Here is a 66,255-nt window from a genome sequence, read left to right as displayed (position 1 = left end):
AAACGATTTTTTTTTTTTTTTTTTTTGATTATATTGCGAAAGGAAACCACGATGCTGGTGCCGCTCGACCACACACGGCGGAACCTTAGATTCGCGTGAGTTGATTCCACGTGAACGATAACCCGGTAATGATGAAATAGAAAAAAAGAGAAAAAAAAAAGAGCGAGGGTACAGAAAATATAAAAAATTATGGAAGAGAAAAATCGCAATACAATTTAACGAGGCTTATCTATCGAGAGTAGGAAACTTTACCATTCTCTTTATCTTTTCCATCTCACCCTTAACTCCGTCTTACTTTCGTCCTTCTCCCTTAACTCGTCACCGTGGAAATAAAAGCGAACGCGTAACCACCGAGCTCCGCCCTGGCAGACTAAACAAAAGCCATCTGGTTACATTTTTTTTCCGCGCCGTAACCAGAAACCCTTTCAGGCTAATTCCGACTGCCGCTCTTGCGTACCTTTTCACGGGTTTCGACCGTTTCACCCTGTATTATGACTGGACGTGTAGAGTCATGCTGCTTCCAGGAGCTAAGAAAACTTTCTTATTCCTGAGAAAAGCATGGATACCGTGTACGGTTGCACGAGAGGGTGAACGGGTATGACGAACCCTGCAATTAACGAAGAATTCCAACAGGCAGTCTGTGCGTAGTATACACTGGAAAATCCAATGAGAAAGAATTGACAACTACAGAGTTTCCATGTTATCGAACTACGTTTGTCCATGCGTATCGTAATTTTGTATTTGAGCATCGGTATTCGCTTTGCTCGCGATTCTCCCGATTCAAGAGTCATTCACATTGGCTGCAAAGAGTGCATTCCAGTTTTATTTACCTCCCACTGTCTCTTGCCCAATTTGGATGGCATTCGCGATTCTCTGTGACAGTATGGTTCTCGAGGTTATTGTGACGCGTAGGAACGAGCGAGAGACGAGGAGTGAGTACAGAGGAGGATTGAAGAAGGATAGAAGAGTGTCGGTAGGGTATGGAGGGAGTAGGGATGCACATGGTATATACATGAAGAGCTAAGAATGAGGACAATTTTAGTAGCATGGCTGTCAGTCGCCGACTAAAATTAATCAAAAAAGGAAAAGCATCGTGGAAGACCGCCTTTACCTCCTCTTTCCATCGGCATAGCCAACTGGCGTCCTCCCTCTTCTTCTCTCTCTCTCTCTCTCACCGCTCATCGTCTTCTTCTCTCATCCCGCTTCATCTCGTCACATTTCGTCTGAGCTCCTCCAGCTTCATCCTCGTCTTGTGTCCCCTGTCCCCTCTATTTCTTCACCCTATTCCCACTAGCCACTGCCACACTTCTTACCTCGTAGCGGCCGACACTCACCCCACTGGGATTCCTTCGCAACGTGTTTACATGAAATCATCAAAACAACCCCCTCCATTGCTCCTGATGCACTTCCAAGTCAGATCCAGGAAACGTACGGTCGGACTCCGTGAAGATTTTTCTTATTGTTCTCAATACTTTTTACCGACTCTGTGCAGTTCTCCTTACCTTGAGAAATACACTAGCGTCTATTTGGCATCGTAGGCTTCTCCGAGACCGATGCTGCAATTACTGGGAATATCGAAATTCTCTCTTCTCGGTTGTATCCTGAGGGCTTAGGTACTGTCGCCTGATCGAGGACGTTTTATTCGAGAAGAGCCTCGAACGTCTACGAGGACGTCTACGTCTCTCCTTAACCTCTTACACTGACTAGCAGACACGCAGAGCCGATGCTCATTACAAAAGGAAGAGGCTTAGAAACTATTCGATTTACGTTACAGCGATTTAAATGATATAAAATAGAAGTAACTCTCCGATCACCGTATCAATTCGCGTAGGGATATCGATCTGCAATTTCCTTTAAGAGATCCAGAAGGCATCTGATACTGATCCAAGGTCCTATGCTCGATTCGAATGATACGGACCAATGACAGTCGAAAGCCCGATGCAAGTGGTGCCATCTATCGTAACCGTGAAGAAGGACGAGAGCTTTGGTGCGCTTGCAACGCACCTTCACGGGATCGGATTGGGACGTCGTTTGTGGCGGCGGCGTCGTCAGCAGTGGAAGGGGCGTCTAGACGCAACGTCACGAGTACCTAGCTTCTTCCCCTTCCACGCTGCGCTCTGCTGGCATTGCGAGCTAGACGTTCGGGGAGGAGGAATAGGTGGAGGCGATGCCGCCGGTGGCGCTGCTGGTGCTCCCGGCGACGCTAGCGACCGTGGCGGCGATAAAGCAGGATGGACAACGGTACAACCGGCAAGGGGACACCAGGGTGACTTCGACTTTTTGGTCAGGAATTGTTGTCGGCACGATCCTGTGTGGGTGCGCACGTGTAAGACCTGACGAGAAAGAGAAAGACGGAGCGAGGGAGAGCCGAGGAAATAAGAAGAAGAAAGAAAACAGACGGCAAAGCAGTGATAAAGTCAGAGTATAACCTCTTGGATTTGTATCAGGATGCATGGGAACTCCTCCCGCTGGAATAGAGAATAAAGAATGGTGGGATGCATCAAAGTAGCCGCGAATTGAGTTTTCCTTCGGGCACGTACTCTCTACGTGTGTACATCGTAGACACGTGCTGTTGCCGGCCAGTTGCATGCTTTACGTCCATGCAGCGCCGCAGCGACATATGCATCTGCACATGTGCATGTGCGCTGCATGCATTCTCGGGTCTTGCACGAGCCAGACGGCACGGGATGGATGAGACCTCCGTAAGGGAAATAGAAAGGAATCAGAGTAGAAAGTAGGAAATGCCATCGTAGTAGAAAATCTTCGCAGCTTCAACACGGTACTACCAACTGTCAAGAACTGAGCGGTACGCCGTTCGGGAACTTACTCGAGATCAAAGGTCACGTATAATAATTTTCAAAAATTTATATCATCCAATATTCTGTATATCTTGATAATCCAGCTATTCATCTACCTTCATTTATTTATATACTCGTTGTGGGTCTCTTTGTGGCTCCGTATGGCTGACAATGCCCACGGGGCCTGTGTTATTGAACGATTCGCCAGTCGAATCTGTTATTGCGTTACAGTGTTACGCAAATCGAGAAAATGACATTGGCGTTCGGTTGGCTGTGCTTTTCGGAAGCGAAGCGTGGCAACGATATAGTCTAAAATTTTGGGGAAATAGGGAAATCACGTTTTTATCTGTTACCAATTAATTTTCAGTTACTTATCCGATAAATGTAAGTTTAAATAAAAAAATTCTCAATGAATTTTCCATTACGTTTACTCTGTTTTAAATTTATCAATTAATCCTACCTCTTTGACTGGCACCGATCGCATCTCTACGTATTCGTCTCTATATACGACACTCGCACACACAATCCCAATATAAGCTCTAAAAGTGGCGGACCTCCTATTTAGACACTCCGGTTGACTCACCGTCGATATTTTTGGACTCGCCGTGTTTTCTTCACGCACATACCTCAAGTGCATCAGTCTGTTCGTGCCATCCCATACGCATCAAGATGCGCACACGATTACGTCACACAGCATGATTCGCCTTATAGCCATACAGTTACGGCATTCTTGTAATTTTAACAATTGTACAAAAAATATTTCCAAGCGACTTAAAAAAAAAGGAAAAAAAATGTTTGTCGTCCAACCTACAAACAAAAAAGAAATTACAAAAGTTTGTCTTTCCCCGTATTCAACAGTTATTTACGTAGATTCCATCGAATTCCTTATACCCGGAGAACCACTTTCGTTTGCCTTTATTAATTTTTTTCCCTTCCTTTCATTTCCATTCCCCTCCACTTGACGTAGCCGTAACTCCTTTCCTCTTCGTTCGCACGAGAAACACTTTCCCATCATTCCGTGCGCGAGATTTCCATTATTTTTGCGAATGAACAATATCTTCAGGAGGGAAAAAGGGCCACTCACGTGTCAGGGCAGCCGTAAAATGTACAGCTGCGGGCTACAATAAATATAGCGAGAAGGCAAGGCAACCCCTCCGACGTACCCGTGGCACTACCCTAACGTACCGGAAAAATGAGTCCTCCCCCTCCTCCTTCCCCCTCTTTATTGATTACTGACCTACGACAACCATCTGGCCCTGCAGTCCGCATAGCATTCTCTCTGTGCTCTCACGATGGCAATACTCGCGTATCAAGTGCCAGCAGGGATAATTCCGTCATATTCAAAGGAAACTACATCGAGAATTGGAGATACGTTAAATAATTGAAAAAACATAACTGACCTTGTCGAGTGGATCAAAGTGTATTTTACACGTGGGAGCCTCTCTAGATATAAGATATCTGAGACCTACCCCAATCAAACTCAAGGGAGCCATACACGATCCCAGAGCCAAGTTAATAATCCGGAGTCACGCTATACGTGGTTTGACGCTGTGTACATTGGTATCAGATTAAATGAATGCATTTACTTTGACACGCATTCTGCCGAGTACTAGACAGGATACGAAGTTATCAACGGTCTAATTTGAAATACCAATTGATTTTGCTTACCGACGGGATAAAGTAAAAAGGTGAGGTTAGAGCGTCGGACGATCTGAGAATTTAAAAGCAGAAGCGACAATCTTGTAAAGTCGAGATATCGATCGATAGTCGAGGCCAGGGCCGAGCCTAGAAAAGTTTTTCAGCCGTTGGGTATGTCGTCTGTTCGATAATTGCGGCACGTGTAACGTCAACGGGACGCGAGCTGCGTTCCCTGTCGGCCACGTTATATCGGTGTACGACTTGGATAGGCGGCGAGAGAGTCAAGCCGGATGGCAATGCGAGTGTTAGAAAGAGAGGACCGAGTGGATGCTAGAGGTTCAGAGGCTAGGTAGCTAGGTGGATGGATAGATAGCTGGGTAGCAGCTAGACTAGGTAGGTGGGTACGTAGCCCAGCTAGCTGGCTGGCTATGCACGTGATATATAATGTTCTGGGTGGTGCGGACTATACTCGCTGGCTAGACTGCACCCCCGAGCCGACCTTCTCTCGGTCGGCACACGCGGACTGGGGTGGCGAGGGACGCGGTGGCGTCGGCGGCGGCGGCGACGAGAGGACGGGAGGTGGTTGCCAGTACGAGGTAGGGGGCGCTGGCTAGACACCGCTCAGACGGTCCAGGAGGAGGACTGCGGGGGGGACAATTCCTCCAGTGGCGTAGCACCCACGATAATTTACAATATTACAACTCGGACTCCAAAGTTCTCGTGTAATAACATTACCAATTTTTTTTAAATAGATAGATCACTTTGTATAGATAAAAATTTGATAAATACTTCTTAGAAGTGCATTAAAACAGATTTTGTATAAATTTTTGAGCGCCTCGAAAAAATGAATTTTTCGAAAACGGTCCACGTAGACTTTTTTTTTGTTTAACAGAAATATATACAAAAATTTGCTATGATTTTTTACGCGGCCGGACGACGATTGTTTTTCTCGATAAATAATTAGATCATCTTTTTTTGGGAGTTTTTGATTTTTCTCTCAACGCCACGAGCAAGGGACTCTCGAACGAATCCCAGGTTGACTACGCCAGTGAATCGGACGGCCAGGAAAGCGGCGCGGTGTTTTTTATCGAGTGACTGCAGAGTTGAGAGTGAGTCGAGTCGGAGCGGGTCTAGACGTCCAGGCGTCTGTGTCCTCTTTGCCTCCTTATAGCCAGCTACCGCCTTACGAGAGCTGCTCTTACCCCACTCTACCTAATCAGCGCACTTCCCCTGTCCGCTTTTAATCTTTCTCAGATATGAAAACACGCGAAGATGGCTCTAGGCCGAGTGAGCTTACCCCGCGTGGACAAAGAAGAAATGCGAAAAAGAATGTCAGGTCAATAAATATACAAGCCAGCCAGAGATCATCAGAGAAGATTCAAGTTATTCATGACGGCAGACTGGCAACGGGCAGACGGCCGCACGGCCCGGTAATAAGAGTTTCGATGGCAGCGACAGACAGTGGTGGAAGAGGGAAGAGGGCCCAAAAAGGGACATAGGGGGCTGGACGTAAACAGGTGGCCAGAAAGGAGGACATGTCGGTACTGCGATAGGGTGCAGGGAAGAGAGAGACAGAGAGCTTCGTGCCCGTCCGATGCGTGCAATGCAATTTCCCGGGGGCCCATCCGTCCTCGGTCAGTGCGGTGCGGTCGTGCATGCCACTTATGCCATTGTTTCCCTTCGATTCAGCCCTTTGCTCTGGCATACGAAAGTGCACGTTCTCTGCTATAGGAACGGTATAGGGAGACACTGCGCCGCGTGCTGCAGTCGGGAGCCTATAAAGGGTGTCGGCTACCGACTCGCTCAGACGTCCGGTCTAAAAGCAACTTATCAAAAATTGCACCCGGTGCCTGGGTCCCAGCCAGGTTTCTCGCGAGTTCCCACCTTGTTGAAATGTGAACTCGCCTTTATGACTTCTAACGTCTTTCAGACGGCTGGGAAGCACGACGCCTCCTTCCTTCGTCTCTACCGTCGCTTCTAGCAGGTATGCAGTTACGGAGTGCATCGGACAGCGATTCAAGTTTGAAAAATAAATAATGATTGATTACAGGTAATAAGAGATTTCTGACGTATAAATTACAAGGATATATAAATCGCATAGACACAGGATACAGCGGCCATTTTCAGTCCTGAAAAGGGACTCGTGAAAGTTTCGTTTTACGGGGGCGACGCCGGTGCATCCAGGCGTCGCGCGTGGCGTTGGAACGAGGGGTGGCTGGCTGGTAGGCTGGCTGGCTGGCTGGCTGGCTGGCTGGCTGGCTGGCTGGCTGTTGAAGCGGGGAGAGCGAGGGGTTTGAGGGAGATACCTCGTGACGTCATCTCCCCCTGTCTCTACGTCCGTTCGACAGTCTGTCCGGTTTCTGCACCACCCCCGGCACCCCCGCGCCCGTCGAGAACCCCGACGCCAAAGGGGGATGCTACGTAACATTTCAATGTCACGGCCGACTCAGACGCCTGTCTACATCGCGGTACCTACGCGTTCTCTGCTTCCCTCCTTCCCTCTTCGACCCACCCCATTTCCCTTGCTCCCTTTATACCGTCCTACCGTCTCGTTGAATCGCACTTTCTCGCAAGGGATGCCCCTTCCGCTCACCCCTCGGTCGAGATGCTTTTCCTAAGGCTCGGTTTACGCACAGACTGCAAAAAATGTGCTTGGGAATTATCAGACGGTTAGAAATAGCAGTGCCACGTGAAATCGATATGGGCTACCTTAAGAATCGTTTTCACGTAAGCTACAACGATATCGATTAATACCTGAACGTATTTCACTCAAGATCCGTATGATTCGTGAGTACATGAAAAAGAAAGTATCTCTTATCGCATAACGCAGCCAACTAATCTACCGCGACCCACGGATGAATAAACGTCGCGACTGTCGGCAGAGCGTTTTCACGTAAGCTACAACGATATCGATTAATACCTGAACGTATTTCACTCAAGATCCGTATGATTCGTGAGTACATGGAAAAGAAAGTATCTCTTATCGCATAACGCAGCCAACTAATCTACCGCGACCCACGGATGAATAAACGTCGCGACTGTCGGCAGAGCGTTTTCACGTAAGCTACAACGATATCGATTAATACCTGAACGTATTTCACTCAAGATCCGTATGATTCGTGAGTACATGAAAAAGAAAGTATCTCTTATCGCATAACGCAGCCAACTAATCTACCGCGACCCACGGATGAATAAACGTCGCGACTGTCGGCAGAGCATTTTAATTCGCACGCGCTTAATTTCCCGCGACACCTGAATATGCATGAAACCTCCACACGAGGACGACCGGGCGGAAAGAACCTATACGGAAGGAAGGTCAACGGCTCTGAGGTTGCTGTAGTGAAAAAATGTTATTTTGCAAAAATTTTTTATTTTTCTCACTTCGAATTTGAAATCTATCAAAATGAAGTTTTTCGCAGTTTTCCGTTTTTTGTCACTGTTTACCATTTTTATTTATCGGATTATAGTTGTTTTTTTCATGTCCAATCCTTTAGCACGTGTGTCACTAGGATCTTTTTTTAGAATCTTATTTTCACGTATGTCATATAGGGCAGCCTTACGGTGCCCGGTGTATTCCTAGTATTTTGAAATCATATTCAACCGTGTATTTGCGGATTCCCCGTGAGCTAATCTTATTATAGAGCACCGCAAGGTTACTCAGTCATTGAAATCTAATAGTCATTCATTTTCGTAGACTGACGCGTAACAAGGTAGTCAGCCCGTCATCCCAGTCAACCAGGAGCCGTCGATGGGACCAGCAGACGGTGTGACCTGGATGCCGTGTTTGACTTTGCCTCTCGTTTGCTCTTGTATTCGTGTTTGCATGTTCCGTGCCACATACGTTGCACGGCTCGAAACACCGCGGGGCCGGAGCGCTTGTGCCGCCGCGACGCCTCGCGTCTCCTGGCATCGGTCTACCCCAGTGTAAAGTCTAGGCTTCGTCGTTCGGCAAATAAAACACCGTGACGTTCGAGCTCCTTCTGCTGATTCCACCGTCTCAACAGTCCACCGTCAAGCCAGCCAGCCAGCCAGCCAGTCACCGAAACAGCCACCCCGGCTTTCTTTTATTCCAGTGGGAGTCATGCCTATAAATCCCTTACTGTTAGCATTGACTCCGCTATCCAGCTGGTACGTATAAAAATGACGAATGAAGTAGTTGGTTTAAATTTATAGACATCCGTAAGGAATTTAATCGCAATATACATAGAGACATAAGCAATGTACTTCATTCGAATGATTATCGTATCAGCTGTTTGGTAACTGAACTTGGTACATAAGAAGTTTATATCAGAGTGAAAAAATCCAGTGTGAAAAAATTCTTGAAAAGATCGAATCGTCAAGATGGATATGAGATATTTGTAGAATTTAAAGCTTTTTTCGAATATTTTCAGTACCAGTGCTTTACTTATATAGGACTTTGTCATTCGATTCTTATTGACGTTTAATCTTTAATGAATTTTATCAGGGGTTACAGATATCTCTGTAAATCTACCTTACCATCAGTGGTACTAAATTTAGGAATTTTTTTCAACAGAAATTTAAACACCGAATTATTTGAATGATCGACCAAGTCCCATCTGGGCTACGCGATGAGGATCTGGCTAATCCAGTTAAAATTCTAATTAAACAATTATATGTAGTCCCACCATCTATTTCTCTCCCCTTAAAATGACTCGAACCCCTCCCGGTTCTCACTGGCAATTCCCTTCGTCTGCATGCCCAACGTATCTACGTATCTCTAATACTCTGTCGCTAATCTCTAATCACGGCTATACCAGTTCAATTCTATCTTGCTTCAGGTAACAGTAGATTTACGTGTCAGGTGTACCATGGCTGCTGGTAAATGTTCCCTCTTCTATATTCACATGTTCCTGATTGGCAGGGTTATCGATAAAATCATCTTGCAAATTGAGGATCCTGTTTTTATTAGGACCACGTGACCGGGTTGATGATTTCAGCAGAGACGACGTCTGAATAGAAGCCATCGACGTCAGGCGGATCCAATTCTTCTCTTTGTCCTGATACTTTTTCTACGTTCAATATCTACCTATAAGTATCCAGCGGGTCAATGAAAAATTAATAAAGGAAGACATCGCCTGGAAGTAAAGTCCATAGAAAAAGTTATTCGAGACTCTCGAGTCTAGACACACAGTTTAGTGTAAGGTGTATATTATACACTAGAGCGAATTGTATAGGGAAGATGTGTACGTACGGTATAAGATAATATAACATATAAAATGTATACAGACATATTTCCTAAACATATAGATATACCGAGTAAGCAATAGCGCGATAGGTCCTGCCTCCACTCGGGGTGCATCAAACATGGCGGCCGGCTAGACAAAACAAAAATGCAGCGGCTAGACCAAACGAGGACTAGACGACCTCTGCAGGACACTGTGGCCCAGGGGTCGCTACGGGCTGGGTGCAAGGGCTGATTTGAGGGGTAGGATGCGGAGGCAGTTGCAAGGGGGTGGTGCGGGTGGGCAACCCTTGCAAAACCCGCTGGGTTCTGCACGAGTTAGAGCAGATGGAGACGAGTGTGGCTAACTGAGTGGGTGGCTGGCTGGCTTACTCGGCTCTAGGATTCAGCCAGTGTACCCGATGCGATATTTGCTTCCAGAGTCTGCACTTCTCCCGGTGCCGCCTAAGCCCCTACCGAAACGCTTTGTAACGGAAGTGGTTACCGGCTCCAATTTTATACCAATTGATTTGCGTGACTCGACCAGCCGCGCCATCGAGACAAGAGGAACAAGACATCCGACATCCAGGCTCAATAGACCTAGCCCCTTCGATTTTCCTATTCAGGAGGGAATCGTTGCTCATCTACAGTAGCCGCTGTTCCAGCCACCCTGATCAGCCATCAATGGACGAAATCTGAAACCAGTCATCGAGACGCCGCATCCCGGTTCGCACCGATGAATACAGACCTTGGACGTCGGGACGCTCCACCCTTCCGGTATCTCGGACAGCTTAATAGCACCGTTAACAGCCGCGTTACTTAATGGGGATTTATGCATTGCAGTTTGCCGATTAAAACACAACAGTCGGACGAATAGGTATACCATAAAGGCAAGGCGGGGTTAGAGAGATTGCGTGGTCCACGGGGTGGAGGCTGAGGGATGAGAATGAAAGTGAGAACGGAGGCACAGAGGTCGGAGGGTGAGATACACGATCCCCTTAATCCCTCATAATAGCTCGCTCTGATAAACAGCCCCTATCCTCCCACCACGTGTCTTCACGCTCACTACGAATCTACCATTTTATTCCACCGAACGGACTATTGGTCGAGGTGCAAGTTCAAGAATACTCAAAATAAAAACTGAGCTTGCCGATGCTACTTCGAAGCTAACATAGGACGGTGTACGTTAGCTTTTTTTTGCAAGCTTTTTTTTGACGTTAGCCTTTTTCCAAGCTACGTGACAATATAGCTCGGACGATAATGCAGTGACGATCGAGGACTCTGAAAAGTTTGACGAATCTGAAAAATGTGTCCTGGTACGTGGGCCGAAGGTAAAATCGACGAGGTCGCTGCTGGGTGGCCCAGGTAGAATCCTGAAACGTTTCTCGTCGTAGCCACGGCTATTGGGGATTTGCATCTCTGCGCAGAGAATACGAACCATTGCGTTGCTGGTACAGAGCTGCTGGATGGGTTGGGACAGTGGAAGAGAGAGAGAGCGGAAATCCGGTTTGGGGGCGGAGAGTCCACAAGTAGGAGGAAGACAGCATATCGTGGTCGATCTGTCTAGCCTAGCCCTGACTATGGTTCTGGCTCTGGCTGGTTGGCTGGCTGGCTGGCAGAACCAGAGAGCGTCTAGGTTGCGTCTGCATCACACAAACTCGGTATTATCTATACGTCTAGACGGCCTTGCGCTATAGAGGAGACCATCGCGGTTTGGAGCTCTGCTAGTAATTTACAGCGCAATCCCCCTCTAGAGTTAGCGTCGTCGTCGTCGTCGTCGGGTACAGCCGCAGCGACGTTCTTCTCTCCACAGTCAACCGACTCTTTTTTCTTCTTCCTTTACCTTCATCCATATACCAGCACCTTTAACCTTTTCAACGACTTCTCTAGGGAATCGAAAATTCAGAGTCCAAACGCACTCGATGTTTAGTTCTCGAGGTATGCCTATACCTCGATATATACCCGTATAACGAACGTTCGACGATATGGAAATATCGCATGATGCGATATAATCGATTATCGAACAATCGATCCAACATGGCGTCGTTCGAACTTTTGAAGAGTGACTATCAATTGTGGATATAGGCGCGTCGAGTTGACAAGGTAAACTTTTGTAAATGCATCTTCGGAAAACTCCCGTTTATTTGAAGTCAGTAGGGGGAGTTGGTGGGTGGGTGGTTAGGTTAGGAAAGTGCTACTATGGATCGGAGCTACGAAGCCGGCTGACGCTTTAAGCGGCGTAACTTACAGCAATTGCGCTTCTGACTGGTCTTGAGCGCAGATTAGTCGTAATCTCGGTGCACTGCACCCACCCCAGACTGACTCACCCCTTTATACACAGACTGATATAGAGAATGCCTTTCTCTTCCTCTCTCTCTCCCTCTCCCTCTCTCACGGTTCTACCCCATTACTCCAGTCGCTCCACGTACGGATATCACAAGCCCTATACCAACACGCTTTAAACAGACTCCATCCGCCGCCTCTCTCTCTCTATATCGTTGGCTTTGATTATTTCCTGGAGGCTTAAGACAAGATGTCTGCGCCACTATGCTGCCAGCTGCAGCATCGGCACCGGCACCAACACCAGCAATCCTCAACGCACCCGCCGTGCCACAACAACGAGTTACTACTGCGCGAGAGATTAAACGACCTTGCTTTACGAGACTCTGAAATCCATAGGTGAGCTTTACGGCCGCAGGATTCTTCTTCGTTACTCAATACGTAACGGAGACCTTAGGTTTGGCTGAGTGTTACTTGGGTTTCTATGGACTTCTATTGAACAAACTTTCGGCCAGCTTGACTGCGATACTCAAAAGTATTTCTTGAATTGACGCGTAGAGATGAGCGCTTCCTCGGGAAAGACGCGTGAAAGGAGAGACAAGAACGAAGTGGATTTTCAGATGAAAATGGAGAGTAAAAAGACCGAGAGAAATGTCTACGAGAGATACACGGATTGTACCAAGGGGCCGATTACTTTCGATAATATATGGTGAGACTGTCGGGACGCTACCCCTTTTATTTTATTCTTATTGGTAACGCTTTGTATTTACTGTTTCAAGGAAGGAAGTCGTTAGACTTGAACGGAAGTTGCAGAGAGAATGGGGGAAAAGATATGGCCATCTTTCCGGTGAGATGCTGAAACAGGTAGAGGATTTTATAACCGTCTTTTATTTATTTTTTTTGTATTTTATGGTAAATAGGAAGTGGGCTTGTATTAGATACTTGCTGAGGAATGTGTCAGTGCGGGACTTCCGGTTGATACCTTTGAACGGAAACGAGCGGAAGATCTGATTAAAAAATCTCCAATTCCATTGAAGCCTTCTCCGTCTATACCAAAAACTAGCTCAGCTAGAATAGGATGGAGATCTTCGTTAAAGGAATGCAATTTGGAATTCACAGGACCTATGTACATCTCCGACAAGAAAACGATTGAGCCTCCTCTAGAACCTGGAGAATTTCGGATAAGTCAACAGAAATTTATTTATCTCGGATAGAGCTCTTCATTTAAGATAGAGGTATGCCAGTCTTGAGGAAAATGAGATGAAGATTGAATTTATGTAAAGTGTTTTTGTTTTTATTCTCTTAAAAAACAAACATTAAGAGTCCTCAACAGAAATAGAACGTTAGTTATATGCCGAATGACTTTTGTTTGAGTGTAGGAGGCAGCTTTTCTGTTAGTGAAATAGGATTTACTTCCACAGCCACCATTTCTGTATCGTTTAGCCAGTCTAAGTGCACCAGATGCTGAAGAGAGTGAAAATAATATTAATGATTAAAATTATACGCAAATAAAAATCATTATTTAGTTATTATATTGAGAACTTACCTTATATTTTTTGGCAACATGAAAAGCGTGCTGCGATTGAGAACCGAGCCCTGAGTTGTTACCTTCGACAGAATCGCCGTTTTCCAATCTTGGTATTTTCGATTCACTTTCCGGAAGTTCCTTGTTCTTGTTAATAACGTACACAGTTGTGTCATCGTGGACTATTATAACGTTCTCGTTATTGGGATCGAAGGTTACGTTTGTTATTGGAAAAGGTCTGGTCAGCCATTGTTTCGGTAAGTGTCCTTCCAGATTATTTGAGAATTGCGTGTACATCCGTTTACTAATATTGTACTCAATGATCTGAAAATATTTTTGAAAAATATTAAATTGCCAGCAATCATGAACAACATCACGGAGAGTCTCGGAAGACGTCCACCATTTTTTAATCAAACGTGTAAATCTTCATTTCTTGTACACGCGTCCGTTGCGCTGTAATATTTTTAACGGTCTGCTGCGATGAACGACGGAAAATTTAATCCCATCCAGGTAGTATCGTTAACTCGATCGTAGAACGCGCAAAGCTTTATAGTTTTTAATTGTAACGTAAAAAGTTAATCCAAAAGATATCGTAATTACGATACCAATTCACAGTAACGCGTTACTCTTTTACTCTGTCTCTTTTGCACAACAGTGAAGTTCTTACGCAGACGGATATTACAATTTTTTTATGCTTTACGACTCTTCGCTATTATCATGACGTAATTTCCGTTTACGTTCCGACTTCCTATTACGCCGATGGATCTCGGGCCGGTGTCATACAGGCATATTGAAAAATTATAGCACAGCTAACAGCACATGGTACCTAGCAACTATTCTACAGTAATTGTATATTTTATGCCAAAAATTGAATACCTTATGATCAGAGTATACGACAACCAGGTTAAGGGTGTCCGCCTGCACAGCCATGGCTGTTGGAGGGTACCTGTACTTGGGAAGTTTCCAGGATTTTAATGATCCTGAGGAAAGATCTGAATCGATGGTGTATATTACAATGTGACTGTGGTGATCTGTACAAATAAGGTATTTACTGTTTGGGGAAAAGCACACAAGGCTAACAGCATTCAGGGAATCCTTATCAATGTTAATAGTTCCTTCGTGGCTCAAGCATTTCTGCTTGACTTTAAAGAAAAACATGGAGTTTCCGTCTCCTTCGTTGACAATCGCTAAGAATAATTTTCCATCTGGACTAAAGAGCATCTTTTGTATCCTTTTGAGAGGAATCTCTGGCTCGCTTCTGGATAATTGCGCGTCACCATCGACGACGTCGAAATGAAATATCCTGACATGACTGTTCGTTGAATAGACAATGGTCTTTGAATCCTTGTTGATGGCGCAGGAGACAATACTCTCATTACCTTTTGTTTTTAATTCGAGTAATTTTATTGGTTCTTCTTCCAATGGATGCGTCATTCCCACTTGTATTTTATTCTGCGAGGATGTATTAGCTTTTCCTAGTCTCCATATTTCTAAGTAATTTGTGTATCGCAGTAGGATGCATCTAGTTTTCTTGCAAACTGTGACACATGGTGGTTGTAGAAGTGGGGGATACTTGACAAGCATTTTTGGTGGATAAGATGATTGTGCTAAGTAACCATCCACTCCGGCAGAGTATAATTTTCCATCTGCTTCGATTAAAGCTCTTACGTCGTGAACATGAAGTCTCCTTTCTATTCCTTTAACCCACTGAGCTCTTCCGCTGGATTTTAATATGATTTTGGAAAAGCTACGAACCACAGGATCGACACCTGCACAATATACTACATCTGTATCTTGGGAGACACTAAGTGCCAGTATATCAGCTGTATGACTTTCATGGGACTCCATTAATGTTCCCATATTGGGATCCCAGAACGATAGTACACCACATGAGTCTCCAGAAACAATAAAGTTATCAGAGGTCACTCCGAGGCACCAGATTATTGTTCCCTTCTTTGCCTCTTTTCTCACTGTCGTCATTCTGTGTATTGCATGGCCAGATACCGAATTCCATACTCTGACTGTATTAATCGAACCAGAGAAAATCATTTCCCCAGTATTATCCCACTTAATACACAATATTCGGCCGCCTTGCTTGTCAAAGATTCTTTCATAAAGTAAGGAATCACTTGTCACGGTAAATGTATTAACATATCCATCCTCTGTACCAATGGCTAACCGTGTCTTTTCTTTGTTTACATCCATACACCAAGCTGCTCCTCCCGTAACAACAGTTTCATATTTAACACCTAAGCTTGTCAAGTCGTGTTCCATGACCATTCCATGAAGACCGGTAGAGAAAAGCCTAAGGTCTACCCATAAAACTGCTTCCACCGAACCTTCTGGATGACCAACAATTGTACGCTCCACAAAGGGTGCATTTTCCACATTCCATATCTCAATAGAATTATCATTCCTATAACATGAAATTAAATAATGTACTTCCAACAGCTTAATATTAAATATTACTAAGATAATAGTTATTATATGCTAACCTGGAAAGAGCCAACTTTTTCGTTTTTTGTTCGTAGCACAGACAAGTTATAGATTTTGGTTCAAGATTATAAAATCTAACATTATGTATCCTACAGGTAGACATGCTTTACTTGAAATTATTGCAACTATTAAAATTAACAGAGTAAATTACTGACGGCAAATGTCAACTACATAACCACAACAGTCCAACACGTGGACGCTAAAAAGAACTAGTAGAGTAGCAGACGAAAGGTTGATGAGCACAGCGAATATGAAGGTAAGTACAGTGCACAATATGACCGACCTCTTTGAAATTAATAACTACAAAGTTGATCTACAATACTATTTAGAACGTAGAGACCAATTTCAACAGATTAATCAATTCTTTATTCTAGAAATATACTTTACAAAAGCGGTTTTATATACAACGATATTTCTCGTTGTTAACTTTATGCAATCTACAAACGACTATTTACTATATTTGTATCGGATACTGATACTCTGAGTCTAAGGCATTTGGATACGCAAGTCATTCAATCTTAAGTATATTGCCTTATTTCCGCTATTTGGAAATAATCAATCTTCGTGAATGGCGTGTCGGCAATTTTCATGACAACCATGAATATTTTTAAGCATCATATATATAGTTATTATTAAATCAATTGGCAGTAATAAATATATTTGGGAATCAGAGATTATTACCTGAGTAGCACGTAAACTTAAATATTTGCTGGTAGACTTTGTTCATTCGACAAGAAAATGTAACTTTTAATTCATACCTTCTACCAAAAACGGATATTTATCATTTGAGAATGGAAGTTAGACAATTACCGAGTAAAGAATAATTGCGTTAGTTTAGAGTGGATCTTGGAATTTTTTGGCAAATCAAGAAACTAAATCTCAGTTTTACCCTAGTGGAATGATTTTAATTTAAAATTCTTATCAAATAGTATTAGCATTATCGTACCAAGGTGGCATCCAATTAGGTGGTGACCTATTTCTAGGACGTCCCCTTGGCATTGGATTCTGACTATCAACATTACAGTTCCTGTCAGTTCGTCTTCTGCGAGCCTCATTTATATAGCTCATGGCAGAATTGTTAGGTGCAGCATTGTCGAGGACGACAAAAGATTGTCCATCGACATTCTGCTCAGGATTTCTACCGAAGCTGGGAGAGTAAACTCTTTGAAAATCTTCTTTGGATGGATTAGTTAGTCCATGAGGTGAAGGAGGCCTCACGATTGGTCCTGGAGATGGTTGTCGTCGACCAAAACCACGAGGTTCGTCATCCACATTGCAGACGTGAAGTCTATAGGTTGGACTGGGTGAACGATTTCTCACACCAGGACGATCTGCAGTGTCAAGATGCGATGACCGTTGCACTTGCGTCTTAGATGATTTTGATCCTCTGATCATAAACATTTTTTATTGTATAAACAATGACTGTAATCTCTTTTCATCGTTCTCGTGCCCCTGGACTTACCTTCTGGTACCAGTTGGTGGCTTCCCTACCACGCTTCCCTCATGAACTTTGGTATTCAATACCTGAAAGGCATCTTGGTCCTGAGTAGCATTTATAGCCCCAAATTGATTTCCATTGTTATTGCTTATCCAATAATTATCTCGTTTCCTGGAAGCACTTAAGCTACGATCTCTGCCACGATGCATCCTCGGAGCATCGTAAGACGCAGCTTCCTGTTTGGTGCAGTAAGCGTTTCTGTATTCAGGCTGCAGATCCAAGCTTCCTTCTAATCTCAAATTTGCTGGCATTTTCACACTTTCCGTTCTTGGAATTTGACCATATGAAACATATTGAGATCTGACCTCACTGGTGTGTTCGTTATCGACCCTGTGCGCGGCTCTATCAAAGCTCGCACTTGATCTACTGGAAGCTAGACCGGGTCTTAAAGCCATTGGTGGCTTTCTATATATCGGACGTTCCTTAGAAAAATCAATATATTTTGATTTGTATTCAGGATCCATATCGATCTTTGATGAAAACTTTGAATGAGTAGATAAAGGGGACAATTTCGAGCCGTCGGCTCGACCAATTTCATCTTCCGGTTTTATCAGCCTGGGTCGTTCTCTTGGGAAGTCCTGTAACGAATGATCAGCGGAAATCAAAATAATTCGTTATAAAAAAAAAGTTCTCAAAAATTCTACCTTGTAAGCATCTCGATATTCTGGCACTTCTAAAGGTGGCGATTTTAAATCTTCTAATTTTGATACAAGCACCTTCATCTCGTCTTCCTTCTTTTTTCTCTTGGCCTCTCCCTCCTGCTTCTTCTGTTCCTCAGCAGCTATGTCCTTCTCTAGCTCCGCCATTAATCTCATTTCCTTGACACGCGGATCGACAAACATTTCCGATGTCTCCGTCACGCGATGAAAGTCACCTCCAGGCTTCAGATGCGTCTCGGGCTTTCTGGGCAATTGCCTCTCTAGTAAAGGGAGGTTGATCGATCAAACATTTCAGATATTTTCCATACTACGTGATCTTACCCCTAACATCGTGTTCTCGAAAAACGTCTTTGTATTCAGGAGCGTATCTGGACTCTCCCTCCATCCTGATATTGGCACCCTGTCTCAGCAATTCCGGCCTCCTGGCACCGACGAACGGAACGTACTTATCGTGATTCTCAGTCAGGGTCTCAAATTCACCTTCCAGTTTGAGATGCGTGGGAATGCGCATTAGTTCGGGTCGACTGACGTTGAGCCACTCGATGAACTTTTCGCACTTTTCAGTCATGGTATCCATATCACCTTCCATTTTCAGGGATGTTGGTCTGCGAGCTAGTTCAGCCCGACGATGCCCCTCGTGAGGAACATAACAGGAATATTCTGTATTTGTGCAAAAGTCACCCTCGTGTCTCAGACTGGTACCCCTAGAAATTTGTACGTATATACATTACTTAAAGAATCTTGATTTAGAAGTTGAACGTATGTAAAAAAAAATTTTTAAAGTCAAATAATAAAACCTTCGCATAAGTGGTGGACGGGCATTGGCCAAATTCGAATAAGGGATGAATCTCGAGCTTTCTGTTTCGGTCTCCATAGCTTTTTCGCCATCGGCTATCTGAAGATTGGACGCGGGTCCTTTACTCCTGACTGGGATCTCAATGTCCTTGTATTCTGGAAAATCTTGGTAATAAGAAGAGACAGTGTTCTCGAAGAGACCTTCCAAGTGTAGAAGGTCTTCCGGATGGGCGCATCCGATCGGTTGACTGTTATCCTGGAAATTTGAAAATTCGTTAAAAATTTGAAAGAAAAAATGCATTGAAATAAACTTACACGAAGATCTTACCTGAAGCGATTCAATATTTTTGGCGCGAAATGATTTTTGATATTCCGTAATGAGATTCTTAATGACATCCTCTGGTTTACACAGAGCCAAATTGTCTTTCGGATGATTCTGTACACGTCGACGACGATGACGTGCCAACTGGTCGACTGTTAGATTTTCTGGTAGATGCCATTTTTCCTTGATCTTGTTTCTGCTCTTTCCCCGATTTCGTCCTTTGCTTTTCCCACGGGGCAAGTCCGAGTCCGATGAAGATTTTCCAATTCCAAAGGACGACCTCTGTCTTTTTTTAAAAACAAAAAATTGTAATAAATGTGTCCCTTCTAAAGTTCACGTCCACTTCGACGTTTGTGATTCTTTTTTTTTAACTTTGATAAGGTGATGGAGATTTTTCAAAAGATCCGTTCGGTTCCTTGACTCAGGGCAGACTGAAATCTTTCTCTTGCTAAACCCTCGTAGGGATAAAGGGTGGGCCAGGCTTGCTGAGAATTCTGCGCGGAAAATAGGGGTTAAAGGTAGTGACGAGGGTCGCTGAAGAGAGCGAGGAACAGGAAGAGGGTGGTACGTACAACATACCGTTACAGGAATCTACAGACGCGACGCATCGATCTACCAAAAGGCACAGCTCAAAGGAAAATAAATTCCCTTATCTAATGACTTCCGAACACGGCAATCGATTCAATTAGCTAGTCATACGTCGATTATCTTCAGCATCGATACAGTCAATGGGTATTAGTATATTATATGTACATGCACCAATTGAGCAATGTAATTAGTCGCAAGCAATTCACGAGTTATTTACTTTTTTATCATGTATTTAAAAACTTAAAAATTAAAACGTTTCTCGTCTACCATTCATAGTTTGAAAAGCGAGATCAATAGGTTGATTTTTTAAATTTATATGTAGATCTAGAAAGCCCATGGATCTCCGATAAGCTGTAAGTGATTACGCATGTGCTTTGGTTTGTTTTAGTTTTAAAAAGGTGTCTTATTTTCATTCTTATCTATTTATATACCTGAGTAATGATCCGCCTTAGAATAACTTAATCTATAATTATATATGTATTCTTTTGGTTTGTCATCATATATGATGCGTCTCGTCAAAACTTTTTTATTATTATTTCCAGTTTTTATCACCTTTATTGTTTTTGATATTTATACTATCTCTTTTGTTTTTAAACTATGGTAAAAAATAAATGTAAAAACTATTGTGTCTGTAGCTTGTCTAACTAATTTTAAAATTATGGTAGCGTGGCCGAGCGGTCTAAGGCGCTGGTTTAAGGCACCAGTCTCCTCGGAGGCGTGGGTTCGAATCCCACCGCTGCCAATTTTTTTTTTTTAAGATTAATGTATACCGATTAACAATTATATGGTCAAATGATTCTTTGAATAAAGAATCTACAGGTTTCTCTGTGAAAAATAAAAAGTTGTTGAAGACGTATTTCATGAATTTTAAGTCAATTACTCGGTTGTTTCCAGCAGAATTTCTATTTCCGTAGGTTCTTTCCATTAAATGGAATCGCTGTTCGTCATGAGAAACAGGGTGCCGAGTTCTTGGCGACCCGCTGACCCAGATTTGGTAACCTGGCTCCCTAGAGCACAATTTGCATGAGCCGACAAACAAATGTCGCCCCGCGGTCATACGCATCCAGATTCTAAAGGTTTTCGAGCGGTCAGTAGTTTTACTACGGTGCGTGATTCAATCTGACGCATTTCAACCGCGCGTCTTGCACGCAAACCCAACAAGACGTTGGAAGGATTGGACTTCTTTGAATAGCGTGGACGGTCAGCGGCATTTATATGGATGTTATAAGCGTTTCCTGTCGCGAAATCAGTCGTCAGGTTTTTAGCAATACCCTTTTAATATTTTTCGCACTTAGAAAAATCCCCAGAATAAACTTCCTAGCACGCATGTATATACAGTTAAAAAGGAGGCAATTCCGGAAAGTTATGATAAAAAACATTAAAGTACAGTGATAAGCTGTCTAATCTCGCAAAATATTATTAATGCGCCAATACTTGATTTTTATGTAAACCGGAAGGAGGAACCCGGATTCTCTGCAGCGTCGATTTACTTTAATGCCAGGAAATTAAACTGACTCCTCATATTGTAGGTCATCGATCTCTCTCAGTTTCAATCATCGTTAATGTTCGTCCACACTCGACCCTAATAACATCTACTAATTTTTGCATAATTACCAGCACTTTACTAATCATTAACTTATTAGCGCACAACCGAAATAAGATCATGATAAATTTGCATGAGGTGAAAAAATGCCTGCCTTGCAATACGATCAAGAGAGTCTTTAGTAAAAGGTAATACTATCAATTCTCCATTATATAACTCTTCAATAATACCAATGAACCTCAACGATTAACTATATTAGAAAGTATAACTTGACATCAATCCGAATTACTTAATCTCCGACAAAAGGAGTTTTCATATCAAAATTTAAAAAGGGGATGTAGCTCAGTGGTAGAGCGTTCGCTTTGCATGTGAAAGGCCCCGGGTTCGATCCCCGGCATCTCCAAATTTTTTTCCGCCTTACTAAAAATAGAACCTATAATAAAATTACGTTACCTTTTGCTTGAACGATCTCGTCTTCCTTCACCCATTGCATTCTTGTTCTCAGCGACGTAGCTTGCTGGTATTAGTGAAACCGGTGAAGACGTTAAAACGGACTTCACTCTTTCTCTTAGAGTGACCAGGCGTGACTGGCTTTCCAAGGATTCTAGTAAGAAGACTGAGAATACACCTGCGCAGCTGCGGAGTTATATATGTCGCTGAAACAATAGAGAAATTTCCGCGGACCATGTAATATCATTTGCACGAGGTTCAACCTGACGAATCATTGAAGCGTTGATCTAGCTTAAACGCAAAACTTACACCGCATGCAACAAATATAACCTTAGGTATTGTCGATGTACATAGAAAAATGATTTTCTTTGCTTTTCTTTATATACCACGAGTTAGAAATGTTCGACGTTCAAAGTCAATGCCAGTGCCTTTAACATTGCATCGATTCGCGACTGGAAAGCAATAATTGAAGACTGAATATTTATAACTTAATTCTATAAATGTTTAGCTGCTGAAGGCGACGTATTTGAATGTATACTTGTCATTTAATATATACTGTGATTAGTAGTATTTTGATCTCAAATTTTTCGGAATACATGCTATTGTAATGATATAATGTCAATAGTTAAGTAAGTTATGAGTATACGGCCCACAAGAATGAAAATCTATATTTTGAAGAAAAAATCTAATTAGGTTGGTTTTGTGCTTCGTAAAATGAACATTTTCTGCAGGAAGTAATTTTTGTCTTCTCAATAATTTTACTTCCTGGTTTTATGGGACAATGCGTGTACTACCATCTGTTGGATTAAAGAGAAAGATTGTTGCGTAACTGACACCTATCAGCTGACATTGCTTAGTCTGCTGTCAAAAAGTCTGGCGTACTAATAAAGCATCAAAACGATCAGAGTGGAACGTCATTTGGAATAGTCTTCGGTATGGACTTTATTGGATAGAGAATTTTGCTGAGTTCTCTATACCGGGCAAGATGAACAAGAATATGAATTCGCCGTCGAAGCTGACGGAATTCGCACCACTAAGTCCTGAGGAGACTCAACCTGTGGTCGCATCTCTCTTCTCCAAGTTCTTTGGTTTTGGCAAGAGTAAGACACGCAAGATTCTACCAGGACTACTTTTGCCAGTTCTTCTTCTATACTTGTCACAGCAAGTTTGTTACGGATATTTTGAATTTCCGGGAGTTTATAAAAGATTACTTTTCAGGTGCTACTCTCTCCGATGCAGCTTCGACCTCTCCGAACAATGATGAGCATAGTTCGTCCGGTGATTCTGAATCCTGGAAACAATCGGAGAGTGCGGAGAAGACTTCAGACGATGATGCATCCAACATTATTACCTTTCCTTTGGATACTACAGAGGGTCGCAGCTTACCTAATGTTCTTAAAAGGATTAGTAATATAGTAGCATTAAAAAGCAATGTGAGAATTGATGCTTCTTCTGAATCTTTTGAGTTTGAAACAGTTGGGACTATCATGAAATTTATTACAGAACCTTCAATCGTATAAAGATTCTCAGTTGAGAAGCTATTGGATGCCAGACAGTGTTAGTAAACAGTGCTACGAATGTGGGGAACGGTTCACAACATTTAGAAGACGACATCACTGTCGTGTCTGTGGACAAATATTTTGTTCTAAATGCTGTTCGGATGTAATACCTGGAAAGATTATGGGCTGCACCGGTAAACAAAACTTTGTGATAAATAAAAACTAACTTCTACTGTCTATTAATTCATTTTAGGCGATCTAAGGGTATGCACGTACTGCTGTAAAGTAGTATTGTCATATCTGCAATCCTCGGATATGGGAAGCGACCTGACATCTGACCTCAAAGCATTGCAAGAGGATTTGAGAGTAAAATACGGAAACGATACCTCACCTGTAACACAAAAAAATGTAAATGACGTAGACGGCGATGAGACTCAAATCTGTCAGAAGCCCAGTGTGGGATACATGGAAGAAAAATATGCTCTTGGAAGGTCTACCATATTACCCTGCATTAGAACCTAATAGAAAACCGTACCGTTTAGTTACATCAAGAATACGGATTTTCGCAGATCGTCCAGCAGCTACCTGACTTCGCAAGAACGATCCCTAGCTCTACAAAATTCAGCTTCCCTAAGGATGATCTATGAGGAACTCTTTCGTTCTAGTCAGGCGATTTCTCTGCAGACACACCGAATTCGTTTGAAGAGTTATTACAATTGTTTCCTGGCGAGTGAGCTAGTAAATTGGATGATAGCACAAAACAAAGCAGCCACTCGGTAAGTTTCTGATAATTTTAGTTTGTACACAGTAGATGATTCATGGACCTTTAAATAGAGTACAAGCGGCAGCGATAGGACAAGCTTTGCTGGAGGCTGGTTTTATCGAGCCGGTATTATCGGAGAATTTATTCACTGACACAGTAACAATATTCAAGCCAGCTAAATTATCACGAATGCAAAGTACAACTTTCTTAGTGGAAAATCAGGCATCCTGCGACGCCCAGGAACCAGCTTGGGTCAAAACTATACCTCAACACGATTCTGCTACTGGTTAGATGCATTTAACAAGTGGTACCATATCGAAAATGTTTTTCTGATGTAATATACTTTTTCTGTATTTTCAATCAGATTCAGAAAGTGAAATGAAAGCCCCACAATCGGCACCCCCAATCGCAGCGCGACTTCTGTCTTCGAGTTCCAGCTTTTATTTGGATTTGAATCTGGAAGCTTCGACGGTTACATTAAAACGGCCGACTTCCGAGGACTTGACTTTGATTTCGGTTGACAGTGGTAGTGACAGTGCTATGGAGCAGAAAGAAGTTAATCTTAAACCTCACGAGTGTAATTCAGGAGTCTCAGATGAACTTCTGAGCGACACTCTCCAGGTCCAGGAGTATAGAGAAAAAAATGGCTGGCACAAGCCAAGCAACTTACGAGGCGCCTTCGGGGAGCAGAGTGCGTACAATAACCTGATGTACGTTCCTATGTTGCTTTATCTATTCCTAAGAAAAGAAATTACAATATTTTAAACTAAATTCCGTTACTAGGTCTGCGTACAAGCAACACGAAGACTCTCTCGTGAAGCAACTTCTTAGCAAAGAAGGCCTGTCGCAAAGTTGGGCCGAAGTGATTCTACCAATCGCTCATCAAATAGTCGATACCGTGCGTCCCGATTTAAATCATGATGCAGATGACCTGGACATCAGACAATATGTTCAGATAAAAAAGTCACCTGGTGGTAGTAGACACGATTGTGAAATTGTGTCTGGCGTTGTGTGTAGCAAGAATGTCGCTCATCGCGGCATGGACGCCATGATTGCTCATCCAAAGATTTTGCTGCTTCGATGCGGCATTATGTATCAACGAGTGGAAGGAAAATTGCTGAGTTTAGAACCTGTGATGCTGCAGGTAAAGGTGCAATACCTGGTATCTAATGATTTATATCGTGGTACAGAGCATATTAATATTTATTCCAGGAACACGAATACCTAGGCCACACTGTAGCACGAATTACTGCTCTTGGACCGGATGTTGTCCTAGTGCACAGGTCCGTCTCTCGACTGGCTCAGGATAGACTTAGAGAATGTGGAGTAACCTTAGTCCTCAATGTTAAACTGAGTGTCCTGGAGAGGGTCGCCCGATGCACAGGTGCGAATATCGTGAACAGTATCGATGCGCACATAACTGCGCGATATAGACTCGGTACCTGTAAAAAGTTTTACTTGCGCAACTTCCCAAATGAACGAAGTGAGTGTGTATTCATTTACGTAATCTAGATCGAAAATCGAATCGGCTGAAATGATTTTCTTTACCTAGATGGAATAAAGACTTTGATGTACTTTGAGAATTGCGCCAATCCCCATCTGGGTTCCACGATTTTACTTCGAGGAGGATCCCAGAACGAGTTAAAGAAAGTGAAGAGCGTTACGTCGATGATGATCTTCTGCGCTTACTCTTGGCGACTCGAGAAGTCTTTCCTCATGGATGAGTTTGTTAGGCCTCCTTCGCCGAAAGATAATTCCTTCCTGGATGAGACGTCGCAGAAAGATTCGTCAAATGGCATCGAGGATGCCGAATCTCTTCTCACTGTTGAAAAGAATGGTCATGACCTAGAGGTCTATATGCTTCCCGTGTGTGATTTGAAATCTGGTGAGAATCAGGATGTTAAAATTCCTTCCTACAGTGCAACTGAGACTTTAAATTCCTCTAAGGTATCTGAGGATCGTCACAGTTCTAGTAATGACTCGCAAGCGGTTGACAAATACCAACCTAGTAGCAAGAGTACTCCACTGAAAGAAACGATGAATGAAATTTCCCAGAATGACAGTGTCTTGTCTCCTGAAACTTACAAGCAAGTCTCCAATATTCTCAAGGAAAATTCTGATCCTTATGACACTCTGAAATTGTTCAAATCAAGACCCAGGACATCTGTTGATGACAGCAAAATGGTTGATACATTACAGGAACAAATGCCAGTCGAAGAGAAAAATAATTCTATCGAAGAATCCGGACTTGGCGCGAGCAACGCAGAGAACAATAGTACATTGGAATTATTTAGTGGAATAAAAGATGAGAAATCGATTGAAATTGCAGAGGCAAAGCCTAAACTAAGAGACAAGATGCTATCCGAGGAAAAACGAATCTACGCAGAATCCGTGAGTGACCGAAGTGACCCATTGCATCAATATCTAAACGAAGAAGATGACGTCTTTAATCAAATGAGTACAAACGTGCAGCATCTAAGCGTTGCTGACTTACCATTATTAAATAAATTCAAAAAAGCTTTAAACGATACGATTCTCAGTGTTTCGCCATATATAAAGTTTTCCATTCCGTATCTGGAAACAGAAGCCGGGCGGAATTGCGTCCTGAGACATTTCTTCCCCAAGGAAGTATTTTACTCAATCAACTTTTTGGATAAAGTCCAAAGTGCCAGAAACAGTAGCTTTTCCACAGAACCTGCACAGCAAGAAAATCCACTCATCCATTTAAAGCTGAAGCCTCAGCATCCCTTCGTACAAGCAAAATTAACCACAACAGCAGACAGCAGAGAAGTTCAAACTCTTCTGGCAGATTTTCGAGCTTGCGGTAGTCGACTCTACCCAACATATAACGTAGTAGCTGATATTAAAAGAGTTACCGTGCAAAGTGAAACAAGTGAACCCGCAACGATTCATCCGGATTGTCTGGATCCTGCCAGTCATCAACGACTTTCTGTCCTCTTCTGCAGCTTCTCGCACAACAGCAACCACGCTCCTGCATTCTGCGTTAATCCCTGGATCGTAAATATGGATTTGTACGGCAGAAATGACATCGCCCTGGGCCGATTCTTAGAGCGCTACTGTTTCACATCAGAATACAAGTGTCCAGCCCAGGCCTGTACAGCTCAGATAGCTCAACATGCTAGAAGATTTACCCACGATGGAGGCTGCTTGCATATCAATCTGAGCGAAATGAGCACTGAGCCATTTGGCCAGGAAAATAATAACCGAATTCTCATGTGGAGCAAGTGTATGAAGTGTAAAAGTGTTTCACCAGTGGTACCAATGTCAGAGGATACCTGGTCGCTCTCATTTGCAAAGTACCTTGAACTGCGCTTCCACGCTGGTGTCTATACCAGACGTGGAACTGATACGTGTCATCATTCCTTACATCATGATCATTATCAGTATTTCACTAGAAAGAACATGCTAGCTGTCTTTCAGTTTTCAAAAATCTCTCTGTGGGAGATTTCTCTTCCGCCATCAGTTATAAATATTAATTACGATCCGAAGCAACACGCTAATGTCATCGAGGAGATGAAGATCGTAGCGCTTAAAGGTGACGAGGTATTCACTAATATACGAGATAAATTAGCATCGTGCCAAATTGACGGCGATGCTCTGAACGTCGCGAAGCAACAGCTTGCGAAGGAACAACAATATTTTAAAAATAAGATTGAAGAGATTCAATTGAAATTAACGTCGCCGACGCTTGAGAATAAAAAGCTAGAAGGAAAGAACGCTGAGAAACAAGTGCAGAGTCTTATGTTTAGGATCGAAGACGGTATTGTCATCCTGCAGAGACTTATAGCGGAAGCAGTAACTGAATGGAATGCAAAGATCTTAGAAGCAGCTGCTAAGAAGAAGGATGAGAGGCCGAGAAGATTTACGGAAAGATCAAATACTGCCGGAAGTGTTGGGGTTATTGAAACTGACGGGTATATAACCGAAGATACAGCTTCTGAGTCCCAAGTGGAAGACCTCAGTCCGATGTCTGCTGATTATAACGCAGTTGACGCTATTTCGGCTGTACAGAGCAATGCGCATTCCATTGACCTCACTGAGAATTCTGATAACGAGATACCAGAGAGTACCAATCATGAGGACATCGTCGTGATTCATGGTTCACCAAAGACTCATCATAGATCACATTCTGATATATTACCTTTGACCTCTGAAGACATGCTGGATAAGAAAAAGAAGAAAAAAACGATTTTATCACAGTTGCTGCCGTCGGTACCAATTGTTAATCCTATTCAGAATCCTCTGGGACCGCTTGAACATCATCTTCTACCACTAGGGTGAGTGTGATTAAGAATAGTGAATTTCAAATGATTTTTTTGATGACTCATACAGGATTTCTCATCTTTGACAGGTCAGTTGTACCTATAGTGGTTTACGAATTGGAACCATCTTCGATAATCGCTTACGCATTGGACTCTCATGATTATAAACACGCTCTTCAGGAACTTCTGCGCTCTGCCAAAGGACCAGAATTCAATCCTAGTCCACTCTACAGACGTAAATTTCCTGAGATGAAAGACAATGTTTCGGATATGTCGCAATCTGGCGAATTCAAGAGGCCCTCAGTTCTTTCTTTTCTGAGAGGCAACAGTCCAAATCCTGCAAGTCCTTTGGATGCTGAAAAGAACATCTCATCTGTCGAACCTAGTGCGCAGAACCCACCTATGACCTCTGAAAACGACGAGGACAAGCGGAACAATAAGCAACAAAATTATATAGAAGTTCAGTTCAATGAGGGAAACACAAATTTTTATTGCAGAGTGTATTTTGCGGTGCAATTTGCTGCCCTACGAGAAAACGTTTTGCCGTCAGGAGAAGATGGATATACCAGAAGTCTGAGTCGCAGCGTCCAGTGGGCTGCAAGGGGTGGAAAGAGTGGAAGCGCTTTCTGCAAGACCAGAGGTGACAATAAAAAGCGAAGCAGGATAGTTTATTGAAAAATTATAATCACTCTATTTTTATCTAACAGACGACAGATTTATTCTGAAGGAAATGTCGCGGCTGGAGATGCAAATATTCCTGGATTTTGCACCAAACTATTTCTCTTACATGGAGAAGTGTCAACAGACCAAACAGCCAACACTGTTAGGGAAGATAGTAGGTGTCTACAGGGTGTCCTTTAAGAATAATACAACAAATGCAGCCCTTCGCACCACCCTCTTGGTAATGGAGAACCTGTTCTACAACAGAACAATCACTGATAAATTTGACCTCAAAGGATCAGTAAGAAATCGTTTGGTAAATCCAGACGATATTGATCACGAGGGGGAACTGGTTTTACTCGATGAGAATTTATTAAACAGTAAGTGGACTAGATATTCTTTTAAGACACCAAATACTTTATTACGATATTTTTTATAGTGAGCTGTGATTCTCCACTATACATAAGACCGCATTCCAAAGCAGTATTAAATAAGGCTATTGAAAAAGATACCAAATTCCTGGCAGACAATTCAGTGATGGATTATTCACTTTTGGTCGGTCTGGAGCCAAACTCTGATGAACTTGTTCTCGGTATAATAGGTAAGATCCATTGAGCGTCTGTACGATAGGAATTATGGCTTGAAATAATTATTTTCTAATCTAGATTACATCCGAACGTTTACGTGGGACAAAAAACTGGAAACTATGGTTAAGAAATCCGGTATACTGGGTGGTCAAGGTAAATTGCCAACAATAGTGTCACCGGAAGAATACAGAGCAAGATTTATAGCTGCAATGCATCGATATTTTTTGCCTGTACCAGACAGGTGGACTGGACTTGGTCGTGGCGTCGAGACGCCATCGGAATAGCCAAAAATTTGGATGTATTTTTTACAAGGTCGAAGTTACCATTATAATCGTGAAGTGAATTTTTCTATCAATTTGTCAGTTTATATTAGCAAAATTCTCATGATATATTTACGAGTTGCCTGATCGTGAATTATCACCAGAGGATACTTCGATTGTACATAACTAAAGGAATTTTCAATAAATTTTGGAAAAACTTGTCTTACCATAGGAGCTGACTATAGGGGATTAACGTACTGGGGTTGTAGTCAGTTGCACTAAGTACTAGTCATATATGAAAGCACCATTATTAATGATTTATTTCGATAATTTTTTGTCTTCATAATTATGTACACGAACATTATTTATAATAGTCACTTGACTGACAATAGTAATAATAATAATCATTAATATATAATAATAATCGTCATTAATTCATTCATTCGTTACGATATAACAACAACATAATGGTAATCTGTAATGATCTAAAGTACTAAACACAGGGAGGGAGATGGGGACAGCTCGTGGATTCTGAAGCACGTGCACACTTAAGGAAAAAAGAATATTGTTCTAATATCCATGGACGAGGGAGAGGTATTATTTACATTAATGAACAAACTGAACGAACAGCGATGGAAAATGCGGTCAAAGTTCACAAGAATTTTTCTTTCGTCATTCTCGACGTGTCTACTACAAATACACACACAAATAATTAGTACGACCTAAGAGACAGGTGCAGCCTCCATTTTCACAGAAGACAAAAGCCACGGCTGTCAATTCCGATGAAAAAACCAGTAAATTCGTAGCTCTCGTTCTCTTTCACTGTCTCTCACACTTGGTGCACGATTATCGGTTCTTTATTCCAGCGCGAGAGGAAAGGACGTACGTGCGGATTTGAGAAGCTACAAGAACATAGAAAGACAGACGACAGACAAAGAGTTTAAGAGACAGATGAAGAGTGCCCGATGGAATAAATAGCAAATATGAAAATTAGCCTTATAGAATAGCTGGGGGCCTGTTATTGTCCGAAGAATACAGTTGCGCAAAATTTTATACAAAGTGCCAAAACTTATGGGCAAATTTCTTATTTGCAACAGATTCCATTTAAGCCATAATTCCGGCTTTGTCAATTCTTTCTGAACGCTTCTATCTTATCATTTCTTGCGCCAAATTGTTTTTTTCCCTCATAGACACGCGCCGATCGATTATGCCAATTATTGTTCTTTAGGGAAAAGCAAACAGTCTCGGAGTCTTCATAGATATTTGCTACACGTGTATCTATGTAATAGAAATCCAATTTCCACAATTGCTTTTTACAGTTTAATTGGCAGTACACATCTCGTGTACCTAACTCTTCGACTCTCTTAACACAGTCTCATCTTGTGCGTGGACAGGGACGCGCTCTCGTTACACAACGCACTAACATCTGCTACTTGATTACAGTAATATTTAATCACGATTAAAAGAAATAATGGCGAACGTAGAGACTTATAGACTCTTACTTCTTGTCCATTAATTCCATTTGCTCTCTATCGGCATTCGATCGATCGATCAATTTGATAGCAAATAAAGAAATCGATCGAGCGATCGTAGAATTAATCGACCCTATTTATAAGGAAAACCGTAAGAGGATTCCTCGAGGAAACGACGGTCGAGTAAAGTATAAATTGAAGCGGAAAAGTGTCGCTCGCAAAACGGCTAAGAAATGAGTGAGCGTTCGCAACGACCCAAGGAAGAAGGACGCACACGGTGCAAGCACTAATAATTAATTACCAGCTAATGATATCTCTAATTGTCTTTCATTTACTTTTTAGGAACTACGCTCCTATATCTCGCGTCTCAAAAAGAAATAAACGTAAAAGTAAGAAGAGGAGCTGCACTAAGAGACGGCAGTGACTCCCTTTTCAAGTGAACGCGATCCTAGCCGATCCGCCATTATGATTCGATTCTTGAAGTATCAATATCAAACAGAAGAGAAAAGTAGAACGTTTGGAGTAATTGCTTTCCTCTTAACGGAAGGTTTCCCGGTCAAGTCGCATTGGACAGATCAGTCTGGTGCATCGAAATTCAAGACTGCTGAGATTCCGGGACGGAGTACCTCCTCCTGGGGAAGGTCCTGGCGGAGATAATCGCAAGTAGCGGATAGCAGCAACAGGTCGACGAGAAGAAGACGTCTGTATCGGATTCTTAAAAAAGACATGGAGAGTTCCAAGCTCAATTTCGCTTCGATCAAACTCTCTTTTCCTTCTTCGTCTTCACGCTCAACCGCTAAGAGCCACATATACGTTCCACGTTGCCGAGGTTCCTCTCTTGGAGTCCAAGTGGGTATCTGCGTCTCGACGCTGTCCGCATCGGCGTCGATGTGTCGACGTCATTCGCGTGTGACTTCGACGCCTCAGTATTCCTTAGGGTTATTACTTCTTGCGGTTTGCGATTTGCACGATGACGATGAGTTTGTTTTATCTCTGCGGTTCGCCAAGACCAAACTGTTGATTTTGCGTCTGTTGCTGTGCACCACCGGAAACGCTACACCGGCCACCGTGATGCTGCGTTGTCTGTTGACCATTCTGACTCGGGGACATGCCTGCAAAGACATACGGCACGTAAATAAAGGCGACTCCTTTCCTTCGAGCTCGCGAGACATAACCGAACAAGGAGTTTCGTATGCGTAAACATGTTTTTCCTCGGAACCCATCTACGTCACAGCCAGGAACAATCGATATATCGAAATTCACTGGCGCCTGCAGCAGTGTGGACCGTAAAACATGCATATTACTTACCCGAAGGTGTTTTCTCACCGGCTGACATCTTCGAAAAGGCCAATAGAGCGTCGGGGAAGTTCGGCGGCGTTGCAGGCGTGTTACACGGAGTGATCTGAAAATAAAACAAATGTCCTTTCAATAATTTCACATTATTATCATTCTAACGCGTACCACATATGTACATGATGTGAGTGTGGATTGGTATTACTGAGAATCTTTCATGCGAGTACTCCTAGCCTGACTTGAGGTTGTTTAAGCTGCTGGCGGCTGGTGGGTGACGTCAGAGCCAGGTGAACGGACACACATGATACAATGTGTATACAGGGTTATTCAATTTAAACGTACTAATAAGATTTGACGGTTATCGCGTGACACGCGTCAACGAAAAAAATCCTGGTTTCTAATCGCACCTAGAAAACACTGTAATACGTAATTTCAATATTTTCGAAATATTTTAAAAAACATTCTACGTATTCGTATTCGAATGAAAACATCAAGGGTGAATGAACCTGTATACAAAGAGGAGAGGAGTCTACAATGTATCGTATCCTGTGAACTACAGTGAACTGTACCAAGCTATAGAAAGCTTCCTGATGCGCTGTTCGCCAAGACAAAATGGCCACTCGTGGATCCAGGAAATTAACTTTAGCAATTTTCTCAACCACTTTGTACATACCACGCACAATGCTCTTGGGGTATTTTATTAATACCGATACCAACGGTGGATAGATCGATACGCGTCTCGATGGCGTAAGGTCAAGCAACGTCAGACGCAATAGCACGTAACAAAAATGTAGATTGAAATAAATAATTGCAGACAAAGGGCGGCGAAGGAATCACAAAGTTCTTGCCTAGTCTTCGCTGGGCGATTCGAAGGAATTTCAAAATTACCTAGGCAGAGGTCGGTCCAGTCTCGAATATTTGGCACGCGGCTTATCGGAATGCCACCGACCAGAATAGTAACCTACCTACTGTCTAGCTCTCAGCCGGCAGTGGTTCTCTTGAGGTTTGCCTAACCCGTCGATAACCTTTAAATCAAACGTGTTAGTTAAAAATTTGTCACCACAAACTCCCAATAAAAATTTCAATAAATCCACGTACAGTCCCTCTCAAAGCTAACGATTAATTAAATCCACAAAACCTTCCGAATAAATTATTTTTAACCTTTTATTTTTCCGAGTAAACTTTGAGGTTATGAAAAGCCCGTAACTGCTGCCTAAAATTGAAAAATTCTCCACCAGTCAGAGTGATTGATTTATTTATATACGATCAACTGATTTCTTATCGTTATCAGTTAATTTTAGGATATACTGTCGGCCATGCCTTGATAACCATTCTAATATGGAACAAAAGGAACCCAGCACAAAGAAAACGGACCTGACGGAACAGCACGTTAGTCGGCCATTCGCATAAGACCACAATACGGGGTATTTCTTCTGACTAGGATGAGGCCAGTGTTAAATATATTCGTTGGCAGCTTACTCGTGGAGCCATGAGTCACGGACACGTCGAACGACGCACACTTTCCTTCTGTACACATACAACGCAGCGAATATAGTTACACGAATGCGAACTGTTGATAAACACAGGGATTAGCATTACAACGCCTATGGCTTTTATGGCTCGACTCACTCCGCGTAACCTAACGCAACACGAACGTATTCTCGACTATCGTCTAACCGTAGGATATCCTATCGCGTTGATAAATTTTCAAATTTCCCGCCACACTGCTCCGTGAGTCCTAACCGAGCCCGGTTGAACGATCGGCACGGCCTATTTTCACGAGGAAAAATATTGATAATATTGAAAAAATATTACGCAATTAGATCCGTTTTCTTCGAGCGTGATAAGGGGGTGCCCTTGAACGTATTTAATACACTGGGAGAGCTCGTCGTCCGTTACGAAAGGGAATAACATTAGAATTCGTTTTTATTATTCGCAAGGAATCGTATATCGATTAATGTAAGGGGTTAATAAAGTTATATCGAAAAATATATTTTAACTTTATAAATATCGATACTGAAAATATAATCACAGATATCCGGCACCGCCATAAATACACATTTGAAATGGGATTTGTCCGGTTCGGAAAGCAGGGAGGGTAGTTGAGGGTTGTGGGGGACAGAAGATAAGGGCAATACAAATTATTTTCGCGGTTAACATTCGTACGAATATAAATCGAAGGACGGTAAGAGGAAGTGGAGGCAGGGCACTTGGTTGGGAGAAATATACGAGGAAGTTTATGCTTTTGTACAAAGTTACGAGGGTTGACGTGAAGGAGGAGGGTGAAAGGGGAGTAGATAGTCGTGGGACGTTGGGAATAGCAGGCGGATGGTGAGGAAGGGAAGGGACGCCTCGAACACATCAGGGTCAAACACGCGCGATCGATTTTCTCCTACCCTTGGCCAACCCCAAGCTGGCAAGGTATGTTTTTGTCGAGCTTTGACCACGAACAAAAGTTTCCGAACGTATTTTCTTACGGGTCTCGAGTCCTTAAGGTTTCGACCACTAAGAAAGCACTCACGTGCACTGTTGCGTTTCCTTCACGTAACAGACAACCCCCCCCCCATCCCCCGACAAATCTAAAAGACAGTGTCGTCCTAACCCTTCTTTGCGCTTCGCAGATGTTGCCTGGACGTTTCTACGTGGTAGGAAAGTTACTGAGAAAAGCTAGACGTCCCGGGCACGCACGTGTTTCCATGAGACGATTCAAGGCTGATTCACACATTTCAGTGCTGTATCGTGCACATACGTGAACTGACGTACAATCATTTTCTAGAAGTAGGACCGTTATCACATTTCAGGTTCTGTTTCAGTGACTTACCAACCGTATTAGTGTTCGTGTCCGGACATTGATCTGCAACGATATTTTTTGAACGGACGATACAGAACAATGACGACACTGTGGCGTATGAACGATATTGGTATTAAATGGTACTAAAATATTTGAACATTCCGTAACGATGCAGAGACGGGGATACGGCACCGATGTGAATTGCCCTTAAAGCGATAATGGAATTTGCGGAAAGAAGTACGGGTAGGTTGGGCATAAATAGTGTCGTATGAATTTTCTAGGAAGTAGGGTCAAAGAAGATAAATGCCGAGCAGACAAAATAAAATAAAAAGTTGGTAGGGTCGGCGACGGGAAACGCGATTACGTGGAAGCAGGCTAGGAGCAAATAACGAGGCAAAAAATAGCAGCGCATAGAGGCGCGTGAGTAAACAAACACTGACGGTAGAGGAACTTGGCATTATGAGGAGTATGTACACGGAGGATGGATTAAAGAATCAAAGAATAATCATATAGGTTCATTACGCTTCACTGACCTGTCCGAAATGAGTGCCAGGTCCTTGGGCACAGGAAGGTATCGCCGCTTCTTGGAAAAATATACTCAGCGCTGTCTGAAAAAAGAAAATGTAAAGAAATACATGAGTTAGAAACTGTTTCACGCTTCTATCTTCTGTTTACTTTCGCTAACTCAACCTAACCTAACTTAAACCTTTTTATTTAATTAATATTTCTTGCTCTCTCACTCGCGAGCTTTTAATTTATGTAAAAAACAAAACTGTTATCTCAATAAAATTCGAAATACATGCTTATACGCAAATCTTTATAAGAAATTAATTAGCCGCATTCGTCAAATCTTCATAAAAACAGTCCCGAATCGAGATTGAGAATCTTCTAGCTCCAAGATCGAAAACGACAAGGCTATTGGAGAGACAGATAGGCGTACGGACGTTGCATCACGTTACGTAACCTCACAGTTTATTTATACATAACCAGGAACAATCACGCGAGTGATATTTCGACAAGTCCGCCACCGTCACTTGTGTTTGATTTCGGTAATGATTTAGTCATCCATACAAAACAACGTATGCAAATGTCTGGGTATAATGTAAAACTTATGTAATCCTAAAATGAATTATAACCAAGTGTAATGTGTACATTAATCATAGCAAAAGTCCAAGAGATACTAGAAATCACGTGTCAAGGGTGCGCCGATTATTCCCTCTTGGGAAAAGGGTAGGCGGTAAGTTCATAGGCAGTTCTAGCACGTAGAATTTCTCCGGATCTAAAAATAAAGTGAGATGGCACCGTGCCATCCAGCGTGCGTGCTATTTTTCGCAGTGCTTTGGCACACTAGCATTGTTCTCCTGGTATGAGCCGAGGATGCAGGAGAATCCGCGAGTGGATTTCTTTTGAAAAAAAAAAGAAGTCTTCAGCGCTAACAATAAGAATTCGAAGATATTTTTGGTCATAGGAATGAATAATAGCCACCTGAATTAAACTGACAAAAGGGTCTGGGCTTCGTATCGCTGATCAAGAGAAGGCGTCTGTAATATTTCGTTAACAGCATTAACCGGCTCTGTAAGAGAAGGGATACTACAGAGAAAGTCTTCTGACTCATTGTTAGTAGTTGTCAAACGTTGTTCCATAATCATTCCATTAATTCTCTGTACATACATGCAGCAGCTACGCATTTCGCTAATATAATGACTGTGACTTCATAACTAGCTGCGAACTGTATCCAGGATTCACAGAGGATTTAATGGAATTTCGAAACCTCCGCAGCGTCCGCCATTTGCAAACTAAAATTATATGTGTAAACTATAGACATAGATTCATGTACAGATAAATGGTTGCTACGTATTGAGCAATTACTCTCAATACTGTATAACTGTATACGTTACTATAAAAGGGGATCCATTTCCGTCGCTGACTTCCTGGGTCGACGACGGAAACTCTCTGCGCCAATCGGCATTACTGGTTGGAATTTCCAGCATCTATATATATATATATAAATATATATATACACAAAATAAATAAATGTGTCATGTACGTCGTATGACGTAGGCAGGGATGGAAATAAGATTTTACAATGTAACCTTCGCGCTCAAACTCCTTATCGTTATTCCTGTTTCCGTGGATCAAATCTGAGCCATCGTACTTGAATCCCCTGAGAGGCAATTAACTTCCAGCTTCTTGGAAAGTCCATTAATTCTTTCCAGTAACACATATACATATTCTGTATCGATTTGAATTCGCAGCCAGGAAACCTCAACGCCGATTAGAAATCAGAACATTATATGGTTCGACTTTTGTATTATCGCAAAACGAAAATTCTTATCGATTTCGTTACATCACCAGACGTTCATGTGTATACGAATGACGGCATATTTATCTGTTTCCTAGTACTTCTCACCCAGAGACATCGCTCAATGTTTTTCTTCTAAGTTAGATGTTTTGTTTACATTGCAACTACTGAGCAAATATTGCACGAGGGTCGCCCTGGATTCTTCTAGACAGCTAGAACTCGACTTGGCAGAGACGTTCGTAAGCAACGTAACAGTGTGTTTATGTACGCATTTCTCAATCGAACGTCAAGAGGAAAATAGAAGGAAATTACTTGAAGTAGGGCGGAACGATGGACACCAGAATTCGCAAAGCAGACACGTCATGTCACGAAACGATTCGTTTACGTGGAGAATCGATCGCCGGCGTATTCGACGCGTAATGTTTTTGTATGCTAGGAAATGCGAAACAGGGCAGAAAATTGAAATAAATACAAAGCGAATGAAAGATGTAGGGTTTGAGGCTCTTATAGAAGCCATACCTTATCTTGATAGATTTTAGTGAAGCCTAGAAAGAAATAGAGAGTTGGTGAGTGAGGGGGATCGTAGGTAACATTCACTCTCGTCTGATTTTTATGAATGAAACGCGTACGAGCGCATCCATTGAGGTACGAAGGAGTTCGAAAACCGAGGCCAGACGTACGACGTGTGTGTAACAGTAGTCGAGGTAAATGTTAGTAGATAAGTGATCTTCATACGTTACATAAATAAAAGATTCGCTCCCTCTCACTATGCCTGTCCTCTAATCATTTTAGCTTCCTGGCCATTGATCTCTTCAGCTTCGAAACTAACTGGATATATGGTGTGTCACGGGATGAGAATCTGCAGGTAGTACTAGGAAACAAGCCAGTTTGGTAGTATACAAAGTTTCCTTCCTGTATGACCTAATATAATTACGTCGGCCATTTTCTCGGCTTTGTTTACGTAGTTTAAGGTACGACGCACGAGCCTCACAACGCATAACTTACGCACACGAGAGTATAGCTACTGGTAGCGAGTAACCTGGCTGTCTGGCTCACCTCGAATTGCCAGTGTGCAGCCTGCAACAATTGTTTCGCCTGTTCCCTGGCACAACCAGCAGCCAGCACGAACTGATTGATCATCACCTGCTCCCGCAGGGCGTCCATTTTTCACTGAATTTCCCGCGGGAAGTGGATAACTAAGCGCGATCACGGCCTTGCACACGATTCGCGCGTGCCTGTTACTGCCAGCTGCTGTTCTAAGATTCTTCGTTAAACTCGAAAGTGATCGCGAGCGACAATAGCGATGCTGGCGATGGCGACGAGCGAGCGGCGGCGGCAGCGGCAGCGGCAGGCTCCTTGTTTTCAAAACTAAACTCATCCCAGACCGGCGACGAGCGACGGGCGACGGGTGACGGGCGACGAAACTGCTCTGACGTCACGCACTCCCGGATTCTCTCTCACTCACTCTCTCTCTTTCTATCGCACACTTACCATATTATATCTCTCTCATCTCTCTTAACAGTCGCTTATATATATCACTACTTCGCTCTCGTTTCCTTTAAACTAAACTAGGCACTGGCGCTCCCTTTCGTTTGTTTCGACTCATCTTTGCTTCATCTGATTACCACTAGAGCACCACTGTATTGTTCCCAAGTTAAAGCGAGTTCACAGGAATGAGTGTGAGATTGTTATGTCTTCTAAGAAATTATTAGTGACTTTTGATGATTTGTTGAAAATATTGAAATCATTGCTAGTTTAATTGTTTCCGAATGAAGACTACTGTGTATAGCTTTATGGAATAGCGGTAGTATTTTATTACTTTTATTTCATTTTTAATTTAGGTAAAATTAAAGTGTTTGGAGCCTGTTTTGTAACTTGGCATTATAGTTAGGTAACGTGTGTACGAAGCTTCACAAAATAGAAAACTTACGAGCAGCTGATCGGTAGCTGTCAAAATGGAAAGTTCAACTAGTGAAGACACAGGCGACGATTATTATTTAGAATTATCCGCTGATCCGATCAGATTTGAATCAGTCAGCTTTCTCACCAATGTATTCTTCGATGACTCTAACAAACAAGTTAGTTTGATGGATGTGCTTTTTGCAATTTGTTACTGACGATTTCTAAAGCGTCAAATAAGGGATGTAGTATTTTAAAATAATTTAAAATGATTATGCACAGGTATTTGCTGTACGGTCTGGCGGAGTTACAGGAGTGCTTGTCAAAGGACCTAATCAAAATTTGAGCTTTAGAATGGAAGATAAAGGACCTGTTATTTCTATTAAATTCTCACCAGATATGAATATTCTTGCTATACAGCGTACTAATACTTCAGTCGAATTTGTTAATTACTTGCCTACTAGGGAACTGGATAGCGTAGAATATTCGCAGTCATGCAAAGGCAAGAATGCATCTATATTGGGATTTGTATGGACACATGGCAATGAAATATTACTGGTCACGGACCATGGCGTAGAATTGTTTCAGGTAAGCCTGGTCTATAGTTTTTTAAGCAGGATCAAAATCAAGTATAAATCGTATTTTTACAGGTCACCCCTGAAAAACGTACTGTTAAAGCTTTAAAGTCTTTGAGCTTAGGAGTCAATTGGTTTGTATTTTGTCCACAAAGTTATTTGGTATTGTTATCGTCAGGTACTATAGGAAACCAGATGCAAGCACTGCACATAACTCCTGGAAATCTTCACAAGTTAACAAAATTTGAAAGTGAGCAATAGTTATCTCATTAAGCATTTTTTTTAGAATTGATAGATAATATCTGTTAACTCATCTGTGTAGTGGAAGCCACAGCAACTAAGCCGGGTAAACTAGCAGTATCTGAAAGAGACGTAGCTTTGGCTGTTTTATACGATATACCATGTATAATTGTACTCCGACATCAACAAGGCGCGAGTCGGTCTAATGCAACGACTTTTGTTTACGTTTACACTGTTCACAAGTAAATAATTTGGTTTTTTTAGAAATTCTGTGATTTATACAAGATTTCAAAATTAATATATTTATAGGATGATGACCATCAAGCGAAGTCATATTTTAAAATTAGATATGAGCGGTAGATTCGCAATTAACGTAGTTGATAACTTAATCATTGTTCACCACCAGGCGTCCAAAGTAAGTTTCATAAAATTTTTCAAATACAGTAAGATTTATCTTCTATATTAATAAAAATTTATTTATTTAGACATCCATGATATTTGATATTATGCTACCTGGCGTGAGTGATGGTACTGTCATATATCATACCAGTGTAGCTGTACCAAAGCCGATAAAACCATACAATCTTAAGGTCCCGGGTGCTACATTGTCAGAACATATTTTTCAGCCCTGTCAATTATGTATCCTTTTTCTACTGCCAGTATAAATATCTATTTCTTATTTTATTATGCCTTAAATTCCCATATAGATTCCCCAAATTGGGTTGTCTTCCAGCCCAACATAGTTATAGATGCAAAACTAGGTTGTCTATGGTCAGTAGAAAATGAGTAACGTTAATGATTCAATTGATTGATCAATCCAATTTCTATAGGTACATCGAATTACGACTGGATGCGTTAGTAAAGGTCATTCGCGACAAGATTCTATTGGTCGAGTTCTTAATGCAGCGTAAAGACGCGAAACAAATCTTAATTCAAGTTCTGCAAAGCTTCATGACTCAGATGCCTGTTAGCCTGATGGAAATGCCGACAATTTTTGACAAACTCAATTCCGTCTACAGGAGTCATCTGGAGAACGAAATACAGAGCCAGGTAACATACTTCGAAATCGACAATTTCTTATATGCTATCATAAAAAATCGTTAAATTTATGCAATTTCTTATAGATGGGAACTCCGTTGCAGAGCAATACAAAGAGTGTGGCTACAACATTGGAAAATCTTAAGCATAAACTTTTGATAGATCAAAGTGACATATATACCCATATACTATCCAAATTTTCTGAAGGCACAATAGAACCCAAAATGGTGGTATGGGTGTTACTCGAATACATAAGGTACTTTCCTGCTACTCCATAATTTATTGTTACCTGTTTTGAAGAATGAACAATCAAAGTTATATCATTCTTTAGGTCATTGGCAGAACATGGCATTCCAGTGCAACATTATTTGCATGAGTTAGTTATCACAACTCTAGTTCATAGAAAAGCATATTACCAATTACACCAACTACTGCAGTATCACGTTGTAGCCGATTCAAAGCCGTTGGCGTGTTTACTTCTTTCTCTCGAAAATTTATACCCAGCTGCCCACCAATTAGCACTGGATATGCTGAAACGTTTAGGAAACGCCCACGAAGAAATTATCGAAGTGCTTTTGTCAAAGGGTCATATTCTACCAGCTTTAAGGTAAATAAATGAAACGGCTAAATATTCTTTTTAAATTTTTATTCATGCAAAAGTTTCTTTAGGTACGTCCGTTCGGTGGGAATGGCAGATGAAATATCAGCTCGAAAGTTTCTTGAAGCAGGGAAGGCCTCCAACGACCCCATACTTTTTCATTCAGTTTTTAAGTTCTTTGAGCAACGTAACGTTAGGCTACACAATACAACTGCCTTTACTCGCGGGGAACATTGTCAGCCTTATGTTCAGCATTTCAAATACTTGTTTCGTGAAACGGATAACGGATGCAACTCTGACACGAACTCAAATGTGTCAACAGTCTCTACATAATTCAATGGCCATCAGAAGACCCATCGACTGCTGATCTATTCTGCTTTCCAGGACGACAGGAAGATCGACATGAAAACCATTATAACGAACTTCATAGATTCCAGTAATTGACGATGGCCATTACGCCGTCTGAATACTCATTTGCAAGTGACATGCTAGAAATTGCAGAGCGTGTCTCCAGGTAAACGAGAAATGAAATTCCAGTGTCTGTGATTCTGTGAAGTGTCGATCAATAGAATATTCTTATGTATTTGTATATATCTGATGTACGTATGAGTGTACAGATGTAAGAGGGAGAGACAAAGTAAAGGAGAGAATGACAATGGAAAAGTTTGCCTGATTATGTTTCCTCAGTAAATGTTGTTGACTAGCTTTCAAGTCCAATCGCATTAGTTTCGTTGACATGTCCATTTAAAGTTGGTAAGTCCGGGCTTGGGTTCCCAGTGACGTCAGACGGATCTCATTAAACCTTTTAATAGGTCAACCAATTGCTATAAAGGACCAACCAGTTCCAATCAGGCTACCTACTGGCACGTGAAATGTTTTATCAGCCCGAAGTACCAGCAGAGCGTAACGTTCTTTAAATAAAAATCGATCGGCGTCATTTCAACTCGGCTGATTGTGGTTATCAATTTGAGCAAGCACCATTTTCACGGTACATGTTTCTCACTAGATAATTTTCAATTAGGACAAGATGCAATGCTTCATAATTCCATTGTGATATTGATCATCTGCTGAAAATCTTTCTTCCTCTGGCTTCATTCTCAAGTTCCATGCGGGTAATGGGGAATAAACGTGACCATCCAAATTACATTTAAAATGGATTTATTGGCGTACCTTAAATCACTTTTCGTCTTTCCTTTTCTTGTTTCATTGAACGATATCGTAAAACGCGCGTTATCATTACTTCGGCTTAGCCGAAGTCTAATTTTTCGATAGACTTCAGAGGGCACGACAATACGCGAGATACAAATACGTCATATCGTACGAACGGATAAAGCTGCTGTACAAAAGTAGACTCTCGCGATTAATCTCGCGCTAATGTCCGACACTTAAATATTATTGATAATAACTGGTATCCTTTCCATCTTTGTTTATCATCTTTTTATTCGTCCGGCTAAACGAGTCCTGAGATTCGCGGGGCGTTCACGCTCCGCCATGTTGCTTCTTGCTGGTAGATTCAAAAGACGCATCGCCGCCTTCTTTGATTTGGCAAAACGGATGGATATTAGATTTAATCTGATCCTCGGAGAAGATCATACATATATCTCAAATTCTTGTATACGATCTCTGGTCTTATTCCTATTGTGACTTTAAAAGTCAACAGACACAGTGACGTGCGAGAAATACGTAAAGGATATTTTGTGCTTATTTCTATAGTAACACCAATAAGACATTCAATAAAATTGGTCCAACGAGACGTCCAAGTGGCTATCTTGTTTTACAAGACGTTTCCGTTAAAGCAAATCGCTCATCGCTACGCTGGAATTTATCAATGCAACTTTCAGGTATATCTCAATAACCTAAAAACTTTGTCGACCAGCTCGAGAATTGTTATTCGTTACGCATAAACGGATAGACAGATTGACAGATAGACGGATAGACAGTTAGACAGATAGATTACAGATATGAATATCGACGATATAGATATAGATATGGGAAAGTGTTCAATTTCGTTCGTTTCTTTTTCTTATGGGTATTCACTAGAGAATCTAATTTCTTCAGCGAGTTATGACTATTGATTTTATTTTAGCACGATTTTTATGATTTTTAGCTTGGCCTTCTTGACTGTCGTTAATATGTAGAAAGATTTGTTTATTCCACTACGGGATCCTTTCATTTGAACAATACATTAAGTCTCAGAATAAGTGAAATCTTTAAATTCTATAATCAGTTACACGAACTCGTGCTTTTTCTGACATTTGATAAAGAGCCAAGTCCGTTGATTAATTATATCGATTACAGAGAAGAGGAGCAAAAGTGTAATTTTCTTCTTTTTTCATAATAAAATTAATAATTAAACTTGTTTAAATCAGAGACAGACGTATCGAGTCTTCTTTTGTTTCTCAGTCGAAAGTTCGTTAAAAAGAAAAATATATTCTCTTTTGAGGTTGGGACGGTAATCAATACGTAATTGTAAGAGGGCAAGTCAGTGCGAGGTACGAAGCTCGTACATTTCTATAATGAAGAATAACGCGATTCCCTCGTTTCTGTAGGGAACACTAGAATAATCAATAAAAGCATATTAACACGTCCAGTGTAGAGTAAGAATATCGTGCGGCGCCGCAAAGATGCGTACGTATATGTGTTATGTATATCAATGCAGTATTAACGATACAATATTTCTCTTGTTTTGGCGCTTAGTAATTTTTTCCATTATTTTTCTTTATTCAATCCCTTTTGTGCATCGGTTCAGTGATAATCGGTATCGAGGCATTCGCTTGACGCCCTTACTCCACAATAACTTTTAATATCCCGTGATAAATGAAGGAGCACGAAGGGCGTCACGAGCGTCTCGATGCCATTGGCCTGTTCCGAAGTAATATGTATTCTTATATGCAAGTATTACGATAATTATTTACTTCGCCCCTCGTTAAACGATCAGATAGAATCTCGTAGGATCGATTATAAATTATTTTTTCAACAGGTAGAGACTCCGTCTTTGTTCCTGGTCAGACGTATCCTATAATATATGGAGTGCTGTCCTTACAATAACTAAACAAGAATTTGAAGGAAAAAAGATCCAGCAGAATTCTTTGATACAGCAAAGGATCTAGTTTGACTGCAATTGTTAATCAGTCGTACGAACGGCAAAGAGAGCAGGGCTGCTCCTGGGAATTTAAGAAGAGAAATTGCAAAATAACAGACAGATGGATAAATGGAGTCAAAGATGGCGTTTGCTTTATAACTTTGTTACCTGAAGAAATAAGCAGATTTCCTTCTACGAGTTTCCTCCAATAAACGTCTTGCCAATTAACTCCGCTCCGAGCTTTTATATTTTTCAGATTTTCATCGGTTTTACTGATCCATTTATACAAACTGATTCCATTCAGGTTTTAATTGGTCTTATTGTTTTTTTTTTCCTTATGCTTGATAAAGCTTAAAACAAGTCATTTCACACGATTCTTCAGAGATTCTTCTCTGATCGTCAAACATTCTTGATTATCTGTCTTATCAACTATTTACTTATTACATTCAGATTGAGATTAAAGATTTTGTCTAACACTTAGAGATACGTGAAGATTAAGCGTTTTAGATTTGTTCCTCTTAACTCCAGGACCCGTGACCTTTGACATTTTTATATCCCACGTCTCCTCTGTACTCCCAAGGTGACAGATCCAGTATATTATAGCTAGTTACAATTTTCCCAAAGAGCTCCTAGCTACTTTACCCTTTTTAATATTAACCGAGTGACATATGAGTCAACGCATACCTAGACCGGACGGGAATTCGTATTTGATATTTGCATTCCGAGACTGATGTCGCGACGTTAGTTTGCGCTTGGTCTTTGATCTCTGCTAGAGTCGGCATTTACTTCTCTCTTTCCTTCCTACCTCAACCCTTGCACCACCCTGTTTCAACCCTCATTTCTTCTCATTCTGCTACATTTCTCCCTCACGTAACTTTCCTCCTACCGTCCTTTCGTTTCATTTCGCTACACCTCAATTGGCTCCGTTTTTCTTGGCATTTGCCTTGGTTCTTTGAATATCCCTTTTTGCCTTTCTCTTTTTGCTTCTTGTTTCCTTTTTTATTATTTTCTTCTTCATATCGTTATCCTGGAAAGTACCTCTGATCAGACCATTCATAAACACATTCTTCCTCAGATATTGTTTCCTTCACATTAGGATACCCGAAGGATCAGTACAGCATTCGGTAAAAATATGAACTAACTCAATCCTTTGCTTTAAGAGATGTTACAGTCGTCGGAGTGAGCATCTCTGATTTGCTGTTTTGTCTTCTTGGATGCTCGTCGTATCAGACTTCGACTACGAGGTTTACTTTTTGTTTCTTCCACCACCGTCACCACGCTCGATCCTTGAGCTTGGAGTAGTTGCTGTTGGCTACCTGATCCCGCACTTCCTGTTCTACCGCCAGGACTTCCGGACCTTGGACAAAGGCAAAGGTAAGAAAGAATCCATTACTCTACTAATTAGTTTTGGAACTACCTAATGTTTTTTTTTTTTTTTTTTTAATAGAAAACAATACATTACCTGCGAGATCCGTAAGCCGAACAGCGTCTTTTCAATCCAGAATCATCGGCTTCTCCTGCAGGATTCTTCGGCACGGAAATTGTCACAAAGGACCTGAATATTTCCTTGATATTATAATCGTTCTTTGCCGAGCATTCCATCACCTTCGCTCTTAACTTTGGCAACTCGCAAAACAGCCACTCGCTGACGTCCTCTATTGGCACTTCTCGATTAACAGAAGCCATGTCCACCTTGTTTCCTGCCACTACTATCGGCACTTGCTGTGGAAAGAAATTGGTTCAATGTTTACTGTCCATCCGCAAGGACTTGTCTATTTTGAAAGGCCATTCTTCAAGAACAACCTACCTGGAAGTCTTGTCTTTGCTCCTGAACTTCCTGGAAGCACCTCTTCATGTATTCGAAACTAGGTAGCGAGGTCGTCGCGTAGACCAAGAGGAAGGCGTGTGCATTCGCTATAGCGAGTCTTCTCATTGCTGGGAATTGAAGGTCACCTGGAACAGGAAGGAATCTCGTGTCAGGTGCTTATCGTTATTTACTATAGTTTGCTGGCTGCTGTTATAATCGCGTTCGCTTGAGCTACTTCCCAAAAGCTGCTTCAATAAGTCAACCGAGCCAGCCCTTGTGACGTTACTGTTGTTCCTTGCTGTTTACTCAACTGTCTTGCTTCACAGGGATATTTCAGAATTCTGAGTCGATTGTTGTATCTGGTAGGCTAGATACTAGAATTAGCGGCAACTTGAAAATCTCCTTACCTGCCGTATCCAGGAGATCCACTTTCAGTATCAAAGTTCCTAGCACACATTCTCGGCAATAGAGATCATCTACGGTTGGCTTGTATTTCTCTGTGAAACCTTGTCCCAGTAGACGGCGTATTATGGCACTCTTGCCAACTCCAGCACCACCCAATACCACCACGCGAATTCTCTCGTTGTCTGCCATTATGATTTTTTTGTCTTTTGAATATCTTGAAAAATCTACGTTCCTTATTCTCGACGAACCCTTACGTTTCCATAGCTATCGTATCAGCTAGACTCTTCTTATTTTTTAATTTCATTTACCCAGGCGATGATCAATTTTTTCCTCTATCGTTTCCCTTCTCTTGTACTTGCAGCTTTACCAAGTAACTTATATACGTGTGAGAAGGTGTATCCTTTTTTGTTTTAATCGATAACCTGAATTTTTTCAGAAACCTTCCTTGGAACTTTTCTTCAACTGGAAGCAATATTCTTTATGTAGTCTGGTTATTTCATGATGAAATAATTACTGAATTTTACGTTCTTACATGGATCCTGTTTGAAAGTGAAATTTTTATTGAAAAACTCGCTTAAGAATTCTCCGGAAATTCCATCGCTATTGAATATATCAAATGCCTACCTTTTACATCGCACGGGAGCTGTATGTAATATATTCCATTACGGGCACAGTAATGCTAAATAAAATTTCGAAATCGATCAGAACATTTTGTACGTTGAAACGTTATCCTTCCTGTTCTGTGTCGCTCCTACGTTTTTCGTATAGGATATTCCGTTCCTCTCCTGTACCGTAAAGCCACGGCGTCCTTTTTACATTTGTTTTTGTGCCACTTCACATGGGGATTCACATACGTTTCTTTTTCTTATGGTCTGAAAAAGATAACAAATACAGGTATACCAATGGTATTAACATAGTATGCTATACGTTACGTATTAAATATAAAATGAATAATTGAAAACAATTTGGACAGCTTTACAAAAAATTAATCGACCGAGAAGAAATAATTGGGGATGTTTCGTCATTACGTTAATTGCGACGACCAAATCTCAAGGGACGCAGATAAATCAATCTTTATAACGAACGATCATAATTATGCCCATCATCACCAACGCTCGAGAGATTTACCAGCGGGATTTTATTTGCGTTTGTCCTGCTCCCTTTTGCTCCTTTTATTCTTGTTAAATCTCTCGCTGACAAATTAGAGATTTAATGCAATCCGTGCGTGACCTTGTCAAAGGTGTTGCGAGAAGGAGGGAGTAGGGAATGTATGTCATTTACATTAGAAAAGTGTCTGCGCATGTGAACCGTAAAAATCATATGAGAAACTTCTCGAGTACTGGTACTCGGTTTGAAAAATATGTTTTAACAACTTTTCACTGATATGGATACAGAGAAAAACGTCGGGTCGGTAAAGTCAATTCCTTCGTAAAATGGTTCTCAGCAAAGGTATGAATAAAGTTCGTTAATATTTTTTAACAAATATTCGGAAGATCCGGCTTAGTTTACAATGAATTTAATTTTTTTTCTATTTTACAGACTGGATCGGACAACCGTAACCAAATTTCTCGATTCTAATGGTTTCTTTTACTCAGGGTAATGAATGCTTTTCCATTGGTTTCCATTAATTTATGCTTAGCAAAAAAATCATTGGCAATATGAAATTTTTCTAGGGGTAGTCCTTTGACTTGTTACGTGAAGAAGGCTCGATGTCAATTCTCTCTGCTCCATTCGAATCGTCCAGTCAACGAGGTCGCCAGTCCCTGAATCAATCTTCCGTCGGAGGATCATTAATATTTATTAAATTAAACTCCTGGCTGCAATTATCTTTGGTTTGTGAGACATCATCAATGCTTCTCAGTTGAGAAATCCGGTCTGTTATCAATGTATAGGAATTACACCTCATTAATCATAATTCAAGTATATATAGTAATAGCGGTATCACCAAAGGAACGAATAACTTTCAACAGATTTATCGCGTGTTAAAGGAGAAACCGGAATTTTGAGTAACTCGCACGTATAGTATTTATAATATTATATAAAAACTTCAGGATAAAGTCGATTGGAATCGTCAATAAAATTTCCTTAATAAACATAATATTAAATTTATATGGTAAATTTGTCGGATACGTGGATGATTATAAGTTTGTGGGATAAAAAATATTGAATTTTGGTATTAGAATCAGAGAGGCTGTAATCGTATACGATTATTCTGGCACAATAGGGAATACAAAAATTTTATTCCTGTCTCAAGGTGTCCTGGTGGATGATGAATTGTTGAAATTGAAGGAGCATCAGGTGGCGAAGCCATAAAATGGGGATGTTCAGGGTGCCCTTATTGGCATTATAAGATTGGGCCAACAAGTCCCAGGGACTAGCATAGTAAACTGTTTAGAGGGTGTAAGTGTCATACGTTTAGGGTTGTCTACAGTTTACTAAGCTCTAGGGTAGCTCTAAGGGTGGGAAGCTGGAAACATTAAAGGGCCGAAGGAAGCACAATATTCAGTTTCACCGTGTTTCCAGGGTGGTTCTATTACGCCTCGTGGGCCTCTCACTACTAAGGGCTGAGTTGGGTACAACCCCTAAATACCATAGACTCGTGGGCAACCTGACAGCCGATTACCATGGCAACCCATGGGCGTCCAGGAACCCTTCAAAGGGATACATGAAATTTGCAGTAAAGGCTACTTCCCGATTGGTGTTGCGTCATAGAACGTCATAACCAACTGCAGTTACCTTCCAGATTGGCTTCGTTTTCGTATCGCTCGTCGTCAGTCTGCCTTTGTCACAATTCATTTTAGTAATTAACAACAAATTTTTCATGGTACAACGACTAATTGATTTCTCATAACAGGTGACGCAGTACGAGAACAATGTTTTTTGGATGGTATCAACTGGTCAGGATTATATTTTTCAAAAAATTATCTCATTATTTCGTGCTTGATGTCCCAACGGTGCAAAAGGGTCAGGTCATTGGGAATAGTCTTAAATAAGGATTATTCTGCTTTACAGGCTGGAAAGTACGAAAAAGCTAAAGGAAAAGTCAGGATTTTTCAAAATTTCAATTTTCCCTGTGAGTACAGGGATTTTTATCTTAGGAGTTTTGTTGGATTTTTGATAATGCCAAAGCATATCTGCAACTACCTTTAATAAGGTCGTTTTAGATTTATTGAAATCCTCATTTGCATGGGATTTGTATAACTTAGGATCAGCCCCAACGAATCGAAGTTTCAATCCTAAATCGTTTGATATAGGCAACCACACGATTTTAGAAATTTTATTCATTCTTCTTAAATTTTGGAAACAGGATGTATGTAACAATCCCCAGTAAGTTGAGGATATATGTAGACATATTGCGCGCGACGGCTATATGAAATGTGTTTAAAAATAATGAAAGTCTCTGTTTTAATTCCAACGGAGCTTTAATAAAAAAGTATGTGTGCATTGTGACGTAAAGCTAAGCAAAGTAATATTTTAGATTTTTTAAAATATATTTTTCACGATCTTTCACTACGCATAAACTTTGCCAGTCTCCTTCAGGGTATGTAAATATTGGTTTGTTATTAATTGTCATTTCTCTCCGGTATCCCGCGGCATATATATTTCACCCTCCGTTTCATCCCTATTTTTTCCTTTTGTCAATCTTCCTCTTTTTTTGTATCGCCTTAAAATTTCATAAGTTCCCCTAACAAAGTCATGCACAGAGCCTTCCATCTTGTATGTGACAGTTTCAGTAGACAGTTGTCACGTTATTATTTTGATAAGCTACTAATGAATAACAAAGGCCAGCCAAAATCACTCGAAGCACGATGATTATGAGAAGAGGGTTGATTAATTAAGACAGTGTAATCCAGGAGTAGGTACGTGGGATGTGTCTAAGACACATCATTTTATTAATCAGACAAATATCAAGACTCAATGCTTTTCAAACGACAACATTGCGCAACTATTCCCAGGTTCGATAAAACCGTTACAAACGTAGTTATCTTCGTTAGTCCAGCCTATAATGAAATAGGGAATGAACGGATTGACGTAGAGCGCCACTTGATAGTGCATAAAACCAGATAAATACATCCAGTTAGTGAGGTTACGTAGAAAATCACATGAAACTGGTAAAGCACGGCATTTTGGATGCCTGGTATATCCGTGGTTTGTGGCTGCTAGCCTCTACAAACGCGGCGTATGGCTAGAGGGTTTGTCACTGAGTCAGCGAATAAAGAACACACATTGACGAGCCTATAACATTTATGGACATTGTATAGATGTATTGTGAATATCGGGAGATAAATTGAGAGTAGCTGATGGCTGGTGGGATAGCTGGCTTGAAATTCTATAATAACCGGAGGGCAGGGTACACTCAGTGTACAAACGTATTTACGTGCGTGTAGTGAGCAATTACGCTGTGGCAAGGTTAGGAATACAATACAAACGCAACGAAGATATTGGTAGTGTAGTCCATAGCAAGGGGGGAGGCAGCTTTGGTTTTGTTGTTAGTTCCTATACCCGGTAGCTAATGCTTGTTGAATATATATTTCCTTCAGAGGCGCTGCTTGATGCAAAATTTTCTTTCTGTCTTGACTGCTGGTAACGACCACTGCCACTACTTTCCACTGCCACCATGAGCACTATTCTCTGCAATATCGACGGTTTATGCTTCGGGGCTTAATGCTACTTGTATTATTCCAGAAGGCAAGCTGCTATGAAAAACTTGGAGTTACGTGTCAGGATCGTGCGCGAGACACGCATCAACTAGTTTCCAATAAACGATGGCGATATAAATATTTCCTGGTGCGACTACATACACTGACACACACTCATCGACCATACGGGAGTTTCTCTCGGGTCGTATGACGTAGGTATCTCTTTAGTGTTATGTATGCTTTCCTTTTTACATACGGTGCTATATGTAGTATCACTTGCTGATATACCTGAACACTGGGTTTAGTTACAATTGTTTGATCTTTAATTTTATTATTTTTTTTTATAGAGTGAACTACGTGTTTAGCTGCCTGGGTGTTGACATGCATTAAATATCTCAGTCACTTTGGAGTCTGAACGACAATAGTCAAGATTATAACGAGATGCAGGCTTGACCTCGTTTTTCCTTCATGGTTCATATACATAATCGCCATATGTCCTATAAATATTTTATATTTTCACTGAGGTATGATAATTTTCTTACTTTTCTTTTTGGTTCGCTTTTTTTTTTATTCTTATTGACATTTTCTTGTCATCAGATCTTGGTGCCATTCGCGCACGGTCGTACACTCTATGTACGAAATGCGTTACCTTTTACAACGAAGTCTCGTTAAAGTCGTACGACTTTCGGCGCCGACCGCCTGCAGATGTTATCATTCTTGTCTCGAATGTCCGTATCGAACGTTTATATTTTACACGAGAAGCACGTAGTCACGCAATTACGTAGTATAAACCATAAGGATGTTGGCTGATATTTTTATCATAGGTATTTTTGGTGAGTGCTAGAGTCATTTTCACCCTTCGATTGACCGATAGTTAATTAGCTGTAATGATGAAGAATTCTTGTTTGTATTGGACTGCAAGAGAAATGTGAATGCGCCAATAATTCTTATATAGCCGTTTTTCAAGATTCCTTTTTTTTATTAGTTAATAATATCGTTCCTTCGAAGATTCGACGATTTTCGGTTTTCTGCGAGAGAACAGGATTTCTTTATCTTTTGGGATGACTTTCGAAAATTCTTTTTTTCCTTTACAGCATGGTCTCATCTAGGACTCAAAATCCTATGGGTACAACAATAGCCGAAAAGCTCTCCGAAGTATTGTCGAAAATTTTTCTTGGATTTCAAATACCCTACTATCAGCCGTCCACAGTGAATCCACTTGTACAACAGGACTATTGTCACGGAGGAAAAGAAACCGCATGTCTGCTGAGAAAAAACAGGACCTACCTCTTACCTCATATCTTTCACTCTTACGTGCTAAAAATTTTTGCTTTTGGATAAAGGAAATTCCTGTAACTCTGTAAGGGAAGCACTATTTTTTTTGTATGATTAATGTGCTTCTTTCTTCTATTCCTTATATCAGATTCGTCAACGCTCCACTGAACTGAAAATGATATGCTTTACCAGTTTCCTAGGACTTTGGATGCATGACTGGGAATTGATTAAAACATTTTGCCAAACTTTTCCGCTTGGAAGCCAGCATTGATATTATCCGAGGATACAATCTGGCTTAAAACTAATTAATTTAGAGAATACAGTTGTTGCTCTGTTATGCTCAGCAGCAGTACTTGTCAGTATACATACATATCTATCTACAATAGTTATAGTCAAAGAGGGTGGAGTGGCTGCTGCAGTGATGATCTCTAATTAAATATTAACTGCTGCTAGCCGTACAGTTTTATCTCATTAATACCAGCCAAGATTCCATGGACTAACAATATGTTGATATCTCACTCAAAATAATCCTGCAGGAATTAAAGGGAGTATAGTTTGGCGTTTGAAGGCGGTAGCGAGGTTTAGAAGTGAAATCAAAGGGAATCAATTGGAGTCAAAGGCAAGCTAAATCAAAGTCAGAGGGAGACAAATAAAAACGTGAGTAATCATCAAAAGGAAAACATTCCTTCATGTGGATGTGGATGGGTATATACATATATATAACTCCTTTAAAGTATTACATTTTTAAAATCATCTTTCCCTCTTTCTTCTTTGTCCTTGTAATTCCTTTTTTCCTTTGATTTATTCAACTTTTGTAATGTCTCTGTACAATTTTTATTTTTTTTCATAGATTCTGGATATGCTCCACTTCACGGCCACGTAACGTGATTTTGCGAAGTAACGAGTTGTGCTGCAATAATTGCAATTGAACGATAATCTTCTGGAGTATCATGAGCTGCCAGGTCATAGGTCACGTTACGAGTTCGTATTCTCTGATAAGTGTCTACGTAATATTTTTCAATCCCCATTTGTGCCATTAGCGTCACAGAATTTCATTGATAGGTGAATGACTGTTCGCTCTGGAAATTTCTCATCCCATTGATATCCGAAGGATGCTGCGCGTTATCAATTCTCTCTCATTCCCACACGAGATCAAATCAATTAAATGCAACTCGGTTGACTTGTCTGGATGCAAATATTTATAGCACCATTATGAAATCTCACTTCTGATTTTCATCTCGGTACCCGCGCAGAATCTTGCCTTGCGTTTTACCCTTGTCTTTCTTACCCTCAAATCTACTCCGTTTCACTAGATCTTTATTTGCAGGGAAAGACACGATATCTGAATATGAATTTCTGCTTTTTACGTCACCGAACACAAGTGTATTTTCCTTTGAGGCGAACGAGGAGTAAACTACGAAAAATAGTGAAACCCCATGTCAAAACTGGATACTGGATCCATCCATGAACCGACGTGGTTGGTCAAGCGCAATGAAGTTCGCTGGCGTATAAAAATTTCGCAACGACTTTGCGGCAGGGAATCAGCTACAGGATACGTTATAAACGTTGGGTAAATTTCCGAAATATGCTCTGCATCGGATCACTTTTCTTTACATTTTTTCTTATCCGATCTCTTATCTGTTAGTATCTCGACTAACTAGATTCTCTCGGAGCTTTGAGTTCTACGAATCTCAATTTTTGTTTAATTTTGAATATTATCTTAAATAGTTAATCGGCTGAAAAAGAAATCACAAGATCCTGGATATTTTCATCTACGCATCACCGGCTGCCATTTGTTACATCGAGAAGAAGAACGATAGAAAAAACGGATTGCATACCAAGCGTGAAATCCGAAATCGTAAAGCCAGATGTACGCTCGTAAAGTGCACTTTATACCCAAGCATCGAGTCACGCTCATTGCAGGAAATTATCACGAACGAGAAAGGATGAATGTAATTTCACTTCAATTCGTTTCGCTGCTTGGAATCCAAATCGTCTAGCCATCTTAGGTATGCTTGGATGGTCCTTGTGAAATTTTTGAGGAAGATAAAAAGAAAATCAGTTACTAAAGTTTGTTCACTTAGAATCTTTAAGCAATTAAGATCCTTTGTCAGCATCGTGAAAGTACTAAAGTCGGATTTGCTAACAACCTTTAGAGATAATTCCACTGATCCAGCTCAGTGATCGATTCTCCTATTTGCGAATTTGTTTTGAAATATATTTTTGTCAGATTCACCTGATACTTTGGATTACGCTAATACTAATTGATCTCTTTTTATCCTCTCTTTCTTCCTTCTTGCTTGCGTCCCAAAGCTCCTCTAGCCATGGTGTACGTTGTTCCGTTATTAGTCTAATAGATAACCAAGATTATCTCTTGGGTTGTTATATAAAGCCAATCTTCTCTACTCGTGTACTACTTCAGTCTCGTGGTAAATTTCTATTTTATATACACTGAAGTTGGCTTACTAGAAAGATCCAAACTACTGGAACGTCTTGCATTCGCCGTTGCTGCTTTAAGTTTGACCTAGCCAGGAATTAATACCGGAAGCAGCTTCCATGGAAGTCGCTAGAAACTTCAATGAATGTTGCGATTTTATGCCACGTAAGAAGTCTCTGACCATCTTGGAATATTAAATTTCAACATCGTTATATAATCACGTGCTGTTATGAAATCTGTTATAGCTGCCATGCAGAATAGTCCAGTTTGCTTCATCTCCCTTATGAATTTTCAACGGACGAATTTATCCATTTTTATTTCCATGATGTCGCACGAGGAAAGAGAAGCAGTGAAAGGTATAAATCATAAAAGATTTTACACGACAATACGAACCTGCTCATCTGGAAATTATGATATACTAAAGGCTTCTATTTCTTCACATAGTGAATCCAATGACGCGGCAGATATTCCAAGAGACATTTTCAAGAAAAATCTTCTCTGTATCCTGATGCTGCGAGACGGCCCACTGACTTCCATTTTGATGTGTTTATCCGTAACGCAGCTGATGTCGCACAGTCAAGATTCTCCGCCATATATACTTCCTGGATATTTGAATCCTATCGATAGAATTTGATGAAAGGATGCTGATGATCGAGAGAAAATGTTCAGCCTGACAGGCGCCAGTTCGGAATTATAGACGGGCGTGGTTCCTCTGGCATGCTCTATATTAGTTTCATCTGTGAGAGTAGCGTATCAACTGGAATACATAGGCGCGTGCATGCTGCTCGTAGAGTGATAGAGAGTGTAGAAGGGGGTGGGGTGGGGTGGGGTGGGGTTAGCACACAACGTGACATGATGGAATAGGACAAGAGGAAACAGCTAAAGTTAATATCCGTTAGCCTAGGGTCTCTTAGTTCGACACGTCTATGGGGATTAAATAAGAGAAACCCTTTTCTCACGCGTTAGCCTTGCTTTCTCTTCCAACCCCCCATCGTATTCCGTATCTATACTTTTACTCTGCTAACGACACTAGTTCGATAGAGATAAAAGTAAGTGATCTCGTGTAACCAACCCGTAGATTTACGAGAGACACGAAATAATGCAATCATTGGGGAAGTCATGAAACTTCCAGAAACTTCTCGAAGCGTGTTTCCTTCGGGGCCCCAGATGAGGGGTTGGAAATGGCAAGCTTCCTGAAACACGAGGATGTAAGGAGAAGAAAGAAAGGAGGAAAGCCTCCTGCTTTACTACTCTTTCTTACTCTAAGTGTCTCTCTCTACTCACCCTCATCTCATCTGTAAGGGAAAGCCACCCCCCTCTAACGTACGTAAATATTGCTAAAAAAAAAAGAAAATGGCGAAATAAACTCTGCAAAAAGCAGTTGCAAAAAAGGTCCATGTATTAGTTTGTCTGACGTTTAACGAAATTATTGTTAAAAAGTCCTCACGTCATGTTCTTTTGGCTTTTTTTTGCAATGTAGTCCAATCAAAATTTTCAAACGATTTCGATCAACTCTGCGACTGACAGCTCTTTAGCCAGGAAACAAAATTGTATCAAAACACGAGCAGTCACTGTGACCAACAGTATTGTTTGGAATTACGTGGGTTTGCGAACCTGTCTTTGTCATTTTAAAAAACAATAATTGAAACCACATCACTAAGGGTACTCTAGCTAGAGCACAAGGGTTGCAAGCTTTAGAGGTAGATTTATTTACATGCGTGTAGTGAAGCCACAAAGAAAGTTCATTAATTCCTATGTGATGTGAGTGCTGTACAAGGTTGTACTATGAGGTTGTAGGATCCTGATTTTTTGAACCTTATAAATTCTAATGGTCCAGATACAGGAGATCGTTTAGTGCTGAAAAATGAATGGTCACTTTCTTGCTCCGTTTATTTTATATTTTTCATTCTGCAATCGAAAGTTGGATTTTTGTCAGGGATTTTTATAAACTAAGATAACCAGTAGTGAGAAAGTCTTAGAGTCCTCAAAACTATCTAAGCAATGCTGTGGTTTCTTCCTGAAGAACCTTTCCCCTATAAATTATACTTTTATAATGAAACTCTTTATTATACTTTACATTCTAGTAGAAATGTTTACGAATGGCAAAGCGGCATGAAATGGTAACGCGATGTGAAATGGTCTCGCATGCAATTATTTATGTCACCAGAGAACCCCGAGAAATTGTTGAAAATAACAAAAATGTATGAGAGAAAGAAAAAAAGGCAAATGCACTCGTGTGAGACGGAACGTACGAATTCACCTAGAAGCCATCTAGTGTTTTTCCATAAAAGTTTAGTTCTCGTGGGAAAAGTACGAATTGTTGGAAATACACGAGTAACAAATGATTTTTTGCTACGTTTAACAATGCAAGCTTAATGGGGCACAGAGATCTACTGAGGATCAATAAATTCTTAAAGAATCCTTTATTTTTAGTAAAAAAAAATATCTTAAAAATGACAGACCTTCGGTTATGATGATATAAACCCAGGAAACTCATGGTATTCATAAAATCATAGACAATTAAATGAAAGTAGAAGTACCTGAACTCCCTGTAATGTCACTTGACATTCAAGCATGGAGGTACTACCCTTGGTAATTTTCCACAATGGGAACCGTAACACAATTCAAAAGGTGTTTTGCTCAGCTCCATTCCCCACATACATATAATGTAGAGGAAATCTCGGAGGATAAATATATGTATAGGGTGAAGCAGCGAGGGAGCGTAAGCGCGATAGAAATAGACATAAAGAAAGAGAGAGATAGGAAGAAGACTAGAAGAGATTGAGAGAGAGAGAGAGAGAGAGAAAGAGAATAGAATTGAGAGAGCATCGTAGGTTATATCCTTGACAGCCAGCGGTCCAGCTAATGGGCCGAACCACTTGTTGAAAGCGGATCCCACCGAAGTTCATACAACCCCTAGATCCTGCAGGGAGAGTCCTACCCCCCAACTAAAGGCCCCTTCTCTCGACCTTCATTCTGGCTCTCCCGTCTCCTATTCTATAACCCAGCGGACACAGAGCCCTGAAACTCTCGGCAACCGATTTTTAACCGGCTATCGATCTCCTTCTTTGCAGCATCCGGTGACATCTCAACGCTCACTCACCCGAGTCCTCACTGCCATCTCAGCACCATCGTCAATTGTAGCCGGCGGATGAGCTCAGGATATTGTTCTCCTCTACCATTCTACAACCCCATCAAAGAGATCACCACCCCATCCGATGCTTCGCCACCCAGGAGGATTGTTAAATAGCGAGAGCTCTGAGGTTGCAGCTACGGCAGGGTTCTGTTTCTCGGATCCTCGAAGACTGCCCGGGCATTATCGAAGATTCAATTGAGAGCTCTGTAAGGTTTATCAGAGAGGGTCGAGGCCGTAATTAAGATCGTTCGGCGTTCGGACGTAGTGGCAGAATGAATCAAGGGATGGAAGCGCGGAGCGGTGGAAAATTGAAGAAATTAATTTCGACGTTTAACGTTCAACGTGGGCTGGCTGCTTGTTATTTAGTAAAAGCGTTGCACCCGTTGTAGACGTCACGCCGATGAACCATTAGCGAGGTGGGTTACGTCATATACATTATATTCTCTTTGCGATTTCACGAGTTCCATTAAAAGTGTTTCTCAATTTTCTCACCCCTAGCCAACTACCCTGACTATTCTGCTGATTGATTACCTGGCGGCACTGCCCTTATTCTCGCCGATGGATGTACTCGCCTCTGGTCCAGAAAGGGAAGCTTTATATCCAAGACGAAAGCTGAAGACTTACGAGCTTTTAATTGAGAATGCTAAAGCTACCCCCCAGGAGGCTGCTTTTCTCATGAACCTAGTATTTAACTCCCATCCATCCCTTAGGCCGCTCCTGGCTAATGGCTTGAGATAATTTAGATTTTAGATTCTCTAACCCCATCGAGGGTTGAAGTTCTCGCAGGGTGAAAACTTGCAGGCTAACGAAGTCATGGCGATCGAGTCTTTGCGTCGGAACAGTTACTTCTTACGTTTTCGATGATTTTGGCATATTTATGATTTTACTTACTGCTACGCTGGTAAGGGTGGCTAAACTGCCCACCGAATAGTCAGGGTTTGAGAACAATGTCGAGAGGGTGCATAAATTTTCGCTTAGGTTATTTCCTTGGAAACTTTGTCGGAACGATGTTCTTCGAACGTGCTGATCGGATGCTGCACGTGTTCCTGAAAAATTGTCTTCGTCGGATAAACACGGATAAAGAAACTGTCTGTATCGTTCGTCGACTAGTAGGGATGGCCTATCCATCCCTTATCTCGTGTACCATTATTTTCCTCGCTGTCCTCTTCGAAATCTCACAACGGCAATAACGAAGCTAGAAAGTGGCCAGACGTTTCTCTCTGCTCGTTCAATCCTCGCACCCTCGTTCATCCCTCGTTCACCCTTATTTCTCTGATGTCTCTTTATCTCCCCGCAAAAGCACTTTAGGTCTTTCACACGAGCGATCGTGCGTCTCGACGCGAGGATCGAAAAGGAAGAAAAAAGACTTCCTGTTCATCTCCTAGTCTTTACCGATTTGCTTACTTTAGTCGCGCTACCCTTCGCGAAGGACTGAGGGTTGTTTGGCTTCTACCCTTGAAAAAAAAAAAAAAAACATTTTCGTCCATAAGACATACGAATTGCATTCGATGGAAGTACTTTCCGGGCACTTCTCCCATCAGCCCCTCACTCTAAGGGATGATTGGCGTGAGGGTTGAATTGACGGCCAATGCACATCTCTTTCCGGGTGAATAACATCAGGACCCTGGTCCATATCCATTACTTGTGAGATTGGCTGATGATTGTTTCGCGCAAACAAATAAAATGACAATTTTATCTCTTTTCAATTTTATGTTGCTGCTGAGAACGTTTTCACTGATGAAAGGTACAATTTTCAGATAGACGTAACGGAGGGTTGCACCATCTGAGAGAGGGGATGCAAGTCAAGGGGATACTTTATAGATTGTCTTCTCGAAGATTCGTGACCCCGTTCGACCATCTTTGAATCGAATCCTGAAGGGCCTCTACTAGATCCTCTATTTTTCACACCAGCCGTTTGCACTCCCAAACGGCCCTCTGGACTAAGTGATTAGAGTTTGAGACAATCAAGCATATTCAGAGAATCCGTACTGTACAATCTTGTTAGGGTAATGCAGGAACCTGAAGACGCAGCAATACAGATCAGCGCCAGCATGTTTCCCTCTATATGGTATCGAATCCTCCCTCGAAGGATGTCATTTTTATTATAGTTTTATTTAATTTAAGAATATTCCAGATAGCGAAGCTGTAAATTTCACGCTTGTCACTTTTCGAGAAGGGTATTGTCTACTGTGTGTCAGAGGTTAAAGAGGGTTAGTTAGGGGTAGCCAATACGTTATCAGAAGTCAAAAGTTGTATTTAAAGATTGCTTTTTTTGAAGAAAAAATGTATGTACGTTGGTTGGAAAAATTTGGATATTTATACAGAAATACGAATGTGGAATCAATATTTAGATTTTCCAGTGGAACTGGGCTTGGCTCGTGAATTTTACTATAATTGGGGCTTAATTCTCAAAAGGTATCTGAATACTCAGAAAACCGTCTACAATCTTTACAATCCGTCTAATCTGGCAGCTCTATAAAAAAACATTCTAATTTACATCCGATTCAGCCGAAAATTGGTACCCGGGGGTTTTAAGGTTCGCTGAATTGGGATCTGAAGTAACAATCTTCAAATTCAAAACGACTGAACCAATATGGCGGACCTAAATTACCTCTTCGTAAGAAAAAATGTTCGTTTATTTTCTTTCATCTAGATTATTGTGAAATTTGGTACTATGGAGTTTTCAAAGTCGCTGAATGCGAATTGTAACTCCAAATTCAGGAATTCAATATACCGAATCCAATGTGGCATGCCCAGATTCAAAAGATTACTTGATCTGGATGAATCTCGGTACTCGGGGAATTTTTGAAGTCGTTGAGTACGAATTTGAAGTTAAAAATAAGAAATTCAAAATGACAATTGAAAATGCAAAAATTTATTTAATTTACAAGAATTCAGCCTACTTTTTATCATGAAAATCCGCGATATTGAACTCATTTCTAATTTCCGAATTTTGAATTCAGATTCATAATCAGCGACCTCAGAAACCTCCGAGTGCCAAATTTCAAGTAAATCGTATCTAACGAAAAATTGATATCTTAAGTGACTAACGGTTTCCATTTTACTTCTGCGCGGGAATATTACTCAATTAATCCTTAGGTAATTGACAGACTAAGGGAATCGGATCATTTTCTCATGGTTGAACAACTTATCCGATCTGTTGCGATTTCTCGACAGGTTAACGAGTAACTCTATCAATTGCATTTCTATATGTGTTATACACGTACTACGTGGGTATCATGTAGGTACGGTGTAAATAGCACGTGGGTATCAGATCTATTACGTAGCGACAATATCAGTTACTAGTGAAAAACACCTTCACAAGAAGTTTACACGAGTCACCGAGAACTCTATGAAGGATTGATAGCAACCCTTTATATATTTATCGTTAATCAACCGATAACTTTTCCCCAGGAATCGAAGTCGAATTAACTCGTTAGAACCGTCGGGCGTTTTCAGCCGAGTTAAAGGGATGAAATGGCTATCAACGACAGAAGTTAAATGTTCAGGGTTGAAAGTTAAAGCGAGTTGATGACGAAAATGAAGGGTGAGAAATCGGATTGGATCCAATCTATCCGTAAAAAAAAAGGGGAAGAAAGATTGAAACTGAAAAAAATAAGTCCTCGTTTAATCATGGAATCTGGAAACGATTCATCAACTGATAATTATAATCAATAGAATATACGATTCCGCGTCAATAAATACTCTCGCTAATTAATTGACGCCAGTTAGCACCGAGCTTCGATAATTGTTTGAAACAAATTCATTCTGCGCAGACAGCAGCATGTGCACGTCCTGGGCTTAGCCCTCACATCCAACCCTTGTCACAGTTATCGTGGTCCCTGGACTACGTGCTGGAAGGATTCCGTCCCAATGAATACCTCCACTAATTAATGGCTTCCAGTGCGGCGGTCTTAACGAGTATGACCTTCTGGTTTAAATTTTGCAATATAAGGATTAGCCAATATGTCATCCGGTCAGTAACTCATACTTTTTCAGCTTCTGAGATTCCCTGTTTCAACGACGATCCTTAGGACCAGGGACAGGGGCAGGATGGCTCCTTGGAAATTGATCCAGGTGCACTCGAAGAAGACGTAGATCCGGTACCGAGAAATAGCAAGTGTGCCATGGACGCTGTTGTTGTCCATGCAAGTTTATGATGGTATACGTCTAGTGGTGTCCCGACGCCACTGTAAGGGTCGTCGTAACGTGTTGCGGCTATGGGTTCCATGGCCTGGGCAAGTGTGAAGACTCGATCTTGCGTGAAACGATCAAAGGCTTGGCACGTGCGGATCGCCTGGTTCTGGTGCCATCGAGTTCGCCATCCGGAGCCGCCATTTCCTCGTCCTCTTTTTATTTATCTGGCTCTTCTGGCCATCCGAACCGGTACGGAGTCCTCGGTCTGAACCATCCTTGTCAACATTTACTCTCTCTTCTCTTTTTATTCCTTTGCTCTGTGTCACAGTCACCTAGGCTGCCCTTATATCCGGACTTCCATGTTGAAAAGGTTTTGCTGCAGCCGCGACTCACAAGAGCAAAAAAAACGAGTTCGGATAACTGCAGGGAAGAACTGTGAAGTAGGAAGATATAAAATAAAATTAGTTTTTGATATTTCATTTATCATATAATATATGGATATAGAGACTTTGATAGTCATATATTTGTTACCAGGACGCCAATTTATTTTACTCCATTATTAATGAATCTCTTTAGTATTTTCATTATGCTCATTTCAGAGGGTTATACCGTAAATAATTATCTGATTATTCGCATAGGGTTACATTCAGGGTTGCGTGTAAGTCCTGTTTTGCTGGCTCGTTTCTCACTGAGTTTCAAATTTGAATTTCCTTCCTGCGAGGAAAGTAGTTTGGGTAGTTTAGACAGTAGTCAGGTCCTTTTGAGAGCAAGTTCATAAATGCGTAATAACATTTCCACATTACTGCCGGATGGGGATCTAATGAGAAAATTAAAGATTTCCATAACTGCCTTTAAACAGTCATGAATAAAACAGTATAACAGCGTTAAACTGAAAATTTATACCTAGAATTTTTTCGACCGTACAAAACCGAAATTCCGTAATTCGTGTACCGTGAAAATTGAGGGTTAGGTGTATATTATTATTTCTGCTGATTTTAATTTGTCGTTTTCTGCTGTACTTTGTTTATCGACTCACGCCAGTCGTGATGTTAAGAAAATTTTTTAGGGCATTTACACAAATTCCATACGACGCCAAATTAAATAGTTCAGACACAGTACACTGATAAAGAAAGCATTGACCTCCTTTAAAGGATCCTTAAAAGTCCCGTATCAGGGTCATAACGTTGTTAGGAAAGTCTTATTGGGATAAGTAAAAAAATCTGAAAAAAAATATCCGCTCGGGATTTGGCGATTTCTCACGTACTTCTACGCAGTGACATCCAATATTTTTTTAGTTTTTCCTTTTTTTTATCTCTTTAGCTTTTAATTGATTTCCATTTAACTTTCTCCTCACTTTGAGATTCTTTGCAGAATCCCAACGTATGGCTGCACTACATAACCTTTAATACCGATGCGGCGGGTTTGGCTATCAGATAAGATACACTGATAGAGTGTATCTCACTGATAAAGTAACGTTCTATGGATTTTAATGGAAATTTGTATTTTACACGAAACATAGATACAGCTTGTAAAATTAGCGTGTTTTCTGCACGAAGGTTTTTAGAAGTGAAAAAGGCTGTTTGCTTTTTGGAGAAATGTGACAATATTTCTTGTGCCACTTGAGGATTTAGTCAGGAAAAGAAATCGCTACGATTATCCGGGTTGGGAAAAAGGGGTGAAAATAAATGGACTTTTTTCGAAAACGTTATTCAAATTCAGTGAATCGATAATGCGTATTGGCTTTTGTCGATGGATATGACTTCGAAGTTACTGTCAGTCGAAAGGACTAGCGTTTGACAATTTTGCGTCGCGGAATAATTCGAGTGAAATTGCTGTAAGAGCTTTTGTTAAATAAATCATAAAATGCGAAATTATTTCGTTCGAGAAAAATACAATTTTTCCCGTCAGAGAAAAACTCTGGAATACGATAGCAGAAATATGTTTTATTTGCCTTTCTTTTTTTTTATTTTCAACAAACGATCAATCTCTCTAAAACTAAAATTGACCCTAAGTGGCTTTTTGCCTGTCACGAATCCAATAAGATATGGGAAGCTGATCGTTCATGTCCATTTGAACGAGAATCTTTAATAAATGTTTAATATAGATAAAGTGAATGGCCAATGTACCTCTTTAACCGTATTTATTTTGCAGCTAAATCTAATTAAACACTGATCGAATCGATCATTCAAATGCGATTAAACGATTAAAACGAGGGAAATCAGAGTTTTGAACAAATTTTACTCGATGGAGTTACTCTTTTTATTCAGCAGCAGACTGTCAAAGGAAGTAAACGTTGATGACGTACATAGTTATTACTCCCGTTACATTTATTCCAGTGTATCATCATGCATTAAAAGCAAGCATGTATACCGACCGTATAAAATGCTTCTCACACTTGCTAAAGTATTCTGCCATTCGTAATATCTACATGAAATTGAAAGACCCTGTATTGAAAATATTCTTGTTGCTTTTTACCTTAACCTGGGTATCCCATTTTTTCTCCCTTTTTCTCATTCTTTCTTCCTTATGCAGCCTCCTATATTCTCGAGGGATACTGCGTTCGAGAGCTTATACTTATCCAGAGGGTTTCTGGCAGGTTTCACCATAAGCAAAAAACATGAGGCTGGTTTCCATGGCGCAGTAACTTGGCAGCCTTCGATCGACACACCACAGGCTCAGAAAGGGGCTACGTTGATTGCTATTCCAATTTACAATTCCCTTTGAATTTAACAGTATCGTTATTCAAATCGCTATATAATTCCCAATGAAAGTGTCAATTCGTAAATTAGGTTATCACGGAAAGAATTTTGTTTGGAAAACGTAAGGAGACACGTCCACAACTCTCATTCGCTTTATGAAAGCTGTCATCGTCTGCTCGTCAAGATGGCTTCTGTTGGCATCAGCCCTCTCTAGGTCTTCTGCGGAACTTACGCTGTTACTCCGGGAGGTTTAAATTACATTCATTTTGGAAACTAATTGAATCAGCCTTTAAAGTACTCCGTGTAACCGAGACAGCCGTGACGGTTGTACGTATATTCGATGAAATTTGTTCAGTGAAATGTTTAATATTTCAAGAAGTGTAGGTTATTTTCTTCGAAAATGTGAAAAGCTTATCAAAATTACAAATAGTCACGTTTTACACTTTCCGATATAAGATGACGGATAAACACGAGGGTAAACGGAATTGGTTTTCCAGAAAGGATAAGGTTAGAAGTTTTACATACTAGCATCCTAGATGCATCCCTTGCAATCTAACCTTGATTAGTTTTCAACACAACGAGTATACCTTAACTTGCTTCTTA

The 66,255-nt window shown here is 41.1% G+C and overlaps 7 protein-coding genes, 2 long non-coding RNA genes and 2 other non-coding genes across 31 annotated transcripts; 7 read left to right on the top strand and 4 right to left on the bottom strand.

Annotated features, from left to right (window-relative positions):
• The first annotated feature begins 10,045 nt into the window (after positions 1 to 10,045).
• LOC107264363 (uncharacterized protein C20orf85) lies at positions 10,046 to 13,145 on the top strand. 5 transcript variants are annotated; one of them, XM_025081233.1, is made up of 4 exons: positions 10,046 to 12,297; positions 12,457 to 12,607; positions 12,678 to 12,762; positions 12,837 to 13,145. In XM_025081233.1, the coding sequence occupies exons 2-4, from the start codon at positions 12,459 to 12,461 to the stop codon at positions 13,110 to 13,112; spliced, it is 510 nt and encodes a 169-aa protein (XP_024937001.1). In that variant the 5' UTR covers positions 10,046 to 12,297; positions 12,457 to 12,458; the 3' UTR covers positions 13,113 to 13,145. The 5 variants fall into 5 exon arrangements, with proteins under 5 accessions (XP_024937001.1, XP_024937002.1, XP_024936998.1 ...); XM_025081230.1 differs by having other exon boundaries at positions 10,052 to 10,395; positions 10,462 to 12,607; XM_025081232.1 differs by having other exon boundaries at positions 10,052 to 11,721; positions 12,140 to 12,607.
• Positions 13,146 to 13,170: 25 nt separating this feature from the next.
• Positions 13,171 to 16,131, bottom strand: LOC107264362 (U3 small nucleolar RNA-associated protein 4 homolog). The gene is made up of 4 exons (XM_015732553.2): positions 15,919 to 16,131; positions 14,300 to 15,839; positions 13,445 to 13,747; positions 13,171 to 13,362 (listed from the first exon to the last, which is right to left on the bottom strand). The coding sequence occupies exons 1-4, from the start codon at positions 16,020 to 16,022 to the stop codon at positions 13,246 to 13,248; spliced, it is 2,064 nt and encodes a 687-aa protein (XP_015588039.1). The 5' UTR covers positions 16,023 to 16,131; the 3' UTR covers positions 13,171 to 13,245.
• Positions 16,132 to 16,275: 144 nt separating this feature from the next.
• Positions 16,276 to 22,188, bottom strand: LOC107264361. The gene is made up of 7 exons (XM_015732552.2): positions 21,778 to 22,188; positions 19,200 to 19,479; positions 18,874 to 19,127; positions 18,398 to 18,780; positions 18,062 to 18,336; positions 17,382 to 17,995; positions 16,276 to 17,306 (listed from the first exon to the last, which is right to left on the bottom strand). The coding sequence occupies exons 1-7, from the start codon at positions 21,810 to 21,812 to the stop codon at positions 16,841 to 16,843; spliced, it is 2,307 nt and encodes a 768-aa protein (XP_015588038.1). The 5' UTR covers positions 21,813 to 22,188; the 3' UTR covers positions 16,276 to 16,840.
• On the top strand, positions 20,442 to 20,523 carry Trnal-aag. The gene has a single exon. It is a non-coding gene; the product is annotated as a tRNA-Leu (tRNA).
• Trnaa-ugc lies at positions 21,656 to 21,727 on the top strand. The gene has a single exon. It is a non-coding gene; the product is annotated as a tRNA-Ala (tRNA).
• A 409-nt stretch (positions 22,189 to 22,597) lies between the features above and the next one.
• LOC107264109 (1-phosphatidylinositol 3-phosphate 5-kinase) lies at positions 22,598 to 30,060 on the top strand. 3 transcript variants are annotated; one of them, XM_025081405.1, is made up of 15 exons: positions 22,607 to 22,874; positions 22,993 to 23,207; positions 23,278 to 23,467; positions 23,527 to 23,764; positions 23,843 to 24,049; positions 24,108 to 24,322; positions 24,401 to 24,746; positions 24,820 to 25,180; positions 25,249 to 25,519; positions 25,589 to 28,334; positions 28,409 to 28,959; positions 29,027 to 29,359; positions 29,419 to 29,580; positions 29,645 to 29,719; positions 29,804 to 30,060. In XM_025081405.1, the coding sequence occupies exons 1-15, from the start codon at positions 22,760 to 22,762 to the stop codon at positions 29,848 to 29,850; spliced, it is 6,072 nt and encodes a 2,023-aa protein (XP_024937173.1). In that variant the 5' UTR covers positions 22,607 to 22,759; the 3' UTR covers positions 29,851 to 30,060. The 3 variants fall into 3 exon arrangements, with proteins under 3 accessions (XP_015587500.1, XP_024937173.1, XP_015587499.1); XM_015732013.2 differs by having other exon boundaries at positions 22,608 to 22,874; positions 29,645 to 30,060; XM_015732014.2 differs by lacking the exons at positions 29,027 to 29,359; positions 29,419 to 29,580; positions 29,645 to 29,719; positions 29,804 to 30,060 and having other exon boundaries at positions 22,598 to 22,874; positions 28,414 to 28,789.
• A 406-nt stretch (positions 30,061 to 30,466) lies between these two features.
• On the bottom strand, positions 30,467 to 39,079 carry LOC107264113 (UBA-like domain-containing protein 2). The gene is made up of 4 exons (XM_015732022.2): positions 38,741 to 39,079; positions 35,916 to 35,990; positions 32,607 to 32,700; positions 30,467 to 32,410 (listed from the first exon to the last, which is right to left on the bottom strand). Exons 1-4 carry the CDS (start codon positions 38,846 to 38,848, stop codon positions 32,286 to 32,288), a joined length of 402 nt encoding a protein of 133 aa, XP_015587508.1. The 5' UTR covers positions 38,849 to 39,079; the 3' UTR covers positions 30,467 to 32,285.
• Positions 38,255 to 38,790, top strand: LOC107264117. Its single transcript, XR_001536851.2, has 3 exons — positions 38,255 to 38,388; positions 38,477 to 38,549; positions 38,650 to 38,790. It is a non-coding gene; the product is annotated as an uncharacterized LOC107264117 (long non-coding RNA).
• A 114-nt stretch (positions 39,080 to 39,193) lies between the features above and the next one.
• On the top strand, positions 39,194 to 42,697 carry LOC107264110 (regulator of MON1-CCZ1 complex). 5 transcript variants are annotated; one of them, XM_015732017.2, is made up of 12 exons: positions 39,194 to 39,363; positions 39,576 to 39,762; positions 39,866 to 40,171; positions 40,234 to 40,408; positions 40,481 to 40,640; positions 40,708 to 40,813; positions 40,884 to 41,037; positions 41,106 to 41,169; positions 41,229 to 41,448; positions 41,523 to 41,692; positions 41,768 to 42,043; positions 42,097 to 42,697. In XM_015732017.2, the coding sequence occupies exons 2-12, from the start codon at positions 39,640 to 39,642 to the stop codon at positions 42,365 to 42,367; spliced, it is 2,025 nt and encodes a 674-aa protein (XP_015587503.1). In that variant the 5' UTR covers positions 39,194 to 39,363; positions 39,576 to 39,639; the 3' UTR covers positions 42,368 to 42,697. The 5 variants fall into 5 exon arrangements, with proteins under 5 accessions (XP_015587503.1, XP_015587502.1, XP_015587501.1 ...); XM_015732016.2 differs by having other exon boundaries at positions 39,194 to 39,488; XM_015732015.2 differs by having other exon boundaries at positions 39,194 to 39,762.
• A 478-nt stretch (positions 42,698 to 43,175) lies between these two features.
• Positions 43,176 to 47,766, bottom strand: LOC107264111 (GTP-binding protein Di-Ras2). Of its 2 annotated transcripts, XM_015732019.2 has the most exons (5): positions 47,331 to 47,766; positions 46,924 to 47,069; positions 46,579 to 46,838; positions 46,259 to 46,473; positions 43,176 to 46,143 (listed from the first exon to the last, which is right to left on the bottom strand). In XM_015732019.2, exons 1-4 carry the CDS (start codon positions 47,515 to 47,517, stop codon positions 46,272 to 46,274), a joined length of 795 nt encoding a protein of 264 aa, XP_015587505.1. In that variant the 5' UTR covers positions 47,518 to 47,766; the 3' UTR covers positions 43,176 to 46,143; positions 46,259 to 46,271. The 2 variants fall into 2 exon arrangements, with proteins under 2 accessions (XP_015587505.1, XP_024937196.1); XM_025081428.1 differs by having other exon boundaries at positions 43,176 to 46,473.
• A 3,124-nt stretch (positions 47,767 to 50,890) lies between these two features.
• Positions 50,891 to 59,496, top strand: LOC107264114. 10 transcript variants are annotated; one of them, XR_003058662.1, is made up of 14 exons: positions 50,892 to 51,738; positions 52,015 to 52,180; positions 52,316 to 52,492; positions 52,566 to 52,801; positions 53,063 to 53,328; positions 53,392 to 53,598; positions 53,697 to 53,900; positions 54,094 to 54,224; positions 54,571 to 54,813; positions 54,972 to 55,252; positions 55,636 to 55,845; positions 55,926 to 56,036; positions 56,125 to 59,232; positions 59,315 to 59,495. It is a non-coding gene; the product is annotated as an uncharacterized LOC107264114 (long non-coding RNA). The 10 variants fall into 10 exon arrangements; XR_003058664.1 differs by having other exon boundaries at positions 50,891 to 51,738; positions 53,063 to 53,598; positions 54,094 to 54,305; positions 59,315 to 59,496; XR_003058667.1 differs by having other exon boundaries at positions 50,891 to 51,738; positions 53,063 to 53,598; positions 53,780 to 53,900.
• Positions 59,497 to 66,255: the final 6,759 nt, after the last annotated feature.

This window comes from Cephus cinctus, unplaced genomic scaffold (assembly GCF_000341935.2).
Source record: "Cephus cinctus unplaced genomic scaffold, Ccin1 Ccin1_scaffold0168, whole genome shotgun sequence".
Classification (NCBI taxonomy): domain Eukaryota; kingdom Metazoa; phylum Arthropoda; class Insecta; order Hymenoptera; family Cephidae; genus Cephus; species Cephus cinctus.
This window is presented reverse-complemented; position numbering and strand designations above follow the sequence as displayed.

Coding starts and splice junctions, on each gene's coding strand:
- LOC107264363 (XM_025081233.1), top strand. CDS start 12,459: ATGAGCGCTTCCTCGGGAAAGACGCGTGAAAGGAGAGACAAGAACGAA. Junction 12,608..12,677: donor ATTACTTTCGATAATATATG/GTGAGACTGTCG, acceptor TACTGTTTCAAG/GAAGGAAGTCGTTAGACTTG. Junction 12,763..12,836: donor CCGGTGAGATGCTGAAACAG/GTAGAGGATTTT, acceptor GGCTTGTATTAG/ATACTTGCTGAGGAATGTGT.
- LOC107264362 (XM_015732553.2), bottom strand. CDS start 16,022: ATGTCTACCTGTAGGATACATAATGTTAGATTTTATAATCTTGAACCA. Junction 15,840..15,918: donor AAAAAGTTGGCTCTTTCCAG/GTTAGCATATAA, acceptor TTCATGTTATAG/GAATGATAATTCTATTGAGA. Junction 13,748..14,299: donor TCGTATACTCTGATCATAAG/GTATTCAATTTT, acceptor AAATATTTTCAG/ATCATTGAGTACAATATTAG.
- LOC107264361 (XM_015732552.2), bottom strand. CDS start 21,812: ATGGGTGAAGGAAGACGAGATCGTTCAAGCAAAAG. Junction 19,480..21,777: donor CGAGATCGTTCAAGCAAAAG/GTAACGTAATTT, acceptor TTTTAAAAAAAG/ACAGAGGTCGTCCTTTGGAA. Junction 18,337..18,397: donor TCGAGAACACGATGTTAGGG/GTAAGATCACGT, acceptor TCCCTTTACTAG/AGAGGCAATTGCCCAGAAAG.
- LOC107264109 (XM_015732013.2), top strand. CDS start 22,760: ATGAACAAGAATATGAATTCGCCGTCGAAGCTGACGGAATTCGCACCA. Junction 23,468..23,526: donor AAAGATTATGGGCTGCACCG/GTAAACAAAACT, acceptor AATTCATTTTAG/GCGATCTAAGGGTATGCACG. Junction 24,747..24,819: donor AGTGCGTACAATAACCTGAT/GTACGTTCCTAT, acceptor TTCCGTTACTAG/GTCTGCGTACAAGCAACACG.
- LOC107264113 (XM_015732022.2), bottom strand. CDS start 38,848: ATGGACGCCCTGCGGGAGCAGGTGATGATCAATCAGTTCGTGCTGGCT. Junction 32,701..35,915: donor CTGGCACTCATTTCGGACAG/GTCAGTGAAGCG, acceptor TTTTATTTTCAG/ATCACTCCGTGTAACACGCC. Junction 32,411..32,606: donor CGGTGAGAAAACACCTTCGG/GTAAGTAATATG, acceptor ATGTCTTTGCAG/GCATGTCCCCGAGTCAGAAT.
- LOC107264110 (XM_015732017.2), top strand. CDS start 39,640: ATGGAAAGTTCAACTAGTGAAGACACAGGCGACGATTATTATTTAGAA. Junction 40,409..40,480: donor CAAGTTAACAAAATTTGAAA/GTGAGCAATAGT, acceptor TCATCTGTGTAG/TGGAAGCCACAGCAACTAAG. Junction 41,038..41,105: donor TTTTCAGCCCTGTCAATTAT/GTATCCTTTTTC, acceptor ATTCCCATATAG/ATTCCCCAAATTGGGTTGTC.
- LOC107264111 (XM_025081428.1), bottom strand. CDS start 47,517: ATGGCAGACAACGAGAGAATTCGCGTGGTGGTATTGGGTGGTGCTGGA. Junction 47,070..47,330: donor GGATCTCCTGGATACGGCAG/GTAAGGAGATTT, acceptor TTCCTGTTCCAG/GTGACCTTCAATTCCCAGCA. Junction 46,474..46,578: donor TCGGCTTACGGATCTCGCAG/GTAATGTATTGT, acceptor CCTTTGTCCAAG/GTCCGGAAGTCCTGGCGGTA.